The following is a 72089-nucleotide window of genomic DNA, read 5'->3' on the forward strand; positions in this document are numbered from 1 at the left end:
CTAGGAGGCCAAGCAACTTGCATTTTCAGAAAAGTGTCAGTGGTAACAGTCAGTTTACTTACAGGATACATGTAAAATGAAAAAAATCATGTCTTTATTCTCAGGACTCCAATGGAAATCAAAAACCAGGCTGGCCATTCATAAGGATAATTTATAAAGAAGTCATATGGACTATCATGTACAACTCTACTCATTTTCCCATAAAGCAAGGAAACTGTCCTTTTCAAAAATGCCCCTTACCATAGAACAGGGGTTGGCAACCCCAGAGAGGTGGCGACCTACCAGAGATCAAAGATCACCAAGCTGCAGCGTGATGTTTTTGAGAATACAACCTAGCAAGGCCCCTTTAAAAAGCAAGAAACATTTGAAGAATTCAGGGCTCAGAAGTAACGCAGAGCTCGGGATTCAGCAGTATGTAACCCAGAATTCAGAGGTCAGTAATAACACAGAATGCAGCGGTTAGGACAAAGTAATTCAGAGTGTAGAGGTCAGTAGTGTGCAACCCACAGTGCAAGGGTTTGTAGTATGTAACACACAGTGCAGGGGTCAGCAGTTAATAACAGAGTGCAAAACTCAGAAGTAAGTAAAGCAAGGTTCATAGGGGCTATGGTAAGCAAAAAGGAGGGGGCTGTGCTGGGATACTGATTAGTCATTTCTAGAAAGTTCAAAGGCACATTGCAAGTGAATAAAAAAAATATTTATGGAAAGAAAAAGTTCTGCAAGTATTTAAAATACTTGATTGCTCTGTGCTTTTAAATGCATTTTTTATGTTGATGGAAGGTTCTCTTTAAATAACAACAGGCATTTGTAGGTGAGGGGAATCTTCTCAAAGGGGTCATTAACTGTCCCTGAGGGTGTCTGCTGAAAGTTGGCCTACACAGTCCTTATCCTTAGAGCATGACGGAAGACCTGCTTGAGTGGCAACATTAATATACACAAACCTGATAAGTCCATATTAAAACACTGCTAAATATTCAAAGTTCAACATTTTGAATTAACAGTCTGTCGCCATGAATTTTACTGCTCTATTTTTCAGTGGGCTAACATTTTGGAATTGGAATCATGCAGTTTCTCTATGAGGTGCAATACTAATAATAATAATAGTTATTATTATTAATATTAGTATTATTATACAGGAGTTATAAAGCGCCAACAGTTTTCACAGTGCTTTACAATATAAAGGGAGACAGTATGATTACAATACATTTCAATATAGAAGAAATAGGAGGGCCCTGCTCATGGAGCTTACAATCTAAAGGGAGGGGGAGGTGTAACAAACAATAGCTGCAGGGGAAGGTCTGATGAAGGTGGCCAAAGTACAGTTTTTAGGTAGAGGGGTTTCAAGAAGAAGTACAGTTTTTAGGTAGTGGGGTTTCAAGGAGCCAACCAGACATACTGAGGTACGGAGTTCCAGAAGATGGGAGAGGTTCTGGGGGAGTCCTAGAGGAGAGCATGAGAGAATGTAACAAGGGAGCTAGAGAGCAAAATGTCTTAGGGAGTGCAAAAAGTAAAAAAGTTGTTTTGTAGTGTCGTCAGTTAAGAGGGCCAAATTCTGGAAATGGTTCGGAGGTTAAGGCGGCAAGATTTAGCCATCAATTGATGTGGGGCCTGAAGGAAAGGTCAAAGTCTAGGATTACATCTAGCACCCTGACGTGTATGAAGAGAACAATAATTGTCATGTTTGTCATCTACCAGGATGTGAGTGTGGCTCAAGTAAAGGTACTCCATGTGTGCAGCAGTGAAACTGTACAAAGTGTCTAGTGTAGCCCAGAAGAGCCCACCCCGGGGGAGGCTTTCTACAGTATGTGACCCACACTTGGCGCCCAATGAAGAGGGACATGATAACCTCCCTATCACCCTACCCTTACAAGTATGAGGGACGTTCAAGTCAAACCGGGACTTTTCATTTTACTGGTATAAAAAGGGATGCTAGGGTAGCAATACTACACGCAGTATTAAGCTAGTGCACACTGGGCATCAAGACAGCTTTCCACTTTTGACCGGCACAGAAGAGTTGAAGTCTGCACTGCCTGGTTTGATCACTAAGGGCATCCTGTTTCTCCAGGACAATGCATGGGCCCATACTGCTCACTGCACTACATGCCGTTTAGAGTGTGAGGAGAGGAAAGGAGAGCTGATCAGCGGCATCTTCTCACAGGGGAGACCTGTACAGGTAATCAGGGCACTGATCATGAGTGCCCTGATTATCAGCGCAGCCTTAGCAGTGACCATCAGTGACACCAATCTGTGCCCATCAATGATGCTTTTCAGTGCCCATCAGTACCTGTTCATCAGTGCCACCCATCAGTGCCGACTATCCATCCTGCCTATCATTGCCCATAAGTGCCACCTATCAGTGCCCATCAGTGCCGCCTATCAGTGCTGCATATTAGGGCCTCCTCATCAGTGCCACATCAGTGTCCTTCAGTGCCGCCTCATCAGTGCTCAACAGTGCAGCCTATCAGTGCCCAACAGTGTTATTTACAAAATTTTCTGACAGAAACTAAGAAACTTTTTTTTTTCAAAATTTTCGTTTTTTTTGTTTTTTTAGCAAAAAAATAAAAAAAACAGCAGTAATTAAATACCACCAAAAGAAAGCTCTATTTGTTTGGTAAAAATGATAAACAGTTAATTTGGGTACAGCGTTGCGTGACCCCACATTTGTCATTCAAAATGTAAAAGCGCTGAAAGCTGAAAGTTGGCCTGGGCAGGAAGGGGGTAAAAATGCCCAATATTAAAGCGCTTAAGCTAATCTCTTTTTTTGGCTTTCCCTCTTTAGCCCTGTAAACCAGGGGTCTTCAACCTACAGCCCGCAAGCCAAATCCAGCCCACTGCAACAGTTTATCCAGCCCTCTGATTTAAGGGGGGGGGGCTCTAATGCAGATTCTCATGTAAGGGGGTGTCTGATGTAAAGGGGTCTCCAATGTAGGGGGGCTCTGATGTAAGGGGAGACCCTGATGGGCTCAAGTTTATTTGGGATTTCTTTGCTTCATTTTATTGTAAAAGTTTTTCTGCTGTTCTAAATCATATCATGCTAATTACAAAGAAATAACTCCAAGTAAATTATTATTTCATTTATATTTGATGTGTGCATTTATAAAACTGATTTTATTTCAGCCAGTAAATATCTGTAAAATAGACAACGTGGTAATCATACTAAAAAGTTTGGAGACTGCTGCAGTAAATCAATGTACTTTTATATTCAAGGGATAGGTACTTTTTTACTGGTAAAAAAAATGCCACAGCAATACAGCATAAAGTGTATTCACCACTAAAGCAAATGGTAAGGCCTAACATACAGTAGATAGGTGCAAGGATACTATGCATTTTTCATTTAAAAATGTATAATTAGAAGTCACTATCTAATAAAGTCCCAGAGCCTGCTAAACATCAAAAGATTCCTAATGCCACATTTTATTATCAGTTGTCATTTTGCGGCTCATTACCTGTTATTATTATAAAAAAAAGCCCAGCCAAAATGCTATGGTAGGTAAACTTCAGAATGTTGGCTTTAAATTTACTCACATAAATCTGCTGCTACTTGTGAGTTTTATTGTAACTGTTTCTGAAAATATCAAAATAGCTTTTATATTTTTCTAATGCAATGATGGGCAGTTGCTGGCAGCCATCACTAATGATTATGATAAAAGCACAGTCATTTATCACGTTGTTTTCTCTTTTTCTTTTCTACTGTTCTAATACAATTGGCAATCACAAATTGTGTCAACTGTCAAACGAGAGAATGTGCAATAAAGCCAGGCTAAAATGTCCTGAAACTGTAATAATAATTTTGAATTGTTTAAATAGCGCTAGATGTATTATGAAAATGAAAAAAAGGCAAATATTTACTATTATTATTATAAAGGATTTATATAGCGCCAACAGTTTGTGCAGCGCTTTACAACATGAGGGCAGACAGTACACTTACAATACAAATCAATACAGGAGGGATCAGAGGGCTCTGCTCATTAGAGCTTACAATCTAGAAGGGAGGGTCAAGTGGAAACAAAAAAGGGAATAACTGTGGGGGGGGGTGAGCTAATGGAGAAAATGAAAAAACAGTTAGGTGTGGGTAGGGTAGGCTTCTCTGAAGAGAAGGGTTTTCAGGGATTGTCTAAAAGCTAAAAAGTCCTGGAGGCGAGTATGGGAGGAGGGGACGAGGGAGCTAGAGAGCAGGAGGTCTTGAGAGGAACAAAGAAAACGAGTAGGTTGGTATTTAGAGACTAGACTGGTGACGTAGCTGGGGGCTAAATTGTGGATGGCTTTGTACATAGTTGTTAGTATTTTGAATTTAATTCTTTGACCGAGCAGAAGCCAGTGGAGGGATTGACAGAGAGGGGTAGCAGAGACAGAGCGATTGGTAAGGTGGATGAGTCTGGCAGCAGCATTCATGATGGATTGAAGAGGTGATAGACTATGTTAAGGTAAGCCAATGAGAAGGGAGTTGCACTAGTGGAGGCGAGAGATGACAAGCAAGTGAATTAAGAGCTTTTTTGTGTCATTGGTTAGAAAGGGGTGTATTTTGGAGATTTTGCGGAGGTTGAGGCGGCAGGATTTGGACAGTGATTGGATATGGTGCTTAAAGGAGAGTTCAGAGTCCAGGACTACACCTAGAACCTTGGCATGTGGGGATGGGCTTATAGTTGTACCATTGATTTTGACAGAGAGATCAGGGGAAGGGGCATATGGCGGAGGAAAGATTATAAGTTCAGTTTTGGATGGATTGAGTTTGAGGAAGTGGTGTGACATCCAGACTGATAAATCTGATAGTAAATTAGTGATACGTGAGGAGACAGAGGGAGTGAGCTGAGGGGTAGAGAAATAGATTTGGTTGTTGTCAGCGTAGAGGTGGTATTGGAAGCCATGGGAGGCTATCAGCTGACCCAGGGAGGAGGAGATTGAAAATAGGAGAGGTCCAAGAATAGAACCTTGGAGGACCCCAACTGAGAAAGGAAGAGGAGAGGAGGAAGTAGAGTTGTAAGAAACGCTAAAGGTGTGGTTGGATAAGTAGGAAGAGAACCAGCGAAGAATACAGTCACGGAGACCAAAGGCGTAGAGTTTTTGGAGGAGGAGGGGGTGGTCATCCATATCAAAGGCAGCAAAGAGGTCAAGGAGCAGGAGTACAGAATAGTGTTGACTGGTTTTGGCCATTAGTAGATTGTTTGTTCGTTTTAGGAGAGCAGTTTCTGTGGAGTGTTGAGGACGTAATCCAGACTGAAGGAGATCAAGAAGGCCATTATCAGTGAGGTGGATGCTCAGTCGGTTGTAGACCAGATGTTGGAGGAGTTTGGATAAGAAGGGGAGCAAGGAGATGGGGCGTAGGTTGTTAAGATTGGATGGGTCCAGTGAGGGCTTTTTAAGTATGGGTCTGACAAGTGCATGTTTTAGAGAGTTGGGGAAGATGGCAGAAGAGAGAGAGAGATTGAAGATGTGGGTTAGAGAGTGTAGAATAGAGCCAGAGGGTGAACGTAGCATTTGTGAGGGAACAGGATCCAGAGGGCAGGTGGTAAGGTGGACATTAGCAATTAGTATAGCAATCTCGTCTATAGTGGTGGGGTTGAAAGAGGTAAATAATGATTGTGCCTGTGGGCATGAAGTGTAAAGCGTGGAGGGTATCAGAACAGTAGAGATCTCCTCGCAAATTTTATCAATCTTCTGTTTGAAGTGATTGGCAATCTCCTGGGCAGTGAGTGAGTTGGCGGATGGAGGCGGTGGAGGACGAAGTAGAGAGTTGAAGGTAGAGAAGAGTTGACAGGGACGGGATGATAAGTTGCTAATGAGAGTGATAAAATAGGTCTGCTTGGCAGTGAGGAGGCTGGAATTGTATTTTTGAGGGCAGATTTATATTGGTTGAAATCTCTCTGAGACTTAGTCTTACGCCACAGGCGCTCATGAGCACGACTACGTTTTTTCAGACCTCTAGTAGTCTAATGAGGCTAGAAGTGAAGCGTTGTAGACAGAAGTGGCTAGGTTGGTGCAGCATAGGGGTGAGATTTTGTCGTAGAGGTTGTCGATAGCAGAGTAGAGAAGAGAAGGGTTGAGATGACAGGTTTCTACAGGTGACTTTTAGGCGGTTGGAGGGAGAGGGGGTGGAGTAGAGGGAGAGAGTGAAACTAATAAGGTGGTGATCAGAGAGAGGAAATGGATAGTTAGAGAGGTTGCATGGAGTGCAAAAGGTGAGAGAAAACGAGGTCAAGGGTGTTGCCTTCGGAGTGAGTAGGAGCATGTATCCACTGCTTCAGGTCAAAGGAGGAGGTAAGGCTGAAAAGTTTGGAAGTGGCAGGAGTGTTAGAATGAATAGGGATGTTGAAGTCCCTGAGAATGATTGTGGGGATTTCAGCAGAAAGAAAGTAGGGTAGCCAGGCAGAGAAGTCATCCACAAAGGTTGATACTGGTCCAGGGGGCCTGTAGATCACAGCTATCCTTAGATAAACTGGCTAAAACACTAATGCAGTGTGCTTCGAAAGAGGAGAGGGACAGAGAGGGAGGTGGCTGAAGTACCGGAAAGGTGCTATAGTGGGGCAAAAAAGTATTTAGTCAGCCACCAATTGTGCAAGTTCTCCCACTTAAAAAGATGAGAGGCCTGTAATAATCATCATAGGTATACCTCAACTATGAGAGAAAAAAATCCAGACAATCACATTGTCTGATTTTTGAAAGAATTTATTTGCAAATTATGGTGGAAAATAAGTATTTGGTCACCTACAAACAAGCAAGATTTCTGGCTCTCACAGACCTGTATCTTTAAGAGGCTCCTCTGTCCTCCACTCATTACCTGTATTAATGGCACCTGTTTGAACTTCTTATCAGTATAAAAGACACCTGTCCACAGCCTCAAACAGTCACACTCTAAACTCCACTATGGTGAAGACCAAAGAGCTGTCGAAGGACACCAGAAACAAAATTGTAGACCTGCACCAGGCTGGGAAGACTGAATCTGCAATAGGCAAGCAGCTTGGTGTGAAGAAATCAACTGTGAGAGCAATAATTAGAAAATGGAAGACATACAAGACCACTGATAATCTCCCTCGATCTGGGGCTCCACGCAAGATCTCACCCCGTGGGGTCAAAATGATCACAAAAACAGTGAGCAAAAATCCCAGAACCACACGGGGGGACCTAGTGAATGACCTGCAGAGAGCTGGGATCAACGTAACAAAGGCTACCATCAGTAACACACTACGCCGCCAGGGACTCAGATCCTGCCGTGCCAGACGTGTGCCCCTGCTTAAGCCAGTACATGTCCCGGCCCGTCTGAGGCTTGCTAGAGAGCATTTGGATGATCCAGAAGAGGATTGGGAGAATATCATATGGTCAGATGAAACCAAAGTAGAACTGTTTGGTAGAAACACAACTGTGTTCGGAGGAGAGAGAATGCTGAGTTGCAACCAAAGAACACCATACCTAGTGTGAAGCATGGGGGGTGGCAACATCATGCTTTGGGGCTGTTTCTCTGCAAAGGGAACAGAACGACTGATCCATGTACATGAAAGAATGAAGGGGGCCATGTATCGTGAGATTTTGAGTGCAAACTTCCTCCCATCAGCAAGGGCATTGAAGATGAAATGTGGCTGGGTCTTTCAGCATGACAATGATCCCAAACACACCGCCTGGGCAACGAAGGAGTGGCTTCGTAGGAAGCATTTCAAGGTCCTGGAGTGGCCTAGCCAGTCTCCAGATCTCAACCCCATAGAAAACCTTTGGAGGGAGCTGAAAGTCCGTGTTGCCCAGCGACAGCCCCAAAACATCACTGCTCTAATGGAGATCTGCATGGAGGAATGGGCCAACATACCAGCAATAGTGTGTGACAACCTTGTGAAGACTTACAGAAAACGTTTGACCTCTGTCATTGCCAACAAAGGATATATAACAAAGTATTGAGATGAACTTTTGATATTGACCAAATACTTATTTTCCACCATAATTTGCAAATAAATTCTTTCAAAAATCAGGCAATATGATTGTCTGGATTTGTTCACACATTTTGTCTCTCATAGTTGAGGTATGCCTATGATGAAATTACAGGCCTCTCTCATCTATTTAAGTGGGAGAACTTGCACAATTGGTGGCTGACTAAATACTTTTTTGCCCCACTGTATTTCCGAGTTAACAAATTTGTCGAATTTAGTCGAAAAACTAATTCGGAACAAAACAAATTGCACATGTCTACTGAATTCCAGTTCTGTTTGCTAATTGAAGGCAGTGGTTTCTGCTTGTCTAGTTCTATTTCTATGTGTGGCCACCATAAAATGAACTTGTTGAAAATTCCAAGTGCACCCGTCTTGATTTTAAATAATAGTTGGTAGTAGTCATATTGAAGCTTTAGAAGAATTAAAGTGGTTGTAAACCCTTAGACACCACTTTTACCTACAGGTAAGCCTTTAATAAGGCTTACCTGTAGGTACTGGAAATATCTCCTAAACCTGCACAGTTTAGGAGATAATTACCATATACCTTTGTGCCGACATCATCGGCACACTAAAGAAAGGGCATGGCAGCACACACGTACACATCTGGTGGGAATGCCCTATAGGCTGCTCCTTTTGGTCAGAAGTGTTCAAAATCCTCTCTACCATGTTCAGTATTACCCTACCACCTGATCTGACATCAGCGCTCCTGAATAGCAAACCACAGACTATAAATCACTACTAGTTCAAACTCATGTCCATGCTCTTTGTAACCAGTGTAGCAAAACAAACCATAGCGAAAGCATGGAAAACCACTTTATTTTGAACACAGTATCAGTCAAACAAAGAGTAACACAGGCAATGATTCACGCAAAAACCCGAAGCAGTCCTTCTCGATAAAGTATCCAAATTTGAATCACCGTGAAACCCATGGATCGAATACTACCTACCTCTGGACTTTGACTGCTCGCTACTATTACCTTAAGGGTGAACATCACCCACCACACCACTACCCATATACCGCACCTGGCTCTCTAGAACAATGGCCCTCTCTGGAGATCCCTCCCCCACTCTCATTCTCCTACACTCAACTCTTTCCTTCCTTCTTCACCCACCTGACAAACCTCACGCCCTCGCTCTTCATGCTATTAATGACCATTCTGGTCCCCTGAACTAATAAATCTAGAAACACAGATGACACTGACGCTTTGTTTAATGACCTACTTACAAAGGTAACAAAGGGGATAGTTTGGAAACCCCAAGCCACATTGCCAGAACTTGGCCTGGAAATGTCTGATTATTTCCCCCAACTATCCCACAGCAACCTATTCTACCATCCCATTGACAATTTCGTCCCTTTCATACCCTTGTTTTACATTTACGTTAAACGGTTTTCACCGGGGGCATGGCCTGGCCGGAGACCGAGATGGCAGCATAAGTTGTGAGCTCCTGCAACCCGGGGACCGAATCTCACCTAATAGACTGCCTACGTTTGTGAGCCACTATGAACAGATCCACCCAGAGCTCCTCGGCAACCCGCACAGCCATGAATCCAGGTACCCAGCTTAGCAGAAACATACCGGAGCTGTTCCGGACCCAAAAGCAATCACTCCATGCGGCCGCACAGGCCCAATCCCCGGCCTCGCCTAATTCCCAGCACGGAGAGACGAAGGGGAGCACACAAACCCCCAGCCTATTCGACCTAGAGAAGGTTGCTTCAGATATAAAGAATACTGTCACAGCTGTGTCAAGTCAGACCTAAAGGCAATGGCTCACCGTATAGATGATGTTGAGCAAACTACCGTGACCCATGCAGCCGCCATTTGACAGGTCCAACACACATACGATGCACAGCTATCCCACATGTATGACCTCCACAGACACGTCGAAGACCTCGATAATCGAGGCAGAGGCACAATATCAGGGTAAGAGGTGTCCCTGAAAGCACAGATCCGGGTTTGATCCAACAAACAATCTGCACAATCTTTAATGATTTGATAGATCGCCCCGCAGATTCAACGATTGAAATGGAAAGGGCCCATCGGGCTCTATGCCCTCAACCCCGTGAAAATGAACCACCAAGGGACATAATCTGCGGTGTTGTAAACTTTCCACTTAAGGAGGAGATTCTCCGCAAAGCCAGGGAGAAAGGCCGCATTCTCCATAATGGCGCAGAAATTAAACTGTTTCAGGACTTGTCCCAGATAACTTTACAGAACAGGAGAGCGCTGCGCCCCCTGCTGGACGCTCTTCGTACTCGAAACATCCAATATCGATGGAAGTTCCCCTTCGCCCTATCTGCGTCCGCCAGGGGACGCTCTGCTTTGCTTCGTACACCGGAAGATCTGCAAAGTTTTTGCGAACAACTTGATCTCCCTAACATTGAACTGCCGGAGTGGGGCTCCTTCTATTTCCCAGCTGAACCTTGGCTCCCAGTATCGCTCAACCCCTCTCCTAAAGCACAGCGACAGAGATCGCACAGACACAGAACAGATAGATCCTCTCCAACCCCAAGATCGTCTCGCCGAGATTTGTACCAGCGAGGACCAAGCTCTCCCGCTTCACCTCCAGGGAGAAGGGCTCCGCAAGAAGCATGAGTCGCACATTACGACATTGCCATGGATCGCCGCCTGTGAGTATGACTTTTATTCCAGAGACATTATACCCGCATCACTACCCGCTAAGGGAAACTTAAATCTCTGACCCCCAGGTCTGCACCTTACGTTACACCGAATTGATGCTCCCTTAGGATTGGGCGTTATGACCACGACGCTTCCATGAACATAGCACCGTGCACTTATTTGGCACACATAGCACAGTTCCTGGACCATGATCCTCTTCGTGCTTCAGAGGAAGAAACAATTGCTTAACGGACTTCCTTCCCATTCCACCACACAGTGATGTGTTCCGCGGAATGCAAACTTATGGCCCTTCCTTCTCCAACACAGGCTCCCCTCAAGGAACAATCTCAGCTTTTGTCTTATTCCCTTGGTTTTACTACGATCATGACTGACGATATCGATCCTTGTCTTCGCCACAAAACCTTTACTTGATGCTCGAACAATTTTCAAGATCTAGTGTGATAAGTACAAGCCTAAACCTGTTACTTCAGCTCCCTACTTTTAACACTGAACAAACGGGGAATACCTGCGATGACATCAGCTCTATCACGTTTATTTACTTGACGTTAATGCAGTCCCAGATATGTGTCATGCAGATCGCTGTTCCTCAGCCTAGGATATTATTGGGGCAAGAAGTAACCCTGGTGTTTTGGTATTAGGTCCAGAGAATCTCCTTGAAGCTCTTCAAGCTAGGGTGGCGAGTTTTCGATCGGCCTATGGGCATGAATGGGATCCTAAGGTCGAACGAAAATTAGACACTCAATCTTTTAACAAAATTAGGTGCCTCCCTGTCCCCCACAGTTCACCATCCACCCTTATGCTCCTCTCTCCCCTATCCCCCCCCTTCCCCCTTTTCTCCCCACCCTTCCCCACCCTCCCCATACCCGCCCCCTCCTTCCCCCCTTGTCCTCCCCCTCCTTCCCCTCACTCCCCCTCGCCCCCCCATCCCCTTCCACAACCTTCCTCCCCCAAGAATTTCGCTTAAATTACAGATATGGACTAGGTTGGTATGACAGGATCAATATGAATATTAATATTAATGTTAAATTCAAGATGTACTTTAATTTTTGCATTAGATACCACTATGGCGATTCATGGCAACCATGCTTAACACAGAGTGCTTGTTCTGACCGTTATTACTGTTTTATTTGTTCTACAGGATTTATTATTGTTATGAGTCAATAACATAGATATATAACATGTTGAATTCTGGCTCACTTATGCTATAATTCCTGCTATGTAGTAGGCTCTCTATACATACTCTTAAGACTAACATACCAGGTTCTGGTTCACAGGCGACCTGTGGTTTCCGTTCATCCTTTCAACCCCACACAGCAGTCCAATTGTGGACTTCAGCTGACATCCCAGACTTTCCCTCTCCAGGTGGACTAGATATCCTATATCCACCTCTGGTTTGACTTACCTTCCTATCTGTGCTTTTTCCCCTCTTCTTTTTCTTACTCTAAGTCTCCTCCCTCCCTCCCTTTACCCTATTTTTATTTCTGTTTTTTTTTTTCCTTTCCCCCGCTCGCCCCGTCTCCTGCCCTGTCCCTTGCCCCTGGTGTCTTATTTTAATTTTCTCTCAGTGGACGGCTCCACAAATCCCCTTATCTGACTGGACCCTCGCGAGCTCCCCGGACCCCTCCCCCGAAAGTTTTTAAACCCCAAGATGGCGGTGGTAGAATAATTGACTTGATTCAACTTAACTATGAATTCAAAAACAGCAGCGACATGTTCCCTGACGTTGAAATGTATCTCCCTTAAAGTTAAGGGCCTAAATCAACCGGAAAAAAGGTTGCAGGTCCTAACGTCTCTCACCAAACACAGAGCACACTTTATTTTTTTTACAAGAGACCCACTTTCGCTCGGATGCCACCCCTAAACTCTCCAACCACATATATCGTACAGCAGTTCACGCTACGAATCCTGAGGCCAAGACCAAAGGAGTCTCGATACTTATCGCTAAAAATGCTAACTTTCACCTAACAGACTCTCTCATAGACCCAGAAGGCAGATTTATCTTTCCTAAGGGGACTTACGCATCCAAACCAATCACCTTAGCCAACATTTACTGCCCCAATGACCATCAGGTGGCATTTTTTAGGAAGATATGTGAACTCCTAACCTCTTTTAGGAGAGGATTGGTTGTGTTGGGAGGGGATTTTAATGTTCCCCTGTACCCGATATTAGACTCCTCATCGGGTACATCTACCCTAACATACAGAGCACTAAGACAAATTAAAACGCAGATCCATAAATTAGCTCTCCATGATGCTTGGCGTACCTTGTATCCCTCGGTTAAGGACTATACATTTTACTCAGCCCCACACCAGAAATATTCTAGGATCGATTATTTTTTTATTTCCCAGACTGACTTGCCCGCCCTTCATCAGTCCACTATAGAACCTATGTTCCTTTCTGACCACCACCCGGTAACACTCACTCTATCCTTCCCTGATACAGATTTCAGAACCAAGATCTGGAGACTGAATCCTTCTCTACTTAAGGATGAAGTCTTATTAGATCACGTTCGCACGAGACTCCGACAATATTTCTCTGAAAATTTGAACCCGGATATTTCACAAATCTCTATCTGGGAAGCCCACAAGTGTGTTATAAGAGGGGAACTGATTTCACTGGCCGCAAAAGCTAAACGACAACGACAAGAAACTATTAATTCCCTTTTAAATACAATCAAATCCCTAGAGAAAACTCACAAACTGACACAAGCACAATCCACTCTCCAAAACTTAACACACGCACGCACCCAGTTAATAGAGGAGTTAGACAGAGGCGTCAAAAGAAGATACATTCTTGGCCAGAGGGTTTTCTATGAGCAGGGCAACAAGTGTGGCCGACTTTTGGCTCGGTCGATACAAAATTCTAAAAACTCATCCATAATTCACCACATCCGGGGCCCTGGGGGAACTCTCCGGACCAAGAATGAAGAAATAGCCAAGGAATTTGAGAACTTCTACTCTGGCCTTTATAATCTGCAGACCGACCACTTGACTCAAACCACTCCTGAAACACGCTCTAAACTTATCAAAGACTTTCTCTCTCAATACAGTCCAAAACCAATCACCTCCCAACAGACTCTTGACCTTGAGAATCGTATCTCGGCGATAGAACTGGAGACGGCCTTGAAACAAATCAAAGCGGGCAAAAGCCCTGACCCAGATGGCTTTACTCTCCAGTACTATCAAGCCTTCGCTGATACCCTTGCGCCCAACCTTTTAGAGACCTTCAACGCTTTTTCAGACCCCCAGACTCGACCAACGGGAATGTTGGCGGCTCACATAAAGGTAATACCTAAGGAGGGAAAGGACCCAGAGTTGGTCACAAATTACAGACCGATATCACTTTTAAATGTTGACGTCAAATTATACGCAAAAATCCTGGCCAACAGGTTATCGCCCCTTATTCCCAATCTCATTTCTCTGGACCAGGTGGGATTTGTCCCTGGCAGAGAAGCCAGAGATAACACCATCCGTAGGCTGAATCTACACCACTGGCTCACAACATCTAAGACCCAGGGATTTCTCCTTTCATTAGACGCTGAGAAGGCGTTCGACAGGGTGGCTTGGGACTATATGCGGGAGGTCCTGCTAGCTATCGGGCTGGGAAGCCGTATGCTTTCACATGTAATGGCCCTATATTCTGATCCCTCTGCAGCGGTGAGGGTTAATGGCCACCTGTCGGGCGCCTTCCCTATCAGCAACGGCACGCGTCAGGGATGCCCCCTCTCCCCTTTAATTTATATTTTGACTTTAGAGCCCCTCCTTAACAGATTGAGAGATAATCCAAACATACAAGGGATAACAGTGAAGGAGAGGGAGTTTAAGGTAGCAGCTTTTGCTGATGACATTCTCCTATCCCTAAAAATGCCTCGAATCTCCCTACCGAACCTCCTCAAAGACTTACAGTCATTTGGGAAAATTTCTAACCTAAAAATTAATTATTCCAAGTCCCATGCTCTAAATATCACGCTCCCCTCTCAGGAAATGACCCACTGCCAAGATATGTTCCCCTTTAGATGGGATAAGAATGCGATCACATATCTGGGCATCCAAATTCCTACCCGGCTATCTGATCTCTATCTCGTTAACCATCATCCGGCAATTATGAAGATCCAAAATCTTTTAAAGGAGTGGTCAGGCTTAAACATTTCATGGTTTGGTTGCTCTGCCCTGATCAAGATGATCATCTTACCTCATCTACTTTACTTAATGCAAGCAGTCCCGATCTCTTTATCAACATCTTTTTTCGTGACCTATCGCAAGGCTTGCTCTGTCTTTCTTTGGAGAAACTCTCCTCCTCGCATCAAATACGCACGCCTAACGCTATCCAAATCGAAGGGAGGGATAGGATTGCCTGATTCATATAAGTACTATGTGGCTTGCCATCTTACAAGAAACACGGATTGGAATATCCATGCCTCTCTCAAGTCATGGGTATTCCTTGAAAGTGCTTTTGTTTCTGGGCCGCTACATCTTCTTCCTTGGCTCCCCTCCAAAAACTGGTTACACCCCGTCATGACTCACCCGCTAATTTACCCATCCCTTTTAGCTCATAAGAAGTCTTTGCTGAGTGGCAATTCCACATCTTCCCAAAGGCCTCTAACGACCCTTAGAGGAAACCCTGAATTTCCACCTGGGATATCTAACAACTTTCTCAAACAGGAATGGCCCTTTGAGGACGTGTTGGCTCAGCACTTTTTCTCCAGTGGAAAACCAATCTCCCCAGAAACACTGAGGTCGCTTTCTAAAACTTCCTCTTTCTCCTTTTGGACTTATAGACAGATTAGACACTTTCTGGAGACTCAGGCCCCTTTAACAAAATGGACAAGACACCTTACACCATTCGAGACCTTATGCCATCGCAAACTACCACAGAGACACTTAATTTCTCTCCTACACACCCTGATATCGGAAACGCCCACCGAGACCCCGACTCCATCACAATTGTCTTGGACCAGAGACCTAAACACTCCACTGACTACGGAAGACTGGAACGCTATAGATGACTACACACATAAAGGATCGCTAAATGTGGCTATCCAAGAAAACTGCTATAAAGTGATCACTAGATGGTATAGAACCCCCTCGCGTTTACACAAGTTCTCGCCTGCCATCCCTAACACTTGTTGGAGGTGTGGTACGGAGATAGGCACTATGTTGCATGTGTGGTGGGGTTGTGAGATCCTTCAACCATTTTGGAGGGAGGTCCACAGCATCATCACACACGTCACAACATTTAATCTAGATTACACCCCAGCCCAATTTCTCCTACATCATACCTCTCTTCCCAGAGGGGATTATTTTAAATCTCTTGCCATGCACATGGTCAATGCGGCCAAACTTTGTATACCCAAACTGTGGCAGTCCACCCGCGCCCCAACGATCAAGGAATGGCTCGCAAAAATTTCAAACATTAAAGAGATGGAGGAACTGATCCATATTGCACATGACAGAGTTCATAAATTCTCTATGCGTTGAGCCTGCTGGTCACATTTCACTACCACTGAGAGATACCGTCAATACACTTCGCAGAGTGACTAAATGACCTCTGAGCTGGTTGATGGGGTATCGGGGGATGGGGTTGGGGGGGGCGAGCGTGGGTCTACTTAGGTCTCCTTCTGATATCCCCCCTTTTTTTTTTTTTTTTTTGTTCTTCCCCCCCTATGAGTTCCCCTCTCTCCCTTATCTTCCCCCCCACGTCTCTTTACCCCTAGTTCTCTCTTCTGTTTGTACTTTTCTTTCTCTATTCTTTTTGTCCTTTCTGATGCTAGGCATATTCTTTCATAAGATACTAAACGAACATACATGATTTATTCTACGTTATGGTACCCTCCTTTTGATACCTGATTAGCCTTATTGCGATGCACATAGCATTACCTGTTGGTCGAGAATGAACCAATTACCTGTCCCCTTATTTGGTTGGTACCCAGAGGGGGAGGGGGGGGGTGAAAAAATGAGAAAGAGATCCTCTGCCCCTACACACTACTGGTCTATTACAAGTTCAGTTCTTGTTCACTATGTCTCAGAATGTTTCCCTAAGTATCTTTAAAGAGTACCAATTTGATGTTATAGATATATTTTGTTATAAGAAGTATGCATCGGATTTGTTCTGTTTATGTATGTCTTTAAACTGAATAAAATCTTTATGGAAAACACACACTCAACTCACAGTTTAAAACTGATGAAATTCAAAGCCTGAGATTAAACCACTAGAATGTATATTGCATCACCAAACAGTCCTAAAGGATATCGCTTGCCAATTATTCTGTACTTGAGAAGCCTCGTTACCTGTTCTTATACTCATTGTTTCACCACAAATGTTATTGATCTAAAACTGTTATTGTACTTGTGTAATACTAACAAGTATAAAAATAGTGTAGCGCTAAGTGTCAAAGTAGGAAATTTTAAATTTTAAAGGAGAGCCATCTTACAATGGCCAGAAAATAAACCAAAACAGAAAATACTTCAAAAAATTCAGTAGAAAGTGACTCAATGAAAAAATTAATAAATATTGCAAAGTGACATGTAATACATAATAGCAAATACACCAGTGAGAGGTGAAAATGAAACCAAAGTATAAATGTATATATAAATAATTAATCAACTGTGAATAGAGTCCATATATATTCTAAAAAATATATTCCTGATAAAAGTCCAAAACCACCACCAACAGTCTCTGAGGATTAGCTGATGAAGACAACACCGGAGTATCACTGGTGGGTAAGGACGGTAAAAACCCCAAATCGATTGTGACGTCTAAGTGTGTATCAAAACCATCACCATAGCATCTGAAGAGGCTTACCGGAAGCAGGGGACTTGAACAGACATATGTCTTACAAGTCAAAAAAGCTTGTTTAGCCACCGAGGCTGGCAGGATAGGACATCAGGTATCTACAGCTTCAAATGGGGAAGGAGAGGGATCTACCAACAGCTTCTATGGTTTGATAGGTAGTAAAGAATTTCTTTGTCATACCCTTTAACTCATTATTAGCCAAAGAGATGGAGGTGATCTTATCAGAAACTGAACTTGTGGCCAAGTACAGACCAGTTGGATAAGCATTCAAACAACAGCCCGATAAATCTTAAAGGCAGATTTCATTCGTAAAGAGGAAAAACTGCTCAGCTCCATCGAGACCCACAGAAGGAGCTCCCAAGCTACTCTGGCGCTTTTAGCAGCCTGATACTGGGACTTCGTACTGGGAGAGGCTTAACCCAGCTGGCAGCTGCCTGGAGGCAGAGGGGGGAACATAGCACTGCTTACTCTTCACTGGTGCGTGGAGGTATGAGGACAAAATACCTCTTTTTGTCCTCATACCTCCACGCACCAGTGAAGAGTAAGCAGTGCTATGTTCCCCCCTCTGCCTCCAGGCAGCTGCCAGCTGGGTTAAGCCTCTCCCAGTATGAAGTCCCAGTATCAGGCTGCTAAAAGCGCCAGAGTAGCTTGGGAGCTCCTTCTGTGGGTCTCGATGGAGCTGAGCAGTTTTTCCTCTTTACGAATGAAATCTGCCTTTAAGATTTATCGGGCTGTTGTTTGAATGCTTATCCAACTGGTCTGTACTTGGCCACAAGTTCAGTTTCTGATAAGATCACCTCCATCTCTTTGGCTAATAATGAGTTAAAGGGTATGACAAAGAAATTCTTTACTACCTATCAAACCATAGAAGCTGTTGGTAGATCCCTCTCCTTCCCCATTTGAAGCTGTAGATACCTGATGTCCTATCCTGCCAGCCTCGGTGGCTAAACAAGCTTTTTTGACTTGTAAGACATATGTCTGTTCAAGTCCCCTGCTTCCGGTAAGCCTCTTCAGATGCTATGGTGATGGTTTTGATACACACTTAGACGTCACAATCGATTTGGGGTTTTTACCGTCCTTACCCACCAGTGATACTCCGGTGTTGTCTTCATCAGCTAATCCTCAGAGACTGTTGGTGGTGGTTTTGGACTTTTATCAGGAATATATTTTTTAGAATATATATGGACTCTATTCACAGTTGATTAATTATTTATATATACATTTATACTTTGGTTTCATTTTCACCTCTCACTGGTGTATTTGCTATTATGTATTACATGTCACTTTGCAATATTTATTAATTTTTTCATTGAGTCACTTTCTACTGAATTTTTTGAAGTATTTTCTGTTTTGGTTTATTTTCTGGCCATTGTAAGATGGCTCTCCTTTAAAATTTCCTACTTTGACACTTAGCGCTACACTATTTTTATACTTGTTGATTTTCTACTTCTTTGTCTTAGAGGTGTGTTAGCTGCTTATTGTGTTATAATTTTTCAACATCATCGGAGCAGCGCTGTACCCATTTCTCATCTACCTCTAGTACTTGTGTAATACTCAATAAAAATTTTGAAAAAGAAAGGGCACGATCATGCCGTTTCTATAGGGCCCATGACTGTTGGCTGCCAAGAGCATGCGCAGGAGTGACGTCACGCAATTCCAGCCAGTCACAGGGCTGCAGTCCATGGCCCCAGAAGGAAGAGGGGTAAAGATGGACGCGGCCACCAGCGGGGACATCGTTTACAGCACGGGCTTTGTTTGCAGGTAAGTGCAACATAATGAGCTAGTATGCATACTAGCCCATTATGATTTTACTTTGCAGGGGAATAATGAGGAAGTAAAACCTATCAGGGTTTACTTCCTCTTTAAGGCTGCAACAGGAGAAGATCATGCAAACAAAGACGTGAAACTCAGTTTTGAGCAGCAACATATGTTTCACTGCATTAAAGCCCAACTGAAAAATTAAACAAGCTTGGGGTAGAGCGAAGACAAGTTAAAACCTTTGTTAGTGTGTTCCCGCCAGGAAGTTGTCATGTTTACAGGCCAATCATCTGCGGCGAGGGAATTCCCTGTCCCACAGGGACATGTACCGTATACATGTGACTGCGAGGCAGGGTATGCCCCAGCTGAAGATGGTCTGTACAGATGACAGATTTTGCTGATCTAATTCATTGTCATGTCTACTCACTGCTGCAGCAGCTTGTTTATTTTTACCTGTTCAGAGAGCCTCCTGGCTCTCTCCTCCTCTCTTAGACACTTCTAGCACTGGACTGTGTTCTCTCCCCCCCTCCCCTCTGCCAGTACAGCGCTCCTGTATGTCTGTGAATACTGCGACTGGGGTTCTCGGTCACCCTGTGCCCCTAATAGACACTGGGGGACTTACACATAAGAGGAACCTGGGGAGCTGAAAAAGGAGTTTCCCGACCTCTGGGTTCCACAGGCCCCTCTGCCCAAAGTGACTCCTATCATAGTTACAATAACAACATAAGGTAGAAGTTTAGGCTGTACAATACCCCATTTTTTAAATGCTGCCTCCCTATTTCCTCCCATTGCCTTTCATATATTTTAGCAAAAATCAACCTTTTTTCCTCCTCCCCTTTTATTGTGCAGTGGGGACAATGGGGCAGAATTCCATAGAGCAGAGACATCACCCAACGGCATTCACTACTTTAGGTATTGTCAGAGGGGAGGACAGTCCTTTCTACTTGCCGTACATTACACAGAGGAGATGGGGCTTTGCAGTCACATGATCACATAAAATAGGTATTTAGACTGAGATAATAATATGAAAGGCAATGGGGAGGCAGCATTTAAAAAGACTGGGTATGGTATAGCCTAGCCTTCTACTTTAAAACAAGCTCTTATTTTAAAGATATACACAGTAGATTCCCTTTAAAACAACAATAGGCATAAAATCAATGTTTTACAGTCATAATACAGATTGAAAGTAAATTCAGAAAAATAGATTGCTGTTTACCTTACTATTGTGTCAAATACAATTACTAGCAATGCTTGATGTTGATGTAAAAATAATGAAAATGTTCTCAGGATCTTCAAAATATTTTTAAATGTAACATGGCAAAATAGTGAAATAACTCCAGCAAGCAATCACATTTCATAAATTGAGCACAAGAAACATTAATGCTTTGGCCTGCAGGCTGTCATTAGAAGGCTTGGTCCACCCAAATGTCACTATTATTATTCTAATAATCTATGCATAAAATAAAGGCTTGTGTTGTAAGGAAAAATGTGTTTTCTAATATTCTACACAATCTGAATAATTGCCATATGCAAACAGGTGCACAGTGGGACAGGTACTCAATACCAAACAACAGCTATACTGAGCACCTTCCCACTGAAACCTCCGAGCACATACACATACCAATACTGCAGCACAATGCTATGAACATGCAACAGCACAATACAATATATTTATGTCCTGTACTCAAGGGCTCCCCCTAGATGATAATGCAATGTTGCAGATGTAGAATAAATGGTGATAAAAGTTCCTTGTCTTCAGAATCTTCGCTAGCTTAATGGTATTAGACTGCAGTATTTGTAAATCCAAATGGGGAGAAACAAGTAGAGAACAAACTGTAGAATAAGGAGGTGCTGATAATTGAGTACTTGTAAATATAAGGCCCTTATATCACTTCCTTCTTAGCAGTGAGTGTAATTCTGCGTGGACTTTATAGCATAGAGAAACAAATGTCAAAGTTCCACTGCATGCGGCCTGTGAATAAGTAAGATCACTTCTGTGAGACTACAGGTCTCACCAGCAGACTGTAACCAAATCACACAATAACAGTGCACTCTACTGATCTGGGCAAGTGCCCGCTCACAACACAGGTCCCGATGCTTGCAAGGCTCCTTTCCTGATATCTCAGTCCCGATCCAAGCTGGCGCCATCACACTGCACCGCTCCTTCTGATGTCCGGTGACTGTAATGCAGGAAACCTCTAGAAATCTTGGATCCTCCGGTCCATCCGCAGGCTGGTCCAGCTGACTGTGCTCTGGAGCTCCTCAGAGGCCAAACGATTAGGCTCTGTGCCTTCCAGGCCGCAGTCTGTCGGTCACACACAGACCTCCCTGCAGGAAGGCCTTTGAATGGCGTCCCAAGATGCCGGAAAAATGGCCATGCTGCCCCTTTTATTTGCCTACCCAGCAGGCTGTTCTCTGACCTGCTGACCTGGCATTGTGGGTAAGTGAACTCGGCATTGTGGGTCAGTAGTTCACATACTGAGTTTAAGCACATGAGTCACTTCCTCATTCACTACATCTCCCACAATGATTTGGAGCATGGCTTTAACCACTTGGCGACCGCCGCACGACGATGTACGTCGGCAGAGCGGCACGGGCAGGCAAAAGGACATACATGTACGTCCTTGCCTTCCCGCGGGTGGGGGGTCCGATCGGACCCCCCCCCCCGGTGCCTGCGGCGGTCGGATTGAGGTCAGGGGCGATCAAAGGTGAGGGGGAGGCCACTCATTCGTGGCTCCCCCCTCGCGATCGCTCCTGGCCAATGAAAGACTTCCTCTCCCTCTGTAATGTAAACAGAGGGAGAGGAAGTGATGTCATCTCTCCTCGAGCCGGTCTTTTAGTTCCGGCGCCGAGGAGAGAAGACATCAATGTAAGTTACACAAACACTACACTAACAGAAGAACATGCCAGGCACACTTTTCACCCCCTATCCCCCCCCTGTACCCCCTGTCACACTGACACCAATAGCAGTTTTTTTTTGCATTGGTGTCAGTTTGTGACAGTTATAAGTGTTAGGGCAGTTAGGTTAGCCCCCTTTAGGTCTGGGGTACCCCCCTTTAGGTCCAGGGTATCCCCCTAACCCCCCCTAATAAAGGTTAACCCCTTGATCACCCCCCGTTGCCAGTGTCGCTAAGCGATCGTTTTTCTGATCGCTATATTAGTGACACAGGTGACGCTAGTTAGGGAGGTAAGTATATAGGTTCGCTGTCAGTGTTTTATAGCGACAGGGACCCCCATATACTACCTACTAAAGGTTTTAACCCCTTGATTGCCCCCTAGTTAACCCTTTCACCAGCGATCACCGTATAAGCGTTACGGGTGACGCTGGTTAGTTTGTTTGTTTTCTATAGTTTTAGGGCACCCGCCGTTTATTACCTAATAAAGGTTTAACCCCCTAATTGCCCGGCGGTGATATGAGTTAAGTTTTTAGGGTCAGATAAGGTCTGCGTTGCCCCAGGCAGCGTCAGATTAGCGCCAGTACCGCTAACACCCACGCACGCAGCATACACCTCCCTTAGTGCTATAGTATCTGAACGGATCGATATCTGATCCGATCAGATCTATACTAGCATCCCCAGCAGTTTAGGGTCCTCAAAAACGCAGTGTTAGCGGGATCAGCCCAGATACCTGCTACCACCTGCGTTTTGCCCCTCGGCCCAGCCCACCCAAGTGCAGTATCGATCAATAACTGTCACTTACAAAACACTAAGCACACATAACTGCAGCGTTCGCAGAGTCAGGCCTGATCCCTGCGATCGCTAAGTTTTTTGGTAGCGTTTTGATACAGTCGCTGAGAGTCAGGAGCTTTTTTGCCTGTGAGTCTCACTAGTGTACCCCTAAATTTAGAGTCCAAAATGGCAAATCGAAGGTACACTAGTGAAGAGGCCTACAGGTTTCTGAGCATGACAGATAGTGAAGAGGAAGTCACTCATCTGTCAGATTCAGGCTCAGAATACGATCCTGTAGAGGACAGCGGCTCCATGACAGATAGCTCTGACGACGGAGTTGTGGTCCCTGCTAAGGTCAGGCGTACCTGAACTGGCAAGCACCAGCGGCCTAGTACACCCTGGTCGTATATCCAGCACTGCAGTATCACGTGGTGACGTGGCGAGTCCCATAAGTGCAGTTCAAGCTGGCGAGGTGGCAAGCACAAGTAGTGTCCCGCTGCCACCAAGAAGACAAAGACAGGCCCATCGTGCCCATAGTGCCCTTCCTGCTGCATTCGCCAATCCGAATTGGGAACCCACCACTTCTGCAGCACCCGTACTGCCCCCGTTCACTGGCCAACCCGGAATTCAGGTGGAAACAGTTGATTTTACGCCACTGGATTTTTATTCACTGTTTTTCACCGAAGATCTCTATAGATCTATTGTGGACCAAAGCAATTTATACGCTGGTCAACACATCGCCGCTAATCCCCAGTCCTCCCTTGCGGAAATTGGAGACCAAATTACGGTCTCCGAATTTAAGCTCTTTCTGGGCCTTACCCTCAACATGGGCTTGAATAAAAAGAGTAAGTTGCGGTCATATTGGTCCACTGACCCAATTTACCATGCGACCGTGTTCTCTGCCTCCATGGCTAGGGCACGATACGAGCAGATTTTGCGGTTCATGCACTTCAGTGACAATGAACTCTGTCGTCCTCGTGGAGACCCTGAATACGATCGGCTCTACAAAATTGGCCCCTCGTAAACCACTTCAACCAACGTTTTGCAGATTTGTTTACTCCCTATCAAGTTGTCTGCGTTGATGAGTCCCTGATTAAATTTTCTGGCCGCTTGTCATTCAAACAGTACCTTCCCAGCAAGCGTGCCAGATACGGGGTCACGATGTATAAGCTCTGTGTTATAGGGCCACAGGCTATACATGTAGTTTTATGGTTTACGAGGGCAAAGATAGTCACGTAGAGCCGACAAACTGCCCTGACTACATAGGACGTGCTGGCAAGATAGTGTGGGACTTGGTGTCACCCTTATTCGGAAAGGGGTACCATTTATATGTGGACAATTATTACACGAGCGTGCCACTTTTTAGTCACTTGTTTGATCAGCAGATTGGAGCATGTGGCACCGTGCGACCTAATCGCCGGGGCTTTCCCCAGCGGCTTGTAGATTCCCCTCTTAGGCTGGGGGAGAGAGCCTGCTTGCAGTGTAATAATTTGCTCGCTATGAAGTGGAGGGATAAGAAGAATGTTTTCGTTCTCACCTCCCTTCATGCAGACACGACGGTCCAAATTACTAAGGCGACTGGTGTTGTGGAGAAACCCCTCTGTGTCTACGAATATAACCAAAATATGGGAGGGGTGGACCTCAACGACCAGTTGTTGGCACCGTACCTAGTTGCCCGTAAGGCCAGACGCTGGTACAAAAAAGTGTCTGTTTATTTATTTCAATTGGCTTTGCTGAATGCTCATGTGCTATACAGAGCTTCAGGACGGACTGGATCCTTCCTTACATTCCAGGAAGAGCCCTTCTGTTTCCAGACGGTGCTCCACCTCACCTTCCCCAACCAAATGCAGTAAGCCGGCTGCATGAGAGGCATTTTCAATATGTCCTCCCAAGTACCCCTACCCATCGAGCCCCCCCAAAGAAAATGTCGTGTCTACAGAAAGCGCGGATTTAGGCGTGACATCCGGTATTATTGTCCCTCCTGTCCTGGCAATCCTGGTCTTTGCATTGGTGAATTTTTTGAGCACTACCATACACTAGTTGAGTTTTAGCGTAGGGTACAGCATTGCACAGACTAGGACACACTTTCACAGGGTCTCCCAAGATGCCATCGCATTTTGAGAGACCCAAACCTGGAACCGTTACAGTTTTAAAAGTTACCGTTATAAAAAAAAAAAGTAAAAAAAAAATACACAAAAAAAAATATAAAATAAAAAAACCAAAAATAGTTGTCGTTTTATTGTTCTCTCTCTCGCTCTCTCTATTCTCTCTCTATTGTTCTGCTCTTTTTTACTGTATTCTATTCTGCAATGTTTTATTGTTGTTATGTTTTATCATGTTTGCTTTTCAGGTATGTAATTTTTTTATAGTTTACTGTGTTTTAACCATTTTTTTGTTTTCAGGTACGCCATTCAGCTGCAGCGCGGATTTATTTACCTTGACAGCAACAGCATTTGCTCCCACGATATATAAAGCCATGACTCCAGCGCTGTCAGAGGTGATTTCACCACCACAGTTACATACTTCAGCATATATGCCGAAGCGTGGGGGCAGCAGTGGTGGGAGGAGCGATTTGCTCCTGCCTTTTGCGGGAGGATGCCCCCATGCTTCGGCATATATACGGTGCATGTATGCCTATCATTAGAAGTGGGTGGATGAAGGGAGGTATTCTAATGGTGGGCATACCCACCGATCAATATCTTTTTTTCGTTCAGCCCACAGGCTGCATGAAAAAAAAGTTTACAATATATGCCCAACAAGGACCAGCAACATACTGGTATGTTGCTGGACTTTGAGTGGTTATACCAGAATGATGCCTGCAGGTTTAGGTATCATCTTGGTATCATTCTTTTCAGCCAGCGGTCAGCTTTCATGTAAAAGCAATCCTAGCGGCTAATTAGCCTCTAGACTGCTTTTACAAGCAGTGGGAGAGAATGCCCCCCCCCCACCATCTTCCATGTTTTTCTCTGGCTCTCCTGTCCCAACAGGGAACCTGAAAATGCAGCCAGTGATTCAGCCAGCTGACCATAGAGCTGATCAGAGACCAGAATGGCTCCAAACATCTCTATGGCCTAAGAAACCGGAAGCTACGAGCATTTCATGACTTAGATTTCGCCGGATGTAAACAGCGCCATTGGGAAATTGGGAAAGCATTTTATCACACCGATCTTGGTGTGGTCAGATGCTTTGAGGGCAGAGGAGAGATCTAAGGTCTAATAGACCCCAATTTTTTAAAAAAAGAGTACCTGTCACTAACCTATTGCTATCATAGGGGATATTTACATTCCCTGAGATAACAATAAAAATGATTAAAAAACATAAAAATGAAAGGAACAGTTTAAAAATAAAAAAAAATAAAAAAATAAAAAAAAAGCACCCCTGTGCCCCCCTGCTCTCGCGCAAAGGCGAACGCAATCGTCGGTCTGGCGTCAAATGTAAACAGCAATTGCACCATGCATGTGAGGTATCACCGCGAAGGTCCGATCGAGGGCAGTAATTTTAGCAGTAGACCTCCTCTGTAAATCTAAAGTGGTTTTTAAAGGCTTTTAAAAATGTATTTAGTTTGTCGCCACTGCACGTTTGTGCGCAATTTTAAAGCATGTCATGTTTGGTATCCATGTACTCGGCCTAAGATCATCTTTTTTATTTCATCAAACATTTGGGCAATATAGTGTGTTTTAGTGCATTAAAATTTTAAAAAGTGTGTTTTTTCCCCAAAAAATGCGTTTGAAAAATCGCTGCGCAATTACTGTGTGAAAAAAAAAATGAAACACCCACCATTTTAATCTGTAGGGCATTTGCTTTAAAAAAATATATAATGTTTGGGGGTTCAAAGTAATTTTCTTGCAAAAAAAAATATTTTTTTCATGTAAACAAAAAGTGTCAGAAAGGGCTTTGTCTTCAAGTGGTTAGAAGAGTGGGTGATGTGTGACATAAGCTTCTAAATATTGTGCATAAAATGCCAGGACAGTTCAAAACCCCCCCAAATGACCCCATTTTGGAAAGTAGACACTCCAAGCTATTTGCTGAGAGGCATGTCGAGTCCATGGAATATTTTATATTGTGACACAAGTTGCGGGAAAAAGACAATTTTTTTTTTTTTTTTTATGCACAAAGTTGTCACTAAATGATGATATATTCCTCAAACATGCCATGGGAATATGTGAAATTACACCCCAAAATAAATTCTCTTGCTTCTCCTGAGTACGGGGATACCACATGTGTGAGACTTTTTGGGAGCCTCCTAGCCGCGTACGGGACCCCGAAAACCAAGCACCGCCTTCAGGCTTTCTAAGGGCATAAATTTTTGATTTCACTCTTCACTGCCTATCACAGTTCCGGAGACCATGGAATGCCCAGATGGCACAACCCCCCCCCCCCCCCAAATGACCCCATTTTGGAAAATAGACACCCCCAGCTATTTGCTGAGAGGTATAGTGAGTATTTTGCAGACCTCACTTTTTGTCACAAACTTTTGAAAATTGAAAAAAGAAAAAAAAAAAATACATTTTTCTTGTCTTTCTTCATTTTCAAAAACAAATGAGAGCTGCAAAATACTCACCATGCCTCTCAGCAAATAGCCTGGGGTGTCTACTTTCCAAAATTGGGTCATTTTGGGGGGTTTTGTGCTATCTTGGCATTTTATGGCCTTCGAAACTGTGATAGGTAGTGAGGAGTGAAATCAAAAATTTACGCCCTTAGAAATCCTGAAGGCGGTGATTGGATTTCGGGGCCCCGTATGAAGCTAGGCTCCCTAAAAGTCCCACACGTGTTATCTCCGTACTCAGGTGTAGCAGCAGAATATATTTTGGGGTGTAATTCCACATATGCCCATGGCATGTTTGAGCAATATATCATTTAGTGACAACTTTGTGCAAAAATCGTCACTTTCCCGCAACTTGTGTCAAAATATAAAATATTCCATGGACTCAACATGCCTCTCAGCAAATAGCTTGGGGTGTCTACTTTCCAAAATGGGGTCATTTGGGGGGGGGGGGGGGGGTTGTGCCATCTGGGCATTTTATGGCCTTCAAAACTGTGATAGGTAGTGAGGAGTGAAATCACAACTTTACGCCCTTAGAAATCCTGAAGGCGGTGCTTGGTTTTCGGGGCCCCGTATGCGGCTAGGCTCCCAAAAAGTCCCACACATGTGGTATCCTCATACTCAGGAGAAGCAGCTAAATGTATTTTGGGGTGCAATTCCACATATGCCCATGGCCTGTGTGAGCAATATATCATTTAGTGACAACGTTTTGTAAATATTTTTTTTTTTTGTCATTATTCAATCACTCGGGACAAAAAAAATAAATATTCAATGGGTTCAACATGCCTCTCAGCAATTTCCTTGGGGTGTCTACTTTCCAAAATGGGGTCATTTGGGGGGGGTTTGTACTGCCCTGCCATTTTAGCACCTCAAGAAATGACATAGGCAGTCATAAACTAAAAGCTGTGTAAATTACAGAAAATGTACCCTAGTTTGTAGACGCTATAACTTTTGCGCAAACCAATAAATATACGCTTATTGACTTTTTTTTACCAAAAACATGTGACCGAATACATTTTGGCCTAAATGTATGACTAAAATTGAGTTTATTGGATTTTTTTTATAACAGTAGAAAATATCATTTTTTTTCAAAATTTTCGGTCTTTTTCCTTTTATAGCGCAAAAAATAAAAACGGCAGAGGTGATCAAATACCATCAAAAGAAAGCTCTATTTGTGGGAAGAAAAGGACGCAAATTTCGTTTGGGTACAGCATTGCATGACCGCGCAATTAGCAGTTAAAGCGACGCAGTGCCAAATTGGAAAAAGTCCTCTGGTCCTTAGGCAGCATAATGGTCCGGTTCTTAAGTGGTTAATGAAACCAAAAAAAGTCTTAACGGCATTAAATAGAAAGGACACTAGAGGGAGCCCCAAACTTTCACTTAAAGAATATCACATCATTTACGTAGTAACTTAAGTGGCAAAAACCCCTGCGCTACACATACACACATTATATATATATATATGTGTGCATTACTGTGTTATTCTGGGGGGTGCTCTAATGGCACCTCCAAAACTGTGACCGAGCTGTTGCTAGGTATTGGCAATCAGCAGCTCGTAGGATGGGCGCCTGATGAAGCCAGCACTGTGTAGCCAATCGCAGTGCTGCATGAACTAACGGGGAAACATTCCCTCCTTCCCCCTCCTCCATTGAGAAAATGTATTTTACTGATTACACCGCCTAGAACACGATCTGTGAATGGAGGAGAGAATCCTGTGACTGATCAGACTCATCCACAGATCATGTTGCAGGCAGTGTAATCAATGACAGAGCTTTCCTTAATGGAAGGGGAAGGAGGAAGGGAGTGACCCTATCAGATCTTTAGTGCAGCTGAGCCTGGAGCCCTGAAGATGTTAACCCCCACAGTGCAAGAAGTTCAGTAGCAGGAAGATGACAGGGCAACCCTGCTCTGGAAATTGCTACACAAACAAGCAGCCTGCACATTGTGTGACATCCATCAAGTAAGTAATAGATGCTAAAGGTGTAGATGAAAACACGATTTTTAGTAAAGGAGGGTTATAACCTCTATAAGTATTTTTTTTTTGCCATACTTTAACTTTCTGTTTCATAGCAAAAACAGGAAATGAGAAGCAATGAATCCAAAGTGAGGGAATTCCTGGTTGTCACCAGGCTCAAGAACAAGATTTTCCCCTCTATTCCTGTTCTGGTGACAACCTAAAATTTGCGATTTACTTTCACATTCACACTCCTGATAACGGTAAACATGGCAAATAGAGAGGGTGAATCTCCCTAACGGGGGCACAAACAGCAATAAAAACCTGCCATGCTCTCCAGTCTATTCAAAACTTTAAAAAAACAGAAAATTGTTTCATACTTACTGTAATTTTCTTTTCCTGGTGCCTCCCCGTGGCAGCATACCTGTGACAAGCTTTGCCTTGGCTCCTCCCTCAGGACCAGTGAATATTATAAAAGAAAAGGATTAGTGCACTCCCAGCATTCTATGTAATATAGCATACCGAGGGTGGGATTGTATGCTGCCATGGATAGGCACCAGGAAAAGAAATTATGGTAAGAATGAAACAATTTTCTGTTTTCTGATGATGCATAGTAAAAGATTTATTCGAAAAAGGATTTAAAATAGGCAAATGCCGGCCTGATAGCCTGTCTGCCATTTTGTACAGATGAGAAAGCTGTCGAGTCTACTCTAACGTCTCGTAAACACATGTTGGGATGACCATGATGCTATCCTTTAGATCATTTTGATGGATACATCTGCTCTGGCTGTCCAAGAAGCAGCAAACAACCGGGTGGCATACAGCCCAACTGAAGAGGGGGTTCTAGACCCCTAGCCCTGTACACCGTCTTAACCAATTTTAATTATCCATGAAACTATTGTACTAGAGCAGGGATCTACAAACTATGCCTTCCCAGCTGCCACAGAACCACATATCCCATGAGGTATTTTAAAGCTCTGATATTCACAGACATGACTAGGCATGAATGGATACTGCAGTTCAGGAATGGCCGGAGGGCCACATTCTGGAGACTTCTGTCCCAGATGATGCTTCTTTGCCCCTGTTTTTTTTTTTTTTTTCTGGGGGGTATTACAAATAGGTTAGATGAAAGTCTGAAGAGAGTTGTGGCTTGAAGATAGTGTCTTAGTACTGAAGTAATATCGTCTTCGTGAAGAAGGTCGAAATTGGATCTGAAAAGATTGGCAGGGCCCAAGGCTTGGAGATAGTAGAGGAAAAGGAGAACTTAGGGATGAATCCATGTGCCGTTCTAAGTTCCACTCTATCCGAGTATAGAAAATATTGTTATTGTCTTCTGATGCCAGAGCCTGAAGTTCTGATACTCCCCAGCCCAATGCCATCGCCACAAAGAAAAACAGTTTCCAAGTGAGATTCCACAAGGATGCTGAATCAGATGGGGCAAAAGGCTGTTTGGATAAGGGCTCCAGAGCGATAGAGAGATCCCAAGTGGGAAAGATTTGTTTTAATGGGTGGGCTTATCTTCTTGACTGTCTTAAAGAATTTTATTATTAAAGGATCTTCAGCCCATCTCTTGTGGTCACAGCATAGATTGCCACCAGCTGTACCTTTTATTAATTGCTTAATCCTAATCCTAAATCAGGTCTGTTTGCAGGAAGTCAAGGCGTTGGGAGCAAGAGGGTACATCAGGATTGAAGTTTTGCCCTTAGCGAAAGATATAAACTTATTCCAAACCTTGTCATATGTATTTTTTGTTGAAGGCTCCTGGGCTTTGAGCAGAGTTGAAACAATTCTGGAGGAACATCCTAATGATTAAAGCCTCTGTGTTTTAATATTCTAATGTGAAGGTTCACTCTGAGGATTCTGATGGGTGTGATGCCTCGAGCCAGAAGAAAGGGTATCAGAGGAATATTTACCGGAGGCTGGACACTAAGATATATTGCCCTAGGAAATCATGGGTCTACCTGCAGGACTGTTATCACTGTTATTGTTGACATTGCAAGCCTTGAGACAATTTGAGGTAGGAGGCCGGAGGAGGCCGGAGGAGGCCTAAATTAGATTGCATGCCCAAGGACTTGACAGGGCATCTATTGCTTCTGCCCAGGGGTGAGGTAGATGTAAAACAAACCTCCGCAGCTTAGTATTGCTTGCTGTAGCAAAAGGTTGCAGTTCAGGAAAGGTCCACTGGCCCACAATCCAACTGAATAACTTTGGTTGTAAGGTCCATTTGTTGGGATCCAGGAATCCTTGGGATAGGTGATTGATGTTTGTGTTTAAGTGGGCTGGAAGATAGACTACTAGGTCCTTCAGATTCCCCTCTGCCCAAATGAAGATGGGTTCCACTTCCCTTATTAAGGAACTGTTGTGGGTTCTGCCTTGGTGGTGTATGTATGGTATTGCAACTCTGTTGTCTATCCGAATCAGAACTGATTTGTCCTTGAGCTGAGAGAGCAAATGCTGTTGATAAGCCGCCTGGATTTCCAGGATATTTGCGATGATGTCTGCCGCATTGAACACCCATCTCTCTTGAACCAACATCTGGTTGCAATGTGCCTCCTAGCCTATTGCATTGGCGTCTGTGGTAACTGTGGTCCAGAAGACATGCCTTAATGGATGTGGCTTTACAGGTATCTCCCCCTGTGCATCAAACTTGTTTGATATATGGACTGGGATAGACGGTTTGCTCCATTGCTTCAGGAATTATAGATAAAAGGTGCCTGAGGTATCCATGGGACCATCTGGATACAAATAGACAAAAATCCCTATTAAGTTGAGTTAGCTTGAGGCTGTTATGTAGGACCATGTTCTCACTCTCCTTACTTTCTGAATGATCGCCCACACTTTCTGAGATGGCAGGGACACCGTCCCTTTTGCAGTGTTGATTAAGGTGCCTAGATTGGAGAAAAGATGACTAGTTTGATAATTTACCATCCAAACGTATCCTGATAGTGTAGGCCACAGCATCCACCTGTGTTCCACTAGCTGGGCTGGATCTTTTGATAAAAGGAGGCTATTGTCTCGTTAGTGATAGGAACTGAGACCCAGTTCTTGTAAAGAGACTTGAATAGTGATCTGAGCCCTCGTGAGGGCTCTGAGGGAAGTGCAGGGTCCAAAGGGGAGACTCTGGAATTGTAGATGGACCTGTTCGGCTGAAAATCTTAGATACTTCTGTAATGGTTGTAGTATGGCCTCATGCACACGAGACGCCGGAGCAAACTCTGCTGAAAACATGTTTTTAAAAGCTGAAACCAGCGCTTAGAAACGCCTGTTTTGATGCTTTTGCATGCCGCGTTTAGCCGCGTTTTACCGCGTTTGCGTCTAGAAGCGTCTGCAGAGCAGAGAATGACATTTTGCGACCCAACTTTGGGCCCCCCGTATCTCGGGGCCACTTAGTGCTAGGAACCCCAAATTGGTGTGCTAGCACAGTTGAACTAGCACTACAGCATATCAAAATTTAGGGTTCCTAGCACCAAGTGGCCCTGAGATATGAAGTCGGGTCACAAAATGTCATTCTCTGCTGCAGAAAAGTGCTTGACATTTTGCGACCCGACTTTGGGGCCCCCTATCCCGGGGTCACTTGGTGCTAGGAACCCCAAATTTGGGGTTAGCACACACCACTTGGGGTTCCTAGCACCAAGTGGCCCCAAGATATGGGGCCCCAAATTCGGGTCGCAAAATTTCAAGCACTTTTCTGCAGCAGAGTGACATTTTGTGACCAGATTTTGGGGCCCCATATCTCGGGGCCACTTGGTTCTAGGAACCACAGCTTTGGATATGTTGTAGTGCCATTTCCACTGGGTTTGCACACCAAATTTGGGGTTCCTAGCACCAAGTGGCCTCGAGACATGGGGCCCCAAAGTCGGGTCCCAAAATGTCATTCTCTGCTGCAGTTTACCATCATATTTCTGTGTTTTCTGGTCCAAAAAATAGGGTTCCTTTAAAAACACTTATAAACGCAAACGCGGCTAAACGCGGTACTGGTGTTTAGCTGTGTTTGGCATCTGAAACGTGGAAAACTTTTGCGTCTGAACCCAATTTTTGCTTCTGGAAAAACAAGGTTAAACACAGAGTTAACTTCTCTGGAGGAGGTTGAGCTAATTGCTGCAATGGTACTGCTGTTGCTCATTCTGTTATGTAACCCCTGCCCATCTTTTGTGTAGGACAGCTTACCTGTTAACCCTCTGACTGTCTGCTGCATTGACTCTAAAACAGCTTTTGCAGACCAATTGGCAGGTAATGGGATGACCCCGCATGCTCGGCATTTAGTGATTTTATGAGTTGTTGATGTGAAGAACTATGTCTTTTCACGGATGAACCCTTCCTGCTAGCATGGTATCCTGATCTGGATGGTGTGCCCTGGTTGGGGCCTTCATAGGTTTGTTTATGACGCCTTGATGTCCGCTTAGACTTCTTCTGGCGAACAAGGCTGAAATACATAAACATACCGGCATAAGTGCTCTCTTTTTTTTCACTCACCTGGACGACGGTCCCTACCTTAAATGTTAGAGAGGGTCTTGTTCAGGTGGGGTACTGCTTGTTTTAGGCAGCAGACAGAAAAAGCAGCTAGAGAAAGATAAAGGAGTAAGGCTGCTTTCACACTGTGCGCTTTAAAGGTGCTATAGCGCTAAAAATAGCTCCTGTGGAGAGCCTCTCCTCTCACTTCAGTGTGAAAGCCCGAGTGCTTTCACACTGGAGTAGTGAGCTGGCAGGACACCAAAAAAAGTCCTGCAAGCCGCATCTTTGAGGCGCTGTAGGAGCAGTGTATACTCCGCTCTTACAGCGCCCATGGCCATTGAAATCAATGGGCAGTGCCGCAGAAGTGCCGGCGTAGCGCCACTGCAGCGACGCTTTTAACCCTTTTTATGTCCTTAGCAGGGGTTAAAAGCTCCCCGCTAGAGGCCGAAAAACGACAGTAAAATGCCACTAAAAATAGCAGCGCTTTACCGCCAACACCCCCAACATCCCAGTTTGAAAGTAGCCTTAGCGACTGGTATTCCAGCTGGAGCAAGGAGTCCTGGGTAAAAAAAAAAAAAAAACACAACGAAATCACATTTTCCGTTGGCAAAAAACAGGGTTCCCTCCAGGAGCTCCACGCATAGGCAACCTCCTCAGATGACAACAGGATACCATGCTGAAAGCCCCCAGTAATAAAAAATGGAGAGGGCATGTGGAAGATACAACCCTCTAAAAAAATGATTTTGACAAACAAGGGCAAAAAATGTCAAATTTGCCCCTATTCAAGATGACCGCCACAACCTCAGGCCAAACCGCGCAAGTGGAACTGGCGGCACTACGACCTATGCGGCCCAGCCGACTCAGCCCGACTCACCGAGCTTGCTCCTGACGTCCACGCATGCGCAGAACAGGCAGGAAGACACTGAAGGACTCAGAAAAGCCGATGCAAGGTGCACGCCGCCCACTATAGTAACCAGGTATGAAGGTACAATATCACAAGGAGGGGAAGCTGGTGGGGGGGGGGGGGGGGGAGAAAAGGAAAGTGAAAAAGAGAGAGAGGAACGCAAGGAAAGGAAAGTGAAAGAGAATAGATGATAGGAGGGAGAAATGGAAGGATAAGGATAAGTGAAAAATAGATATAGCTCCTTTCTCTGCTGCAGGCTTGAGCAAATGCCAGTATATAATGCACATAGGAGCTCTTAGTTAAGAGACAACTGCTGTCCCAAAAGGCCCACAGAAGGGACTCCCTATCTTATCAGCACATTTAGCTGCCCAAGAATAGGGACTGCACCGTGGGAGAGGCTTGAACCCAGCTGGAAGCTAACGACTGCAGAGGTAAGGGACGTTCGACCACCATTCACTGACCATAAGGGAAAAAAGGAGAATGCTGGGAGTGCACTAATCCTATTCTTTTATAATATTCACTGGTCCTGAGGGAGGAGCCAAGGCGGAGCTTGTCACAGGTATACCGCCATGGAGGCACCAGGAAAAAGTGTTGCCTTTAGTTAGACTTTAACCACTTGTTGACCACATAACACCGTTATATGGCAGCAAAGTGGCTCTTCTGTGCCGCATCACGTAGCTAGTATGTGATCTGGCACTTTTGGGTGCGGCAGCTGTGCTGTGATTAGACACAGCACAAACCGATCATCGGGTGCCAGCCAATGGTCGTCCATTGACACCCGCTGATCGACAAGGTAGAAGACAGGACAGAGCCCTGCACATGTAAACAATGCAGAGCTCTGTCCTGTCAGTGGGGATGCGGCGGTTTTTGTTTCCCTGCGAAGCGGGGAACAAAATAAAACAGTTACATTTAATAAAAACAGTTTCATCCCTTAGTAAAAGCACCTTACAGTACACACATGAACATTGGCTGGGAATGCATTTAACCCTTTGAGCACCCTAGATGTTTAACCCCTTCCCAGCCAGTATCATTAGTACAGTGACAGTGCATATTTTTAGCACTGATCACTGTATTAGTGTCACTGGTTCCCACAAAGTGTCAGTTAGTGTCAGATTGGCCACCGCAATATCACAGTCCTACCATAAGTCACTGATTGCCGCCATTAGTATTATAAAAAAGAAAACAAATTCCACTATATATCATAGTTTGTAGATGCTATAATGTTTGCGTAAACCAATTAATATACGCTTTTTATGATTTTTTTTTTCACCAATAATATGTAGCAGAATACACATTGGAAAACCTAGAATCGCGCTATAAAACAAAATAATTGATAAATGGTATGATCATACACTGACCAATCTGATGAACGACCAATACCAAGATTAATAAAAGTGAACAACAGTGTGCAAATTTAAAGAACCGAATATAAGATATCCCACCTAATAGTGTAAAAATGTCACGCTAACGTAACAATGACAGTATAATCAATAGAAAGTTCATAGTAATTGACCACAAAGAAATGATACCAGAGAGGCCAAAACATTATCCCCCTTAAATAAGTCCAGTACTAAATAGTGTCTTTAGTGAGTAAGGGGTAGCTGCTTAGCAGAAGCCCACGACCCCCCACTACAGAGGGTCAAGGGAAGCCTGTGTAAAAGGAATCCTTGCAGGGCACGTCAGATGGATGAGCTATAAACCTGGATTAGAGATGATACAGCGATCTCCAAAGCTCTTTAGGGGCTCTGAATATTCAAAAACTCTCCTCGTACCATAATGGGATCAAAAAGGTGGATGTACATGGCAGAAAAAGAGATAGATGCTCCATAGTGTAAAATCTTCAATTTAATGAGGGTAAAAAAGTAAAACACTTACATAGAAAAACGAATTAGCAAGCCTTGTTTGTCTGGTGCGCCGGCCGGTAGCACACAGACCAACCCGTCCTGCTGAACGATCAGTAGTGACACCGGGTGACGTCAGCGCGTCACTTCGCCCTACGCAGCGTTTCGTGATAGGTCACGTCGTCCAGGGGCACGGGCGGCGAAGCGACGCGCTGACGTCACCCCGTGTCGCTACTGGACGTTCAGCAGGACGGTTTTAACCCCCGCTAGCGGCCAAAAAGGGGTTAAAACCGCCCGCAAATCAGTGTGAAAGGGGTCTAAAAGTGGAACTTTAGTCAGAAAATTAAGTCCTGCTAGATCAAGTTGGCCCTTTTTTCAGGTATAGCTATGTTACATAGTTACATAGTAGTAGATACATAGTAGGTGAGGTTGAAAAAAGACATAAGTCCATCAAGTCCAACCTATGTGTGTGATTATATGTCAATATTACCATGTATAACCCTGTATGTTGTGGTCGTATCCAATAGTTTAATGTAAAACATTAAATATAAGTGTCTAGACTGTTTAAAATCCAGTAATACGCCATCTCACACTGCTCTGCACATGCTCAGTTGCTCTCCATTTTTAGGCACTGCTAAATTTGTAGATGCTGATCTGTGGACAGCCTTAAAGTGGAATGAAAGCCTCCTATCTTTTACAGCCAAGGAAGCTGCTGCTGTTCGATCTGCAACTGCCATGCAGCTGCACATGTGATCAGTTATGACACCAGCCATTTCATGGTTTGACAGTTTAGTTGAGGACACAAACAAATGTGACAGTTAGCAACCCGGGCATTCCAGGCTTCATGCACATGGCAGTAAAAAAATGACTGATAATAAACGCGGAATCTTGCTGGCAGGAAATATGTAAGTAAAGTGCATGCGCTTACATACAAACAGGTGTGTAAACCTGGGCATGCGTTTATACTCTTCTTCTTTTTTTGCAATCTAAGATTTAAATTGCATGTATAAGCATATGTGCACATATGCATTTATATGTGTCAACGCATAGATTCCTGACCTCAGGTGCAGATTTTATTATTGGGACTTTACAGATTTGAAAACAGCACAGTTTTACTAATCTTTACACACTGTGTGCACGAACCCATAGAAAACAATAGAACCGCATTCAGATTCCTAAAAACAAAACCTATGAAAACGCAGTTTTATTTATGGCCATGTGCATGCGGTCTAAGTGATAAGCGTTATTTTTAGCAGCCAGATTTTTGTTTACCTGCTGTTTATGTTTACAGGTGTCTAAAAATATACACAAAATGTGCAAAATATCTATTTATGTGTATGACTCTCCTTGTACCATAATGGGTATTATTATGCTTTCTGGGGACCCTGATTTAAGGGAGAGGCTCTCTGGGGACCCTGATTTAAGAGGGAGGCTCTCTGGGGACCCTAATTTAAGGGAGAGGCTCTCTGGGGACCCTGATTTAAGAGGGAGGCTCTCTGGGGACCCTGATTTAAGGGAGAGGCTCTCTGGGACCCTGATTTAAGGGAGAGGCTCTCTGGGACCCTGATTTAAGGGGGAGGCTCTCTAGGGACCCTGATTTAAGGGGGAGGCTCTCTGGTGGGGATATATATACACACACATGTATATTATATACATGTGTATGCCCGCCCAAGCATATGACTTTCTTTACTACGCTGCTATGGGCTCTAGCCCCAGATCTTTTGTACACCTAGCAACGCCCCTGGTGCATACTATAAAATTTTTGGTGAATGTGAACACAGCGTCCGATTTTCATTTAATTAGTACGGTTTTCGTCCAAAAAAAATCATAAGAGTAATACTACGCATGCTCAGAAACGAAAGAATACATACAAAACTAGTCAACACGTTGGGGGTTATTTACTAAAGGCAAATCCACTTTGCACTGCAAGTACACTTGGAAGTGCAGTCTCTGTAGATCCGAGGGGGACATGCAAGGAAAATAAAAAACAGCATTTTTGCTTGTACATGATTGGATAATAAAATCAGCAGAGCTTCCCCTCTTTTCAGATCTACCCCTTCCAAGTGCAGTTGTAGTGCAAAGTGGATTTGCCTTTAGTAAATCAACCCCGTTACGTCACTTCTGAAGTTGAATTCTATCGTACGAGAATTTTCATATGGTGGGTAACCTCTTCACTTTCGACACGAGACTAGCAAGCTACAAAAAAAAACAGATGAACGGTCATCTGAAAATCTGATCGTGTGTACGAGGCTTTGGCAAACCTTGTGACATTAGAGGTTGTGCACTTCCCAGATCATTAAACAGCTGAATAGGGCTGACTTCCAGCAGCTGTGTCTGGGAGCCTTCCTCTAAATACAGCATATTATCCAACACAATGGAGGAGATTGCAGGGCTGTGCATGAGCACCCCCCTTATTATCACCACTCTCAAAGCAAAAGATGTTCGTCAAAAAAAAATATATATATATGGCTCCCTTAGTAATTTGCCCCTGCAATGCCACACTAGATTCTGAAAGAGTGAGAATGTTTGGTTTATTTACAGACACTCATATTTCATGTGACAGGATTAAGCGGTGTCATCGCCTACAGCAATGAATCATTTACACGCAGTGACATCACCCTGGTGACCTTGTGCAGTGTAAACATGAGGCATCATGGGATTTGTAGTCTACAGCACTTCCTCTTTACAATCTCTTCCTGATGTGTATCCCATAACAAGGAAGTGTGTGCTGTCTGCATGGTGCAGTTATCCCTATCGGAGAAGTTCCATCAGGATAACCCAAGTATTTACAGCAGGTAAGATTATTATTCTGTGTCTGAAATACAAGTTAAATGTGTGTGCAAACATCTCATGGTTGCTGTTTTCTCTCATTCCTACAGCAGGTATCGTAGTCTTATTCGCAGTTCACGTGAGCCGAAGTTGGCAAGATTCACTAACAAAGGTAGGTAGTATGCTGAAAATAAATACAATTGTGTTTATAGAACACAAAAATCTGTCCAGCATGTGTGGGTGCGGGATGTGATGTCTGTAAAATGTAACGTCATGACTCGTTCACACTTGTGCCTCAGGGGAAGCCACGTTTTTCTGCACTAGAAAAAGACAGCTCTCTGCAAAGGCACAGAAAACAAACAATTGTCTTCTTTGTGCCATGTTCACACTTGAACGTGGCCTTTAAACGAGTTGCGATGCCATGCGACAATCTGCAACATGCTTGCAATCTGCAGTTCACCCGCAATGGGGTTTATTTACTAAAGCTGGAGAGTGCAAAATTAGCCTCACTTCTGCAGAGAAACCAATCAGATTCTAACCTCAGCTTGTTCAATTAAGCTTTGGCAGTAAAACCTAAAAGCTGATTGGTTTCTATGCAGAAGTGAGACTGAATTTGCACTCTCCGGCTTTAGTAAATGAACCCCAAGGTCTTTTCTCCCTGTGTTTTACTTTGCTGAGCTGCGGTACATAGAAATGAATGAAATGTCACACTATTTAATAAAGTTAAAAAAAGTAAACAATGCTCTTCATTTTAAATGAGCAGACACCACCGACTAGAACCAACGCTTTCTACACCGTAAAACGCAGCATTTCATCATACAGGAGTTATGAATCAGCCATTGGGGCTTGTTTACACCAGATGCAGTTGAGTGCGTTTTTAAACGCAGTACAGATGCATACGAAACTAAGATGAATGTATTTCAGAGAGCCCAGTTTACACCATTGTGATGCTTTTTTATGCATTTAAAAAAAAAAAAAAAAAAACAGCATTCTGCATCTTTCTGCAGTGGACTGCACTGAAAAGGCACATAAAAATAGGCAGACGCATGTAAATGTAACCTAGTAAGGGCTCGTTCACACGGCCGTTTAAGGTGGTAAAACCCTACAGCTGAGCCACACTTTTAAAGCCCCCCAACATCTACCCCTTTAGCTGCAGCAGCCAGTGCTGTACACATGCTGTGGCCACAATGGTTTACTTTGAGGCAAAGCTAGTACGAATGAGCGCTAAGAAAAGAGATAAAATAATTATTTCAAAAAAGCACTGAAAATGCATTGCAAATGCATGTAAACGCACATGCAGAAGTGAGCATGAAGATTGTGGGGTAAAGGGCTGTATCACATCAGCAGCTGGTGTGCGGTGCGATCCAGCTGAAATCATCCCCGTGATTAAGGATGAGCTCCGGCGTGTTCGCACAGCCCACATGCAGAGCCCGCCAGGAAGTCGGCGCTGCGCTAATCATAGGCAGTGAAACATTTCCCAATCTGTGCAGCTGCAGAGATCGGTAAATGTTTCACTTCCTGTGATTAGCGCAGTGATGACTTCCTGGCAGGCTCTGCATGTGGGCTGTGCGAACACGCTGGAGCTCATCCTTACCTGTGCTTGCTCGGCAGATTGCACTGTGTTTTGTTTTTTTTTTAACAAACTTTATTGAGATGTCACACAAACATCTCATAAATTTCAATTGCTTGCCGCGCAGTGTGAGTCACTGGTTTGCCTTGCACTGCGTTGTGCTGAAAAAAGTACTGCATGCATGCAGTACTTTTTATTCAGTGCATCGTGCCATACACCACCGCAGTGGTGTGAACCAATAATAGACCCTAGATCTCTCTGTAAAGAGGACCTGTTGCTGTCCAAGCTATCACACGGGATGCTGTTCATCCCTTGTGATAGCAAAAAGGTTGAAAAAAAATAGAGACGGTCTCTTTCATTTTATTTAATAAAAAAAAATAAATAAATTATATTTTTACAGCACCCCCCATGCTTGTGTACAAATGTGAACGCATGCATTGTAAATAGTGATCGCACCACTTATGACGTATCACCGCAAACATCAGAGTGAGAGCAAAAAATCTAGCTCCGGACCGCCTGTGTAACTCTAAAGGCCCGTACACACGATCTGACTTTTCGACAACAAACATGCAAATTAGCTGTTTTAAGGCAACATCCGACCATGTGTACGCTCCATCGGACAAACTTTTTCGGTTTTCATCGGACTTTTGTTGGCTGTGAGAACAGACAAACTTTCCGGCAACAAAAGTCCGATGGAGCAAAGTCCGATCGTGTGTACACAAACCATCAGACTTTTGTACAAACTACAAACATGCATGCTCAGAACCAATGCAAAAGATCAGACAACAATACAGCAGTTGACCATAGTGTGGCGCCGGAGAATTGAACATCCTCTTTTTGAAGTGTCGTCAGTACGTTGAAACGTCACTACGTTCGTGTTTGTTGCCAAAAAAAGTCCTGCCGTGTGTATGCTTAATTAGTTTACGGCCAATGCCCTTTGTACAAAAAATCCATGGGAAAGTTTGTACGAAGTCCGATCGAGTGTATGAGGCTTTAACTGGTAACCTGTAAAGATTTTTAGGACCATAGTTTGGCGCAGTTCCACGGCCATATGCAATATTAAAGCATGACATGTTTGGTATCAATTTACTCGTAACATCTTTTATATTTTTACCAAAAATTGTAGTATTGTATTGTGTTTTGGTACATTAAAATGATTAGAAGTGTATTTTTTTTCCCAAAAAATTTGCGCTTGGGGGAGGGAGGGGGATATCTCGTTTGACATACAAGTATGCAGCATCCACTATTTTATTCTCTAGGGCCCATGTTTAAAAAAAATATATATATATATATATATATATAGGGTTCTAAATAGTTTTCTAGCAAACAAGTGTTTTTTGCAATCTATAATTTCGTATACGTTAATAAAATTTTCACGATAAAAGCAAACCTAAACCAAAAACTTAAAATGTCGTTTTTGGATGGAGTGGAAATGTTTAGAACCCATTTTAATTTATTATTGCTGTCTATCAGACTTGCCTCTTTGGCCATAGTCATCAGGACTGAAACTGAGAGAATATACAAAATTTTAAGCTGTCACCAAAATAGGAGGAAAGGAGGGATTTTCTAGTGAAAACACTTGTAGTGGCAACTGTCTAAGGCCAGCCCGATATACGGTTCAAATCTTGGCCAGTTCAGCAGAAACTGGCCAAGATGCGAACCCTTAATGGGCAGGCTGAATGTACCAAGTTGATCAACTTGGGTACAACCAGCCTGCCGGATTCTCTTGCGATTATCGCTAGCAATAATCGCTGTCTTCTCCCAGCAGGGACAGCTTCCCCAGCCCTCCCCGCCGGGAGAAGACAATGGTCCAGCAGGAGGGATTCCCGCATCAACACTGTCAGTGTTTGATGGGCGAATCAAGCAAATTTCTTTCTTGCAACTTATGGTTGCAAGAAAGACATTAGCTCTGTGTAAGGCAGGCCTTAGAGTGGATTTCCCCTACATTGGAGATATTTCTTCTCGCATCCCATGTTTATGGAACAGGAAATGAAGGGCGATCTCCCCAGTGAGACATAAACCACAATAAAACCCAGGAACTGAATTGTAACCATTCTTCACGCTGTGCATAACTTAAAGCGGAGTTCCACCCAAAAGGGGAAGCTCCGCTAGTCTGCCTCCTACCCCCCGTCCACTGCCACATTTGGCACCCTTTGGGGATAGGGGGAAAGGGTACATGGTTTTGACAGGTACCTGCTCCCACTTACGGCTCAATTAGCCGGGGAGAAGTGAGCCGGAAGTTCCGCCCCCTCCTTCTCCTTGCAGTCGGCCCATTCGCAAAGTGCTGCACAATTCACGTATGCACAGTAGGAAATTGGCTGTGAAGCTGCAAAGCTTCACTGACAGTTTCCCTTAGCCAAGATGGCGGCGCCAGCACCTGAAAGCTGATTCAAGAATCCACTTGGGTGAGGACACCGCTGGATGCCTGGACAGGTAAGTGCCCTAATAGTAAAAGTCAGCAGCTACAGTATTTGTAGCTACTAACGTTTAATTTTTTTGGGTGGGGGGGCAGAACTCCTATTTAACCACTTCTTCAATACAGGGCATTTTCATCCCCTTCCTGCCCAGGCCAATTTTCAGTTTTCAGCGCTGTCGCATTCTGAATGACAATTGCGCGTTCATGCAACACTGTACTCAAAGGACATTTTTATCTTTTTTTTCCCCACAAATAGAGCTTTCTTTTGGTGGTATTTCATCACCTCTGCGGTTTTTATTTTTTGCTCTATAAACAAAAGAAGAGTGACAAGTTTGAAAAAAACACAATATTTTTTACTTTTTGCTATAATAAATATCCCAATGTTTTTTTTCCTCAGTTTAAGCCAATATGTATTCTTATACATATTTTTGGCAATAAGCGTATATTGATTGGTGTGCGCAAAATTTATAGCGTCTACAAAATAGGGGATACATTTATGGCATTTTTATTATTATTATTATTTATTTTTATTTATTTATTTATTTATTTTTTTACTAGTAATGGTGGCGATCTGCGATATATTTTTTTTTTTTTTTGTACTGTGACATTGCGGCGGACATATCAGACACTTTTGACACTATTTTGGGACTATTCACATTTATACAGCAATCAGTGCTATAAAAATGCACTGATTACTGTATAAATGTCACTGGCAGGGAAGGGGTTAACACTAGGGGGCGATCAAGGGGTTAACTGTGGTACCTAGGGAGGGGACTCACAAGGGGAGGAGACCGATCGGTGTTCCTCTGTACTGGGAACACACGATCGGTCTCCTCTCCCCTGACAGGACGTGAATCTGTGTGTTTATACACACAGATCGAAGTCCCTGCTCTGTATTACCAGCAATCGCAGGTGCCCTAGATGGCCGGGAAGCTGAGGCCGTCATATGACGCCCGCCCAGGATGGGAGATCCCTCCTCCGGACGTCATTTGACTATGGGCAGGGAAGGAAGTGGTTAAATAAGGGTTTCCCTGTAGATACACTTTACGTTTTAAGACCATCCCATGTTTGCCAGGAGAAAGGGTGGGAGAATGTCTCTCCTCTGATCATTCAGCTGTATGTGTAATGTAATCTTTCCTGGGATATTATAGTGTAGTGGGAACACACAAAAATGTATATAACTAACTGAAAAACAAAACCAGTGCAACACTGTCCAAAAATCAATCAATAAAGTATAAACAGCAAAGATTTATAAAATGTGACATCTGAATACAATCTTGCATTTACAAAGAGAACATCACAGAAAACTGACGTTTTTTTCCAAGTCAGCTTCCAGGATGGCTTTCAGAGAGATAGGCTCCTTCAACTTAGCACAGGAAACACATGATCCACATTATAAAAGTACAACACATGCAATAGCCCCTCAGTATTTGTTTCCTCTGGCCAGACAGGAGCTTCAAACAATGTTTATTTTTTTGTCCGGCCTTCATGCTAGGTGGCAGGGGCCTCCCGGCATCCATACCTAGTGTAACAGGGGCAGTACTCCTGGGGCATGAGTCAGCTTGGGCCACCCATAGACCTGGAAAAGCAGTCTGGGGTGAAGGTAAGGGACCCCCTTTCCTGCTTTATGGTTGTAGCCTCAGTGAGGTACCTGTTAGGAGTGGAGGAGGTGGCCCAGTGGGGTCCATCCGGGAATGGCACAGCAGGGTGTTCTCCTGGCAGAGGAGAGGGCCGCCGCGTGGTTCCAAGTGATATTCTCTGCTGCTCATTTACAGAGATCCCAATATTTCAGGGCTTCTCTATCCTCGGTGTGTGGACCACGCTGGGGGCGTGGAATGATTATGTTACTTCTGGCGCTCTTCGTACACCCAAATGCTGGGAAATTAAGCCCTGGCAAGGGTAATTAAAAGATAACAGGCATGCTGTGTTGGAGGGGTGGTGTCGGATCCACAGCACCGCCCCGGACTCTCCACACCTCCTTTAAATAGGGGCCTGGATAAGAAGATGGCGTTGAAGGCTTCCAGGAGCAGCATGGAGATGCCAGGATCCATGGAAGCAGGTCTGGAGGCACCATCTGTTGAATCAGGCCCTAAGGTAAGAAAATAGAGGGCAGGCTGCTCCTTTCCTTTTCTTATCCTCCTGTGGTAGGGGGCACAGGGAGCGTTTTTTCCAGATCCGATTTTGTTTATGCTTATGGTGGACAGGTGTTGCACATACTAGCATAGGCTCCGGTGGTGGGTACTTTAAAGATTCTTAGATTAGAATTGTGTTATCCACTGGGTGTTTTGATAATTGGTATTTACTTCAGTGGAAGTAATGTGCTGTTTTTCGTCATCTGATTCATTGCACGCCAAAGCCCATGAGCCCAAGTGACATAATCATAACAAAACAGAGACACCCAAAAAAAGGTGCCCAATGTACACCAAGAAAATGCCTTATGGTTGGAAGAAAAGTGCATGTCAGGACTGTATGGATAAACTCATCAAGGGAGAGACAGGACCTGTTCTCAAGGGTTTTATGGACTCAATGAAGAGTCCATAAAACCCTTTTAAAGCCAGAGAGCAGGAAGCTCTTGCTGAACCTATCCTCTGTACTTCCCGCACCAGTACCGGTGCTAGGCGGATAGTCCTTGCTCAGGCACGGGCAGCCCACCAGCAGGGTCTACTGGAGGAGCAGGAGGAGAGCTCAGAGTCAGCCTCAGATTCTGAGGAAGGGGAGCTTAGTGAGGAAAAACCCAGCAAGGTCCAAAGATTTCTTTTTCCTACAGAGGCGTTGTTAAAGGCTATTTACAACACCCTGAAGCTGGAAGAACCAGAATACAGGAGTTGTCTGTACATGACCTTTTTCTATGCAGGCTTCCAGCCTAAGCAGACCAGAACCTTTCCGGTGCATACGTCCCTAAACGAGACAGCACTTCAAGAATGGAAGAATCTGGAGAAGAGAGTCTTCTTCCCTAAGAATCTGAAGAGAAGGTTTCCCTTCAAGTAGGAGGATACAAAGTCGTGGTAAAAGTGTCCCAGACTTGACGCTTCCCTATCTAAAGTTTCAAAAGGTTCAGAGCTCTCCTTTAAGGAAACAGGCACTCTAAAGGAGCCAATGGATAGAAAGGCAGAAGGGTATTTAAATAAAACATGGGAAGCCTGCTCCGCTAACTTTAAACCAGCCCTAGCCATTACATGCATGGCTCGTACCCTTGATTTGTGGCTAAAACAGCTCTTCTGAAGTCAGACACTCCCAGGGAAGAGATTTTGGATGCTTTGCCAACTCTAAGTAAGGCAGTAGCCTATAGCAGATGCGTCTACGGAGTCTGTAAAGTTCTCGGCCAGGTCTACAGCATTGATTGATGAAGCCAGGAGGGCTATCTGGCTGAAGTCCTGGGGAGGTAACACAGTGTCAAAAACCAAGCTCTGTCCCACTCCTTCTCCGGAGATTTGCTCTTTTGTAAAAAGCTAGAATCTGTTCTAGAGAGTTTGGCCAATAAAAAGAAGGGGTTTCCTTTTCCCAAAAAACAACAAAAAAGGAATTTTTGTCCCTTCCAGAGGTCAAGAGAAAGGAACCATCAGGAGGACAGATGGCAGCGTAACGAAGGTTTTGCAGCTATGCAAGACAAGAAAAGAGGGTGGCAGTACAGGAGGGTACCTTTTCAAACCCTCCCAGCCTAAAGATCCTTCCCAGTGACTCAGTCGGCCATGTGGGCGGAAGGTTGGGGTTATTCCTCCCACAGTGGCAGGCCATTTCCAGCAACAACTTTATCCTGGATCTGATAAAGTCAGGGTACAGGATAGAGCTAGTGGGCTGCCCCCCTCAAAAATTTCACCCAACAGTTCTCCCGAAAGACATGGAGAAATCAACAGCTATGTCTTCCTTCCTACTGAGTATGCTGGATGAGAAGGTGATAAGCTTCATCCCCCAACTCTAAGAAAAGGGGGGTTCTATTCTCTTGTTTTTCTGATTTAAAAAAGCCATCAGGAAAATTCCGACTCATTTTGAACCTAAAGCAAGTGAAGATGTTTGTAAAGTACAAACGATTCAAACTGGAGTCAATATACACCACCAGAGATTTGTTAACCCCTGGGGTCTTCATGGTCTCATTAGACCTAAAGAGATGCCTATCTCCATGTCCCCATTCGAAAGGAGTCCAAGCAATATCTCAGGTTTGCAGTGAAGAATGGGTTCAAGACCCTTTATTTTCAGTTCAATGCTCTGCCCTTCGGATTGGCGTCAGCACCACGCATCTTCACGAAGATTCTGGCAGAAGCTCTGTGGACCCTGAGATCAGAGGGGATTCACATATTTCCCTACCTGGACAACTTGCTGATCTTTGCAGACTCAGCAGATGAAGTGAAACAGAACCTGAGCAGAACTATCAGACACCTTCAGCAGCTGGGGTGACTGGTAAATCAGGAGAGGTCACAGTTAGTACCCACTCAAAGTATAGTATTCCTAGGATACTTAATAGTCCACTACATCTAAAATTTTTCTGACGAAAGAAAAAATGGCAACAATAATTGCAGAGGTGACCAGCCTCTGCGCATGTACAGAGACCTCAATTCAAAGTATAATAAGGGTCCTTGGTTTGATGACAGCAGCCATCCCAGGAGTCCAGTGGGCCCAATTCCATACTCAAGCACTTCAGGCGTTCATGCTTTCTCTCTGGGATGGAAGGAATCTCTTCAGAGGCAAACAGAGATCCCGCAGGAAGTAAAACTCTCAATCAAGTGGTGGTTACCACGGACGCCAGCGGTCGGGGGTGGGGAGCCCACTCAGGCGCACAGATGGCCCAAGGGGTCTGGAGCTGGCAGGAAGCCACCCTCTCCTACAATGCAAGGGAGCTAAGAGCAGTTATAAAGGCTCTAGTAGCCTTTGGTCTGACTCTGAGGGGAAGACACGTGCAGGTCCTTTCGGACAATATTACCACCGCAAGCTACATCAACAAGCAGGGAGGTACGAGAGTGGCAGGCATTATGTGGATAGCAGAAGAAATCCTTCAATGGGCGGAGGCAAATCTTCTATCCCTGTCTTCAATTCACTTAAAAGGGGAATTAAACACTCTGGAGGATGTCCTAAGCAGGGAGGTTCTGTCTCAGATGGAATAGTACTTGAATCGAACAGTGCAAAAGTGGGGAGTCCCACAGATAGTTTTTCTCCCTCCAGAGAGACCATTTCAATCTGGGCCTAGATGTCCTATCCCAATCCTGGGAAGCAAGTCTGGGGTATGCGTATCCACCTTTTGCCCTCATTCCAAAGATCATCCGGAAGATAAGAGTGTCGACCATGAAGGTTATCCTGATTGCACCATTCTAGCCAAGGAGGTCTTGGTTCTCAGGACTACTCAGGACTCAGCATCATGGAGCCTTGGAGACTGCCTTACAGGACAGACCTCATATTTAAGGGAGAGGTGAATCATCCAGAAGTGAGCTCTCTTTCTCTGACAGCCTGGCTACTGAGAGGGAGCTGTTAGAGCGGAGAGGGTTATCGGCAAAAGTAATCAATACCATCCTTAACAGCCGGAAGCCGTCCACTAATGCAATTTAAAATAAAATCTGTAAGAAATTTGGGGCCTGGCGCATGCTCAACAACAGAGTGTCAGGAGCCATGATCCCGGTGGTCCTAGATGTCCTCCAAGCTGGAGCAGAACTAAATCTTGCGGTGAGTACCCTCAAGGTGCAGGTATCAGCTCTGTCTAGCTTTTTAAAGCAAAGGCTGGCAGAAGAGCACTTGGTCAAGAGATTTCTTACATCCATTAGCCGTAAGCGGGTCCCCAAGTCAAGGAGGTTCCCTTCCTGGGACTTATCCACGGTGTTGCAAAGTCTTTGTAAAACACCGTTTGAGCCACTAGAGGAACTGCCCATAAAGCTCTTAACCTTGAAAACAGTGATTTTAGTGGCTATAGTCTCCGCTAAGAGGGTTAATGAGTCCTTCTGCATCATTTTGCAAGACAAAATTATCCTCTCTCTTCCCAAAGTACCATCTAACTTCCATAGAGCGGAAGAGATTGTGGTACCTTCATTTTGTAGAGATCCCAAAAATGACAAGGAGGCTGCATTTAATAAAATAGATGTCAGGAGATGCTTGGTCGCTTACATAGAGCGCACCAAGGAATGGCAATGTTCCACCAGCTTGTTTGTGTTGTTTGCGGGTTCAAACTGGGTTAAAGGGCATCTAAAAATACCATTGCAAGGTGGATGAAGTCGGCCATCGCAGAGGCATACAAAGCAGCATCCTTAACACCACCATTAGGAATAAATGCTCATTCCACAAGAGCAGTTTCCACTTCTTGGGCTGAAAGAGCAGGATCATCTCCCCTCCAGATTTGCAAGGCCGCAACCTGGTCACAGATTCCAGACTTTCCTAAAGCATTACAGACTGGACCTGCTTGCCAGCCAAGACCAGTCTTTTGGCAGGAAAGTGCTGCAGGCTGTGGTCCCACCCCGATCGGATAGTCCTATTTTGTCCTCACTGTAAGCCATCCTGGAAGATGACTTGGAAAAACAGTGTTATTACCTGTTAACTACTTTTTTCCAGGACAGTGTCAGTTACCTCCCTTCTTTGGTGCATTAGCAATGTAAAGCATATAATAAAATAAAGCTATGCTAATGAGAGGGTTTTATTGATTGCTTATTCTGAAGCCTTCGGTTATTTGTTAATACTGAGGGGCTATTGCGTGTGTTGTACTTTTTATAATGTGGATCATGTGTTTCCTGTGCTAGGTGGGAGGAGCTTATCTCTCTGTAAGCCGCCCTGGAAGATTCTTGGAAAAAGTAGTAATAACACTGTTTTCAATCATCAAAACAAAAAAACAATGTGAAAGAAAAACATACAAAGATGTAAAAAAAAAAAATACTAAAATAAAATCACAGATCATGTATAAATATGACAATCCACATGTAATCTTCTTATTGCACTCTTGCAGTGCTCACAGTAAATGCTCTCCCAACAGGACTCCCTCAGAAGGAAGTGTAAAGGTAGAGCCTATGACATCTTCATGCTGATTGACACCTGTTGCTGTCTGCAGAGAGGTGTATTAGTTTGGGAACATACAGTCCCTGACAAAAGTCTTGTCGCTTGTGTACAAATTGACCTGAAGTGCCGCTAAAATATATTTCTAATCAAGATTTTGCTACAAGAAATGGGTCATTTTAATCCCAATAGCTTTTGTAATAATGTTTCAGTGCAAAACGAAACTGACAAAAAGTATTCTAATATTCACAGCTTGGTAAAGCCCATTGAGTCAATTTTTTCCAAGACATAAGTGTTGTCGCCTTGTTATATGGGCTTCTCCTGTGACTAATAATGGATCAATTAGGTCTCAGGTGTGTATAAAAAGAACACCAGTACACTAGACCTTCTCAACTGCAACTAGACCTCTGCAAACATGCCTAAGATTCACCCGGAGACTAAAGTGTTGATTATCAAGAGGCTGAAGACCAGATCCACTGCTGATGTGGCAGACACCTTCAATGTGTCTCAGCGTCAATTTCAGAGGATAAAAAAAAGATTTGAAGAGACTGGAGACGTTTTGGACAAGGCCAGGTCAGGCCGACCCCGCAAGACAACTGATCGAGAGGACCGTTTGTTGGCTCGAAAATCCAAGGCCAGCCCATTTTCCACTGCAGCAGAGCTCCATGAGACCTGGTCACCTGAAGTCCCTGTGTCAACCAGAACAGTTTGTCGGATTCTGTCTCGAAATGGCCTCCATGGTCGAATCAGTGCCCATAAGCCAGCACTAAACAAAAGACAATTGAAAAACCGTGTGGCATTTGCCAATGGCCACAGCCTGCTAAAAGGATGGACTCTGGAAAAGTGGCAGAAGGTGGATTTTTCAGATGAATCTTCTGTTGAATTACACCACAGCCACCTCAAATATTGCAGGAGACCTACTGGAACCCGCATGGAGGCGAGATTTACCCAGAAAACAGTGAAGTTTGGTGGAGGCAAAATCATTGTCTGGGGTTACATCCAGTATGGGGGTGTGCAAGGGATCTGCAGGGTGGAAGGCAACATCAATAGTCTAAAATACCAAGAAATCTTAGCTACCTCCTTATATTCCCAACCATAAAAAAGGCCAAATTTTGCAGCAGGATGGTGCTCCGTCGCATACTTCCATCTCCATATCAAAGTTCCTTAAGGCAAAGAAGATCAAGATGCTCCAGGATTGGCTAGCCCAGTCACCAGACATGAACATGATTGAGCATATGTGGTGTAGGATGAAAGATGAAGCATGGAAGAAGAAACCAAAGAATGTTGATGAACTCTGGGAGGCATGCAAGACTGTTTTCTTTGCTATTCCTGATGACTTCATCAATAAATTGTATGAATCCTTGCCAAACCGCATGGATGCTGTCCTTCAAGCTCATGGAAGTCATACAAGATATTAAATTTGGATCTCACAGCACCACTACTTAATTTGCTGACATATTTTTGGATTTTCAGTAAAGTTGTTCAATTTCTGTATAGGCGACAAAACTTTTGTCTTGCCAAAATTTGACCTGTCTGTCTTGATTAAATGATAAATCTTTTTTCAGTGAAATTAATTTATTTCAGTGCATTAAACATCATTTGGGAGGGCTTTAGCTTTTCATATGAGCTATTTCTAACACCAATTAATTAAAAGTCAGGTTAATAGCAGGAGTTTCTACAAAATAGAGAAGCGACAAGACTTTTGTCAGGGACTGTATACTGGTTGAGTATAGCACAGGTTCTTCTGTTTGCTGTATCTATATGCAGTTTTTTTCACGCTACATGTTTTACCTTCTTGTAAGATTGTGCTCTGAGTGGCTGTAATAAATACTAACAGTGAGCACTATTGTGTGGTTTTGTTCTTGTGGCACCCTCTAGTGTGTACCAGTTGGTAGTGTAGATTGTTAGTGTAGGTAAAATTTTTTTTAGCTCAGGACTAAGTCTGAGTTGTGAATCTGGGTCAGGGTTCAATGACTCAGAGCTGGATGACTCATCCTAGCAGCCTCTCTGTTTTCTGGGACATTGGAGAATGCTCTGGACATAGTGGGTGGAAGCTAGGAGGATCTGCTTGGAATATTTATGAGGACCTCAGCCAATCCCCAGTGAAGGGCTGGCAGAAGGCAAGCCACCTCATAAATAGACATGAGTCATACCAGCAGGGGCAGTCTGTCTGTAATGGGCCAGCTGAAAATCTGACTGAGAGCCTCACAGTGATCCAGCTGAGTTCTGCAAGCACGTCTGTGCTGAAGGAAGAAGTGGAGCTGTATATAGGAAGAGTTGTCCCTGAAGTTGTTGTTGAAGTCAACGGGCATCCTATAACCTCCCATCCCCATCCAAGTTATTACCCTCAATAAATGACAAAAATAAAGTCACGGGCTGTTCTCTGACTCTGGTGTGCCTGGCTGTGCAGGGTGCGGGATCCCATTTCATCTGCGGTCCTTAAGGGGGTGCGCTACACTCCTTTATGAACGGCTTAACGCTGGGACAACTTAAGAGGTCTATGCTTAAAGAGGAGCTTGGTCATATTTGTAAAGATTAAAAGTCAGCAGGGGAGGAGGCCTTAAAGCGAAATCTCCCCTTTTGGATAAAGCTCCGCTTTAGGGTGAGCAGTTTTAAGAAGATCACATGTCTGAAAAAACGTTTGATGAGATTGGATTGTCAATCTATTTATAAACAATCTGGGAAGTTGGTTTTAGTGTGTCTTTTGGACTGCACTGTGTGGCTTTTTTTTGTTTTTGTTTTTTTTTTTTTTACAATGTATTTCTTGTTTTGATTGTTGCACGGCACAGTTTTCGGTGATGTTCACTTTGTAATTGCAAGTTTGTATTCAGGTGTCGCATATTACTAGTCATACATAGTTAGTTAGTCTGGTTGAAAAGGGACACAAGTCCATCTAGTTCAACCAATAAAAGGGGGAAACAAAAAATACAAACAAAATTTGCTATTTACACTTTATATACTGAGATTTTTTGATAGCGCTGCACTTGTTTTGTTCTTCGTATTATATCTTGTGTGTGAATCCCTTGTTAGTGCCGGTTCAAACTGGGGCGGCTTCAAAGTCGCCCGACTCTCGTGCGACTTCAGCGCGGCTTGCAAAACGACTTCTGTATAGAAGTCCAAGCAAGCCGATTCGAAGTCGCCCCAAAGTAGTACAGGAACCTTTTTCTAAGTCGAAGCGTCTTAAGTCACTCCTATTAGAACGGTTCCATTGTACTGAATGGAGCACCACTTGTTAGGCTGATAAGTCGTCTGACAGGTCGTCCTTGTGTGAACCGGCACTAAGGGATCTTTCACTCGGGCAAACCGATTAGGTCCACCTGTCAGTCTTTTAGGCGGACACAATCAGACTATCCATTGCCCTCTATGGAGCAGGGTGGATGTAAGCAGACGTGTCCGTTTGCCCCCGCCGAAATCCGATTTGCTCCTATCCATTAAAAACATCTGTCTGGTTAATTGAATCGCAGGACAGATTGGATATGATCGGGTCTCATTGCTCACAGAGCTAAGCGGGCTGTGTCTGTGTCCGCTCTGCATTAGCGGATTGGATATGGACCTGTCATCTGCCTGCGAACAGATCCCTGCTGAGCAGGCGGATCAGCTGGCAGAGTCCGCCCGTGTGAAAGAGCCCGAAGTTTCAGCTGGCTGTCCACATACTCATATTTTGGTTGTACACACCATGACCTTTTTTGTTTTTAATCTATGTAACTGGTTTTTGAATTTCAATGTGTTACAAAACACTTTGCCTTTACCTCTTTTGTCTGGTTTGTAGGTTGAAAAAAGTATTTGAAAACAAGCAAGGCTTACTGTATATCATTGAAGACGAGGATACTAGTAAGTAACATGCATGTATGACTACTAAAAAGGAAAATGTCATTCTTACATGGCAATAGTGCTAACCTCTAGCCACCATGCTGCAGCAGAACCAGTAGAAAGGTTTGCCACTAAGTTGGGGTTAAGGCAGGGTGTTCAGAGCTTTGAGCCAAATGCATTTGGGCTTCTGGGATGCCTGGAGAGGTGAATAAGGCTTCATGCACACTGGAAGTTCTAAAAACGCCAGAAGCTTAGGCTGCAGAATGTTTTTTTGCATTAGCATTTTTTGGCGTTTTTTTTTAGCAAAACTATATTCCCATAAAGCTTATGGCTGAAAAACACTCATAAATGCCGAATATCCATGTTTTTACAGCTGAAAAACTCATCTTAGGGGCCATTCACATCTGGACGATTCGAATCGTGACAAAAACGCTCAAACAGAATCGCAGGACGCAGGTTGCCCAAAAGACGTTCTGGAACTTTTGCGCGTTTTCGCTGCCATTGAGAAATAATAGCATCGCAAACGCGCCCCTTGTTTTGCCATGATCAGGTTCGCAGCGATTCCAGCTAAGATTCAGATCGCCCAGGCGGGAATGGAGCTTTAGGCCTCATGCACACAGGACATTTTTACAGCTGCTTTTATCAGTGTCAGCCTTTTTTTTTTTTTTGCAGCTTAAAAACGCCTCTCCATTTTGTTCTATGTGTCCATGCACACATAGGCTTTTAGGAGCTGTAAGTGGCATAGACGTTTTTCAAGCTGTAAAAAAAAAACCAAGGCCAGCACGTTCTGAGGACCGACCGGTGTTAGAGCTGTAAAAACATCTGACACTGGTAAAAGCTGCTAAACGTGACTCAACACTGAAAATGGCTGCGTTAAGCCTTGTCAAGTGTTTTTTGTTTTTTACATGTCAAAATCAATTTTTTCCCTATGAGAGCCAATTGATTTGAATAGAAGTCGCACCAGAAGTCTGATCCGAGGATCTTGAAGGAGAACCCTTGCCAAAATGAAAAAAAAAAAAAAAAAACTAGGGTGGGGTTCCCCCCAAGAGTATTCCGGACCCTTCGGTCTGGTGTAGATTTTAAGAGGAACCCCCACGTAAAAAAATCCCCCCCCCCTTATCCGAGCACACAGCCTGGCAGGTCAGGAAAGGGGGGGAAAAGTGACCCCCCCCACCTCCTGGACCATACCAGACCACATGCCCTCAACATGGGGGGTGGGTTCTTTGGGGCAGGGGGGGCCCTACACCCCCACCCCAAAGCACCGTATCCCCATGTTGATGAGGACAAGGGCCTCTTTCTGACAACCATGGCTGGTGGTTGTTGGGTCTGCGGGCGAGGGCTTATCAGAATCTGGAAGACCCCTTTAACCAGGGGGCCCCCAGATACTGGCCTCCCACCCTATGTGAATAAGTATGGGGTACATTGTGCCCCTACCCATTCACCCAAAAAAAGTGTCAATAATAAAAATAGTACACAGGTTTTTGATAAAGTAATTTTATTAAAGCAGCCCTGGCGTCTCGTCTCCTTTCTGATTTCTTCTCCCTCCAGCGATGTTTTTATCCTCCGGTTCTTCTCACTCCGCTGATGTTTTCTCCCGCCGCTGGTTCTTCTCTCTCTGCTGTCTTCTCCTGCTGTCAGTTCTCCTCTCTCCACTGTCTTCTACCTCTGTTCTTCCTCCGATGTTCTCCTGGTGCTCTCTCCTGCTGTAATGCTGGGTCCACCATGTGCCATTACTTATATAGCCATGGAGCGGGGCCACCCAGTGACATCATCTGGAGGCCCCACCCCCTGGGACATCACTGCCCCATCATGCCCCGGGCGGTGATGTCACAAGGAGTGGGGCCTCCGAATGACGTCACCGGGGTGGCCCCGTCCCATGACTACATAAGTAATGGCACACGAATGACCCAGTATTACAGCGGGAGAGAGTCAGAAGAACAGCGGGAGAAGACAATGGGAGATGACAGTGGAGAGAGGAGAACAGGCAGCGGGAGAAGACAGCGAAGAGGGGAGGACTGTCTGTGGGAGAAGACCTCAGCGGAAGGAGAAGAACCGGAGGATGAATACATTGAAAGAAAAGAGACACCAAAGCTGCTTTAATAAAGGACTTTATCAAAAACCTGTGTACTGTTTTTATTTTTGATACTTTTTTTTTTTTTTTTGGGTGATTCCAATAAGCCCTCCCTCGGATAAGCCCCCCCCCCGCAGACCCCGACAACCACCAGCCAGGGTTGTCGGGAAGAGGCCCTTGTCCTCATCAACATGGGGACAAGGTGCTTTGGGGTGGGGGGCCCATGCCCCAAAGCACCCACCCCCCCAATGTTGAGGGCATATGGCCTGGTATGGTCCTTTCCTGACCTGCGGGGCTGCATGCTCGGGTAAGGGCCTAGTACGGATTTTGGGGGTGACCCCACGCAAAGTTTTTTGTTTTTTTTGTTTTTTTTTTTTTCATTTAGTGAGAGTTCAAGATCCTCAGCGCACAAGCCGCATCGCAAGTCTGATCATCATGATCCGACTTCTAATGTGACTTCTATTCAAATCAATGGACTCTCATAGGGAACCATTGATTTTGAATAGAGGCAGAGAAACGCTGCTAAAAGCTAGTGTGGCTAAACGTGCATTAACGCCAATGCAAAACGATACTAAAAGCACGTTTTCACAGGCGCTTTTTCCTGGCTTTGGTTGTGGCTTTGCAGCTCGTTTTTTTTAATGCCCTGTGTGAATGAGGCCTTAAAACCCATTAGTTCTGGGTTTTTTTTCCAGTCAGAAAATGCCCCTGCCAAAAAACTGCTGATAAAAGCCTATGTGTGCATGGACACGTAGGATAACATGCTGGGGAGTTTACTGGCTGCAGAAATAAATGCCTGAAGCCAAAAATGGCAGCTGTAAAAACAGTGGGCATGAGGCCTAAGTAAGCTGTTTATTTAGTTATATTTATTTCAGTATGCCTCAAAACCCACAAAGCAACCAATACACTTGCTTCTAGCAGGCTACACTACTACAAGTGAGAGATTTATTGGTTTTCTCCAACATACCGCAATAAAAAGATTTAAATCTGGCAAACTGTCAAACACGAATTTGTTGATATTTCCTGGGTAGTATGAACACGGACATGCCCAGATCTGAGCACATCTAGATGCAGAGCTACAAAGCCTGTCTACCCTTGGCGGGGAACAAACTGGTCAAGCAGTTTGTACAGGCAAAAGTGATTCACTGCGCTCAATCCAGTCTCCAAATCTTAAAATGATCTTAAACCCTCCATTTTAAGCATTTTCATCAGCTTCCTTATCTTTTAACCCTTGCCTAAGTTTCATTTTAAGCTGGTGACATGACCACTGCCCCAAGTTTCCTGTTTCACAGCAGCTCCTTTTTCTTGCATCACGAAGTAGAGTTGTGTCTCCCTGCACTGTGTGCATCAATAAACACCCAGCTTCATAGCCTAGGATGGCAAGGCACTCCCCTGCTTCAGCCTTCTACTCCTCCTCCCTCTCATTCTAACCAACTAAGCATATCTCAGAGTTTGCGTCTCTTTAGTAGACAACCTAGGGAGTATTTCACCAAAAAATTAAATTCTTATTGCACGGGTTACTAAAATTTTAAGTTCAGACTTCTGAGAAAGTCAGTAGCATGATCACACCAGCAGTAAATGCCATTTCTAGGAGCATTTTGTGCACCAAAGGTATACAGAACACCTCCAGGTTGCCGAATTGCATTTAATTTTTTTACAGCTTTAGAAAATTACAGCGATCTCAGATTGAAATTGAAAGATAATTTGTTTATAACATATTAGTACAAAATGGCTTGGTAGCAATGTTATATGCCATATTTTTTATTCTTTTTGAAGGAAGCAAAGCCACGTTTTCCTTTTAAGCACCGACAGGGCAGCCTCTTTGCGTCGGCTCACATACGTGTACGTGATCCAGCCACCCGATCTGTGCTGTGATTCAGTCAGCAAGTCCTGGCCAATGATTTATGTCTAGGACCTGCTGAATGGTTTAGCAAATCACAGTACAGAGCTCTGTGTTTACTAAAAACACAGAGCTCTGTACATGAAGCAGTAATGTGGCTGTTTTTTACAGGGAGAAAAATCAGCCACATCGATTAGTAAAAGCAGCACATAATACACACATTACACATTGTAAGGCTTCATGTACACGGACGTTTTTACAACCTCTCCTGAACGATTTAACTTGACAGATAGTAACCAATGTTTAAAACCATGCCGCGTTTACCAGCGTTTTGCCACGTTTGCGTTTAGAAGCATTTTTTTAAAAAGCTTAAAGTGTTTTTTTTTTAAATAGCCAAAAATGAAAAAAGCCTGTAAATGAAATGCGGCTAAAAGGGAGTTGCAGCGTTTGGGGCTTGAAGTGCCTGTAAACTCAGATTCTGAATGCATGATTTTTTTTTGCGTTCTAAAAAATGCCTCTAAAGCCTAGAAACGACTGTAAACGACCCTGTGTACATGTACTGATAAGGTAACATAGAGGAGAGTTCAGGGGCAGCTAAAAAAAATGCCCAACTGCTCCTAAACGTCCCTTTAGCAGCAGCAGTGTTTATGAGGCCTTAGGCACACAGTTAATCCCTAGATGTTATCCCATTCCCAGGCAGTGTCATTAGTACAGTGATGTATTGTGGCTAATCACTATATTAGTGTCACTGCTGATGTCGGTGGCAGTCAGTTCCCACCCAGTGTCAGATTGCCCGCTGTACTATCACAGTCCCCATATAAGTCGCTGATCATTGGCATTACTAGTATTAAAAAAAAAACTAATAATAATTCCAGTGGTTATATATATATACCATCATTTGTAGATGCTACTTTTATGCAAACCAATCAATATACACTTATTGGGATGATGTAGCCGAATAAATTTTGGCCTAAAAAGTTATTTTTTAATTTATTTTTTGTATATGTTTTATAGCAGTATAAAGTAAAAAATATATTGGCGTTCTTTCGGACTGTTTATCATTTATTTAATAAAAAATGGTTGGGCTCTCAACCAAACTGTCAAACCATCCAATGGCTGGTGACATAACTGATCCTGTGCAGCTTCATGGCAGTTGAAGATTAAACAGAGGCCAAGATGGCAGCTTCCTTGGCTGAAAAGGATAGGGGGGGTTTACTTCCACTGTAACAAGAAGTCAACTGTGTAATAGAATCCATTTCTCCCTGATAAAGCAAATGTTTTTAAAGCAGAGTTCTGCGTCCCCCCCAAGCAAAAAGATAAAATTCAGCAGTTATACATACTGTAGCTGCTGACTTTTAATATTAGGACACTTGCTTGTCCTCGAATCCAGCGATGTCGGCACCCCAGCCAATGTTTCTATCGGTTCTCTGGTGCTGCTGCCACCATTGCCTGTAAGAGAAACTGGCAGTGAAGCCTTACAGCTTCACAGCTGGTCCCCTACTGCGCATGTGTGAAGCGTGCTCCACTTTCTGAATTGCCCGGTGGTGGGAGAAGGAGGAGGGGGTGCCGAACTTCTGAGTGATCTCGCCACGGTGAGATCTCTCAGGACTGGGTACAGGTACCTGTCAGACACAGGCACCCTCTCCCCCCTCCCCCGAAAGGTGCCAAATGTGGCACCAGAGGGGGGGGCAGATGAGCGTTTTGTTCTAAAGTTTTACATCCCATGATTGTTGGTAATTATTATACAGGATTTATATAGAGCCAACAGTTTGCGCAACACTTTTGGTAATATTCCTTCCATAAAACCGTTTGATTAAATCTTTGTAATTGGGGTACATTTCATTTTCAAGTTGAGTGTTGTGCGAGCCCCAGCCCTAGCTTTCTCAGCAGACATTTACAGGGAAGACGTTTCACAGAGATCTTGAGAAATATCATTATTTTTCTTAGCAACCAGTCCACCCCAGAATGGTGAACCAGGTCAGGTCCTCGATAGCCCCCACTGCAGATTAATGTGCTGGGCATGTTTCTTAGCACTTACACAGGGTTAGGAAGTCAAAGTACAACATTCAGCTGAAGGACCACATACTGAATAAATGTTTGACTTCTTCATTGCATACACAAGTGTACCAATTATTTTCATTTTTTTTGTTTTACAGAAAGAATTGAATTCATCTGTACTAAATGGCTTTCCTTGGAAGGATCTACCTTATCTTGTCTGTTTGTATATGTTTGTTTTTTGTGCTTCCAGGGGTAGAAGCAACAGATGAAGGAAATGTAATCGCAGTCCTGCTTGGTCTAGTACTTACAGGCATTTGTTTTTGTGCATGTTTGGGGTACTATGCCAGAAGCAGAGATGGGCGGCCCTGATATTTTTGTAGTCTATTTATTTGCACTTTTTGCATTTTTCTCTGCCTCCTGATATTACCTGGGAAGGGGTCAATTTTTATTAGCATTTTTTGGAATGTAATATTAATGGCCAGTTTAATTGCCTACTCTGTTTAAAAAGATGAATTGACTTGTACAGTATATGATTTATTCTTTAATACCAAGTTACATTAAAATTTGAGAATTGATCCAATTAAATATGTTTTTGTTGAAAAAAATATGTTCTGCTTTATTTCATTTCTGTACCATTTAACCCTTAATCAACCCTTCTGCTATAATCATTATAATAGGCTATCCTGTCCACTGCTAGTACATGCATTATCTGCATCTCTTGTACAAGTGAACGTTTGTCTGTAAGATGGAGAGCTAGCAATATAGCTGTACAGCTTTTCCAAGGCAACAAAAATAGCAAGGTGAAGGTCTTGGTGTGTTGCTCCTATGCTGAGCCCAGCAGGGAAAAGAATGTATTATATTACTACACCAAGATGTCTGAAGTTATGAATACTGTTTTACTTCATAGAGGAAAACCGTTAAATAGGGTTAGTCTGTATGCAGTGTCAGAAACTGCAAATACTTGCTACTCAGCATGGGGGAGATACTTGGGAGGGAGGCATGTCTACTTAACGATTTGAGTACGAGTTTGTAGAACTCCTTCATTACCAGGCCATTTTTCAGTTTTCATATGATAGTTTGACTGACAATTACTTTATTATGCAAGATTGTATATATCTTTTTTATATTCTTTTTTTTCAGACAGACAGAACTTTTTTTTTTGGGTGGTATTTACTAACAACCATTTTTGGTTTTATTTTTTTACTAAAGAAAGGAAAATAAGATCAACAATTATTAACAAAAGTTTTTTTTTTATATTCTAGTTATAAAAGAAAAAAAATTGTTTTCCTTTACTTCGATCACCCCCGAAATGGCACCAGTTTGGAAAGTAGATGCCCCAATTTTTAGAAATGAAGAAACATGCTGGTATTGAGGGGTTTAAAACATGGATCTTGACGGTGGTGCACTAGATACAGCACATGAGGTCGCACAGAAGGATTAGGAGGTGAAAGTATAATGCCCCGTACACACGGTCGGACTTTGTTCAGACATTCCGACAACAAAATCCTAGGATTTTTTCCGACAGATGTTGGCTCAAACTTGTCTTGCATACACACGGTCACACAAAGTTGTCGGAAAATCCGATCGTTCTAAACGCGGTGTCGGAAAATTTTATATCCTGCTCTCAAACTTTGTGTGTCGGAAAATCCGATGGAAAATGTGTGATGGAGCCCACACATGGTCGGAATTTCCGACAACAAGGTCACACATTTTCCGGCAGAAAATCCGACCGTGTGTACGGGGCATTAATGTACAGGTCACATACAGTGGGGGGATGGCAAGAAAGGGATTAAAGTGCATGATGAAACCTCGTACACATAATAAGAATATTAGACAAATGATCGTCCATTTTTTTTTTTGTTTTTTTTTGTTTTTATATATACAGTGCCTTGCAAAAGTATTCACCCCCCCCCTTGCCTTTTTACCTATTTTGTTACATTACAGCCTTTAGTTCAATGTTTTTTTAATCTGAATTATATGTGATAGATCAGAACACAATAGTATAAGTTGGTGAAGTAAAATTAGAAAAATATATACATAAAACTATTTTTCAGAAATTAAAAACTGATAATGGGCATGTGCGTATGTATTCACCCCCTTTGTTATGAAGCCCATAAAAAGCTCTGGTGCAACCAATTACCTTCAGAAGTCACATAATTAGTGAAATGATGTCCACCTGTGTGCAATCTAAGTGTCACATGACCTGTCATTACATATACACACCTCATTACATATACACACCTTTTTGAAAGGCCCCAGAGGCTGCAACTCCTAAGCAAGAGGCACTACTAACCAAACACTGAGCTGAAGACCAGGGAACTCTCCAAACAAGTAAGGGACAATGTTGTTGAGAAGTACAAGTCAGGGTTAGGTTATTAAAAAAAAAAATAACTATCCAAATCTTTGATGATCCCTAGGAGTACCATCAAATCTATCATAACCAAATCGAAAGAACATGGCACAACAGCAAACCTGCCAAGAGACGGCCGCACACAAAAACTTACGGACCGGGCAAGGCAGGCATTAATCAGAGAGGCAGCACAGAGACCTAAGGTAACCCTGGAGGTGCTGCAGAGTTCCACAGCAGAGACTGGAGTATGTACATAGGGCGACAATAAGCCGTATGCTCCATAGAGTTGGGCTTTTTATGGCAGAGTGGCCAGAAGAAAGCCATTACTTTCAGCAAAAAATAAAATGGCACGTTTTGAGTTTGTGAAAAGGCATGTGGGAGACTCCCAAAATGTATGGAGGAAGGTGCTCTGGTCTGATGAGACTAAAATTTAACTTTTTGGCCATCAAAGAAAATGCTATATCTGGCACAAACCCACCACATCACATCACCCAAAGAACATCATCCCCACAGTGAAACATGGTGGTGGCAGCATCATGCTGTGAGGATATTTTTCAGCAGTCGGGACTGGGAAACTGGTCAGGGTTGTGGGAAAGATGGATGGTGCTAAATACAGGGATATTCTTAAGCAAAATCTGTACCACTCTGTGTGTGATTTGAGGCTAGGACAGAGGTTCACCTTCCAGCAGGACAATGAACCCAAACACACTGCTAAAGCAACACTTGAGTGGTTTAAGGGGAAACATGTAAATGTGTTGGAATAGCCTAGTCAAAGCCCAGACCTCAATCCAATAGAAAATCTGTGTTCAGACTTAAATATTGCTGTTCACAAGAGCAAACCATAAAACGTGAAGGAGATGGAGCCGTTTTGAAAGGAGGAATGGGCAAAAATCTCAGTGGTAAGATGTGGCAAGCTCATAGAGACTTATCCAAAGTGACTTGGAGCTGTGATAGCTGCAAAAGGTGGCTCTTCAAAGTATTGACTTTAGGGGGGTGAATAGTTATGCACATTGACTTTTTCTGTTATTTTGTCCTATTTGTTGTTTGCTTCACAATACAAAAAAAAATCTTCAAAGTTGTGGGCATGTTCTATAAATTAAATGATGCAAATCCTCAAACAATCCATGTTCATCCCAGGTTGTGAGGCAACAAAACACGAAAAATGCCAAGGGGGGTGAATACTTTTGCAAGGCACTGTATTTTTGCGCATGCTAGCCCTCATATCGAAAACCAATATGTTATTAAAATTACGAAAATTTTCTTATGACAGAATACAACTTCGGAAGTGATGTATTGTAATGTATTCTTTTATTTTGGAGCATGTAACCGAGCTTGGTCACATGTTTCTTTCTTTTTATTTTTTTGTACAGATACGATACTAATTCATTGAAAATCGCTTGTTCTGTTATCGTACGAGAAAAATGTTCATGCTTGTCCCTTCAGATATTTTATCATGAACTGTCATGATTGGCTCTCGAAAGCTGTGTACTAATGATCAGATTATCGGACGATCGTTCCTAAAGCTGTATTTTTCATCCAATATTCTCCTTGTGTGTACTAGGCATGAGAGCGATGAAGGATAATATACAGATCCCAGTCAGACAAAGGATGGGGCTTGGATGTGTAAGGGTAGGGGGGTGGGTGAGAGAGTTAACAAAACAATCATACAGTATGTGAAAATGAATGATCTGCAGCGGCTGATAGGGGCACCCGTGCGGGCTCGCTCCCGAGTCCCACTGCTGCGTTCCATTTACACAAACAGCGGGACTTGACCATGCCCCCCATTCCTGTGTCACAGCTTTTGATTGACAGCAGCGGGAGCCAATGGCTCCCACTGCTATCAATCTGTCCAATGAGGAGAGTGACAGCGGCTGGAGCCACTGCACTCGCACACATCGCTGGATCAGATTGGATCAGGTAAGAAAAAGGGAGGGGGGGTAGCTGCAGCACAGAAGATGTTTCACCTTAAATCATAAAAAGGTGAAAAAACCTTAAAGGCGTTGTAAACCCTCAGTGAAAAACCTTTTGTGCTGCAGCACCCTCCACGCGCCCCCCTTTTCTTACCTGAGTCCAGCCACTATCTCGAGTACTCATTGGATGGATTAAATCCAGTGACACGGGAGTCGGGGGCGGGGCTGAGTCCTGCTGTCTGTGTCAATAGACACAACAACAGGACTCGGAAGAGCACCCGCACGAGTGCCTCCTTGGAAAGCAACTCTCCGTGGGGGAACTCGAGAAGAGGAGGAGCCAGGAGCGCCGCAGGAGGACCCCAAAAAAGGAGGATCAGGGCCACTCTGTGCAAAACCTTTGCACAGAAGAGGTAAGTATAACATATTTGTTATTTAAAAAAAATAACCACTTGCCGACCGGCTCCTGTACATATATGTCGGCATACGTCGAAGTGATGTCACCTCCCCTCCTGGAGCCCTTTTCGGTTCCAGAGAGGACATCTAACCGTGAGTTGCACCAACACTACACTAATGCCGGTACACGTAGGCACACTTGTCACCCCCAGATCACCTCCCCAATTAACCCTTTCGCTCCCTGTCACTGTGTCACCAAGTGCAGTTTTTAGATTTTTCACTGATCACTGTACTGGTGTCACTTGTGACACTAAACATCATTAGGGCAGTTAGTAGTAGGCCCAGGTAGGTTTAGGGCACTCCCCATTAACCCAGACATCCCAACCTGCAAAAACTTATTTCAGGGAGGTGGCAAATTCATTTCAGGGAGGTGGGCATTGCTTAAACCATGCTACATATTGGGCGTGGCTTAAATGGGGTGTGGTTTAATAGAATCTGAGATGACTTGCATAGTGCAGAATGTACTAATGTTAAATAGGGAATGTACAGTGCGGAGTGTATGGCAGTGGGTAGTATGTGCAGGAGAGGAGTGCGGAGTGTACAGCGGTGAGGGTAGTGGACAGTGTCAGTAGTTCTTTATTTTTATTATTATTTTTTTACAATGTTATTTTTTTTAATTTATTTTTTACAATTCTTTTTAATTTTTTGTTTTTCACAATGATTGGGGGGGGGGGGTAGTGGACAGTGTCAGTAGAGCAGTGTGTCAATAGTTTTTTGGTTTTTATTATTTTCTCTATTATTTTTTAACATTTTGTTGTTTATTATTTTCTTTAAATCATTTTTTAAAATATTTCACAGTGCTTCTGGGGTAGGGGTAGGGAGTATGTGGTGTTGATGGTGTCAGTAGGGCAGTGGATGGTGTCAGTAGTTTTTATTTTTACAATGTATTGTACAATGTATTTATTTTTTTATTCACAATGCGTTTTTATAAATTTTTGTTTACAATTTCATTTTTTTATGAAGACCGAGAAAGCGGCTGAGAACACAGATTCCCCAGTCCCTTTCTCAGCATTGAAGATGAATGGACAGAAGACAGCAGCTCCTGTCCATTCATAAACTGAGCAGAGTTACTTTGCTCAGTTTTCACAGGGCACAGGATCACACTCACTGTGGACAGGGAGCCGGAGAAGAACAGGGGGGGTGAAGGACATGCAGGGGAGCCGTTAAGGAATGGGGGTAGAAGAACGGGGGGGGGGGAGACACGGAGCGGGGCTGGTTGAGGAGGATACAGGGAACAGCCGGGGATGATCGGTGCAGGAGGAGGAGGATACAGGGAACAGCCGGGGATGATCGGTGCAGCAGGGGGGACAGCTGTGGTCACCGATCTACCTGTATACCTTTTTAGCCGACAGTCACGGGAGGGAGAGAAGAAGCGTCTGTCAGCTGTACAGGGAGATCGGTGTTCACAGCTGTCCCTCCTGCTGCAGCGATCATCCCCAACTGTGAACCAGGGGACCATCCAGAATTAGCCCCGCAGCCGGGATATCGGGTAACACTTGCGGGTGTCCAGGAGCCGCCCCCGAATTGCGGGAGGCTCCCGCACCTTGTGGAAGACTTGGGATGTCTGTTAACCCCTTAATAAAGGTTTAACCCTCTGATCACCCCCGGTTAACCCTTTCACCCCCGTCACCAGTGTCACTAATGTAGTGTACAGATCTCTTTTCTGATTACTAGTGACGTCACAGGTGACGCTAGTTACTGTCAGTTTTTTATAGCGTCAGGGTACCCACCGTATATTACCTAATAAAGGTTTAACCCCTGATGCCCCCCCCCCAGGATAGGTTTTAGTGTCAGTGTCAATCCAGGCAGCGTCAGATTAGTGCCAGTAGCAATAACACCCAAGCACACACCATACACCTCTCTTACTAGTATAGCGTTTGAACCGATCAATATCTTTGATCTGATCAGATCTATACTAGTGTCCCCAATAGTTTAGCGTTCCCAAAAATGGGGCATTAGCAGGATCAGCCCAAGTCACCTGCTAGCACCTGCATTTAGCCCCTCTGTCCAGCCCAGCCCAGCCCACCCAAGTGCAGTATCAATAGATCAGTCACTTACAAAACACAACACACAAAACTGCAGTGTTAGAGTCACGCTTGATCCCTGCGCACGCTAACAGTTCATTTTTTTGGTAGAGATTGAAGCAGTCACTGACAACCAGGTGCACTTTTGCCTGTGAGTCGCACTAGTTGTACCTGTAAATTTAAAGGCCAAAATGTCCAAACAGAGGTTCACTAGTGAAGAGGCCTACACATTACTGAGCATGATAGATGAGAGCGCAAGGGAAGCACTACTGTCAGATTCAGGCTCAGTATATGAACCGGTAGAGAGCAGCGGCACCCTGACAGATTGCTCTGACGACAGAGTAGTGGTCCCTGCTAAGGTCAGGCGTACCTGATCCCGTTCTTCTGTTGTTGAGGTGCAAGAACCACAGATCTCTCGTATGGAGCAGAGAGTCAGTACTAGTGCCGCTCATCCTTCTGGCAAGCACCAGAGGCCTAGTACATCCTGGTCGTAGACAAACCAGCTGTCAGGGACATGGCTGTCGCAGTACTGGCAATGTCGCCCAAATCCAACATTGGCACCCACAGAGAGTCCAGGCTCGGAGGCATGCAAGTGGCGCGACAGCAGCTGGCGCCAACTACCCTATTTAAACCAGCCACTAAAGACAGGACATTGCTGGATTATCTCAGCTTCTCTGTATTCCTTGTGATTCCTGTATCCTGATCTGTGGACTACCCATTATCAACCCGGCTTGCCTTAACCTTGCTCCCTGATATCCCAGCTTGACCCCTGGCTTGTATCTGGACTTTGCTTCTGTTCCTGTCTCCTGTGTATGACCTTTGGCTTGTTTATGCTTCTGGACTGATTTGCCCTGTATGACCTCTGGCCTGGCTCCTAGTTTCTCCTCTTACTAAGCACTGCAAGTACAGCTATTGCTACCAGCCTGCTACAGTCAATCTCTTGGTGAGCAGCTCATCTGACTACAAGCAAGCACCTGGCAAACCGTGCTTCTTTGAGCACCGCGCTCCCTGTTCCCAACTCCAGGGACGCGCTGCACTTAGCCTCAAGGGGAGCCCTCTTAGCATCTCAATCTCCATACCTGCACCTGTCACCAGCACTGCAGTAACAATTGGTGATATGACAAATCTCATAAGTGCAGTTCAAGCTGGTGCGGTGGCTAGCACAAGTAGTGCCCCGCAGCCACCAAGGGTTCTAACACAGGCCCGTAGAGCCCATAGTGCCCTTCCCGCTGCATATGCCAATCATGATTGGGAGCACACAACTTCTGCAGCACCCTTCCCCCCATTCACTGGCCAACCCGGAATTCAGGTGGAAACCGTTGATTTTACGTCACTTGATTTTTATTCACTGTTTTTCATGGAGGATCTCTATAGATCTATTGTGGACCAAAGCAATTTGTATGCTGGTCATTTCATCTCTGCTAATCCCCATTTGACCCTTGCCAGAGAATGAAAACCTATTACGGTTTCCGAATTTAAGACCTTTCTGAGCCTATCCCTCCTAATGGGCATTACTAAAAAGAGTGGGTTTTGGTCATATTGGTCCAATGACCCAATTAATCATATGCTCATGTTCCCTGCTTCCATGGCCAAGACTAGATATGAGCAGATCTTGCGGTTCATGCATTTTAATAAAAATTAACTCTGTCGTCCTCAGGATGACCCTTGATATGATCGGCTCCACAAAATTCGGCCCCTCGTAAACCACTTCAACCAACAATTCACAGCCTTGTTTATTCCCGATCAAGTTGTCTGCGTTAATGAGTCCCTGATTAAATTTTCTGGCCACTTATCTTTCAAACAGTATCTCCCCAGCAAGCGTGCCATATATGGGGTAAAGTTGTACAAGCTCTGTGACAGGGCAACAGGCTATACGTATAGTTTTAGGGTTCATGAGGGAAAAGACAGCACTGTGGAACCCCCCCAACTGCTCAGACAACATAGGGAGCGCTAGCAAGATTGTTTGGGACTTGGTGTCACCTTTATTCGGAAAGGGGTACCACTTGTACATGGACAATCGTTACACAAGCATGCCACTTTTTAGTCACCTTTTTAATTGTGGAATTGGCGCATGTGGCACCGTGCGATCTAATCGCCGGAGCTTCCCCCAACAGCTTGTAGGATCCTGACTTAGACGGGAGAGAGCCTGCTTGAGATGTAATGAAGTGGAGGAACACACGGAATGTCTTTGTTCTGTCCTCCCTCCATGCAGATACGGCAGTCAAAATTCCAATAGTGTTGTTGTGAAGCCCCTCTGTATCCACGAATACAACCTGATGATGATGCCGTACTTAATTGCCGTAAGGCCAGATGCTGGTATAAAAAAGTGTCTATATATTTTTTGCAATTGGCTCTGCTGATTGCTTATGTGCTATACAAGCATCAGGAAGAACTGGATACTTCCTAAAATACCAGGAAGAGATCATCACAGCCCTTCTGTTTCCAGACGGTGCCGTGGCCCAACTTCCCAATGCAAATGCAGTGAGCCGGCTGCATGAGAGGCACTTTCCAGAAGTCCTCTGTGGTACCCCTGCCCAAAGAGCACCCCAAAGTAGATGTTGTGTCTGCAGAAAACACGTTTATACTGTAGGCGTGACACCCAATATTATTGTCCCTCCTGACCAACCTGGTCTCTGCATCAGTGAATGTTTCTGTCACTACCACACACTAGTGGAGTATTAGCGTAGGGTACAGCACTGCACAGTCCCAGGGCACACTAACACAGGGTCTCAAAAGATGAGATGGCCATCGCTAAGCATGTGTGTGACCCTATTGTATTAGATGCAGCCAATCCAGCATTTAAACAACTTGTCTCATACATGTCTGATTCCTGTTGAATTTTTTTGTCTTTCTAGTAATTATCCTTACATGTTAATGGTTTTTACATGTATCAGAAATGTTTTGGGGCTGATCACAATCCTTTAAAATATTTTTAAATAGCTCCTTGCCTATCAAAGCTTTTTATGCACCAATCTAATAATACATGTTCCATTTTTTTTTCAAATTGGCTCTAGTAAATCCCATTATACAAGCGTCTAAATAAGGTAAGGTTATTATTTTATTTTTGAACAGTTATTCCTTTTTTCCATACTGACCTAATTATTTTACAGCCACGCAGTCTACTTGGAATGCTGAAACAGGCCTCATACTTTTCTACCACAAGCATCGTCTGCTGTAGTTCAAAATTAAACCCAGTTACAGACAATATAGACGGTAGCAAAATGTTAGAAAACGACATGACTGATAAAAGCTTGTTATTTATTTTGCGCTGACATAAGTGCATAGCTGCCAACAGTCCAGATTTTCCCGGGATACTCAAGGTAACGTATTTATCAGCGTTCAACACGGGCCGGTGTATAACATGCACCCTAATTTTAAGAGGGAAGTTTCAGGAAAAAAAACATATTTTTAAAATCAACAACTTTGAAGCAAATTAAGGGTCAGTGAACATCAATGTAGCCTGATTAATGTCCTCAATGCAGCCCAAATAAAGTCCTCAATGCAGCCTGAATAATGTCCTCAATGCAGCCCAAATAAAGTCCTCAATGCAGCCTGATCAATGCATCAATGCAGCCTGATTAATGTCCTCAACGAAGCCTAAATAAAGTCCTCAATGCAGCCTGATTAATGCCTATTTTTAAACTACCCTCATTTGGAGCCTCTCCATCTCCCTCACCAGCAGCCTGAATCAGGAAATCACCGAGCCGTCATCTCCTCTCCACTTGGCTCTCACGTCACACACGCACAGTACCACATTGGACCAGCTCCTATGATAGGCAGAACACTGGTCCAATGCCGGTGCAGGATGTGGGACTGTGTGTGTGTGTATGTGATGTGAGAGTCGAGGAGCAGAGTGGAGAGAAGCAGGGCCATCTTACTGAGCGGGCACCCCAGGGCACTGCCCAGGGGCCCCAGCGTCTAGAAGTGCCTAGAAGGGAGTGTCTGGCGGGGATGGGAGAAGGCAGGGGCGGGTGCAGGAGAGCTCCGTGGCTGCGCTGGATTTTGGAATGTGTGTGAATGTCATTGATTGACATTGGGCTCTTTGCTGCCCCCTCTGGTATATTCCTGCATGTGCAACCCTTGTGTGCACAAGAGCTGGGACAAGGAACCACCTAACAAGTAAAGGGGGCTTGTGTGTGTCTGTATACATGTGTGTGGGTGTGTGCCTGTGTGTCTGTCTGTGTACATGTGTATGTCTGCGTACATGTGTGTGTCTGTTTATGTGTGTCTGTCTGTGTGCATGTGTCCCTGTGTACATGTGTCTGTGTACATGTGTATGTGTATCTGTGTACATGTATCTGTGTACGTGTGTGTGTGTCATATATGCACATGTGAGTGGGGCTGAGAGCGTACAGGTGTGAGGGGGGCTGCGAGCGTACAAGTGTGAGGGGGCTGTGAGCATACCGGTGTGAGGAGGGCTGCAAGCTTACCGGTGAGAGGGGGGCTGCAAGCGTACCGGTGTGAGGGGGGCTGAGAGCGTACCGGTGTGAGGGGGGCTGAGAGCGTACCGGTGTGAGGGGGCTGCGAGCGTACCGTGTGAGGGGGCTGAGAGCGTACTGGTGTAGGGGGGCTGAGAGCATACAGGTGTGAGGGGGCTGAGAGCGTACAGGTGTGAGGGGAGCTGCGAGTGTACAGGTGTGTGTGGGGGGCTGAGAGAGTACAGCTCTCGCAAGGATTTTTTATACCAAAGACATGTAGCAGAATACATTTTGGCCTACATTTATGAAGACATGTTTTAAATTTTTGTAATTTGATATGTTTCATAGCAGAAAGTAGAAAATATTGTACTTTAATTCTTAGGAGTAGGTGCGTAAATTGGGCAGGCTTGTAGGGGCCCCATAGCATTACTTTAGCCCAGGGGCCCATGATTCTATTAAGATGACCCTGGAGAGGAGATGACGTCTCGGTGAGGTACAATGTCGACATATAACACGCACCCCTGAATTGCCCCCGATTTTTAGGGGAAAAAAGCTGCGTGTTATACGCCGATAAATATGGGTATTTAGAATCTTGTCCTGGTCTGTCCGTGTCCTGGGAAATTGGCTTTGTCCCAGTATTCGGTAGGCAACCCGTCACCGGCTGACCACCGGCTGCAGCTTCTGGCTATGAAAACATGGCCGCGGGATCTCCCTCCAGCTGGCAGGTCTCTTCCCTGTGTTCAGTGGAGAGGGAGAGGAGCCTCCGACCCAGGCAGCTGCTTCAGTGTACAAGCGAATTGCTCTACTTGTACACTGAAGAGAGAAGCCGGTTAGCTGCCCGGGTCAGAGGTCCCTCCCCTCTCCAGAGACCTGCTAACCGAAGGGAGATCCAGCAGATCCAGCAGCCATGTTTTCATAGCCAGACCTGCGGCTGCTGGTCAGCTGGTTACAGGTTGTCTTCTGAATACCAGAAGATCCACAGACCACAGAGCTGCCGCCCCCCCTCTCAATTCCTAGCTGACAGCAAGAGGTGCAGGGGGAG

At 44.2% G+C, this 72089-nt stretch overlaps 1 protein-coding gene across 1 annotated transcript; it reads left to right on the forward strand.

Annotated features, from left to right (window-relative positions):
- Positions 1-39098: 39098 nt before the first annotated feature.
- SMIM30 (small integral membrane protein 30) lies at positions 39099-60497 on the forward strand. Its single transcript, XM_073619882.1, has 4 exons — positions 39099-39256; positions 39341-39402; positions 53946-54007; positions 60051-60497. Exon 4 carries the CDS (start codon positions 60076-60078, stop codon positions 60259-60261), a length of 186 nt encoding a protein of 61 aa, XP_073475983.1. The 5' UTR covers positions 39099-39256; positions 39341-39402; positions 53946-54007; positions 60051-60075; the 3' UTR covers positions 60262-60497.
- The last annotated feature ends 11592 nt before the right edge of the window (positions 60498-72089 follow it).

Source organism: Aquarana catesbeiana, linkage group LG03, assembly GCF_042186555.1.
Source record: "Aquarana catesbeiana isolate 2022-GZ linkage group LG03, ASM4218655v1, whole genome shotgun sequence".
In the NCBI taxonomy this organism is placed as follows: Eukaryota; Metazoa; Chordata; class Amphibia; order Anura; family Ranidae; genus Aquarana; species Aquarana catesbeiana.

What these genes read in the sequence shown, in the direction of transcription:
- SMIM30 (XM_073619882.1), top strand. Translation starts at nt 60,076, where the DNA reads ATGGCTTTCCTTGGAAGGATCTACCTTATCTTGTCTGTTTGTATATGT.